The following is a 72089-nucleotide window of genomic DNA, read 5'->3' as shown; positions in this document are numbered from 1 at the left end:
TATTCTAATCCTTGCCATAACCTTGATTCAAATATAAATTGATCCATTTATTAGTGATTTAGTAAAATATTAAATTCACCTATACAATATATTTTACGATTACCATATGTTTATTGGAGTAGAAAATTATCATCTCTCTATGATTATCTTTATTTGAGTATTTAGTAAAATCATTAGTTTAGTAGTTTTAAATAAAATGTACTAATACTCTTTTATATTAATAAAATTAAGGGAATTAGTCGCCCTAGGAATTATCAAATAAAATACATAAAAACATATTCAAGCATGCTTTGAATTAAATGATGAAAAATGAGCTCGTTATAAAGTTTGAAAGAGGGCGTGATCAAATTAATGGGGGGCAAAGATTGGCATGTCAGATTTACAATCGTTGTTGGTTTTGTAAATTCCAAACATATGTTTTGAATACCCAAAATAGCTATCGAAATTTGGGATTTTTCACCGGTTTCAAAGCGTATAAAAGGGCATGCAATTTTTTATTACTTTGAGGTAACTCATCTTCCGTCCCTTATCCATCGTCTAGGCTTTAAATTCTATAAAGATTTCATTTTTTTACTCCCAAATACTCATTGATACACGAGATTTAGGACCACTTTTTATGATTTTTGTGTAATCTTGAATTAAATAAACGAAGAGGGTTCGGTTAATCTTGAAAGGGAAAAGCTATGTGGCCATATTATGGCTGTCCATAAATTAGGTTAATAGAGAAAAACCGGTTTATTTCCACTATCCGGTTCACTGCCAATTTCAGTTTACTTTTATACCCTTAGCTATTATTTTGAGCAAATTGCCGCCTCTAACTTTTCTTCCCTCTAATTTTAATATACTTTCATCTTTTCCCTCTCATTTATTTTCTTGTTATAGAGTTCGCGCCTCTTGTAAGAATTGAGTTGCACATCAAATATAGCAATTAAATGTTGAGCAGGATACATTTTAATATTTTTAAACTTTATTGGGATAGAAATGACGTATATATTATATTCGAAGAGTTCTTGTAATGATTTCATATTTGTTCGAAAAATTCGTGTATGACATAATACCTAGTAATTTTAAATTCTAAGCTATTAAATGTATATATTCTGAACTATATTATGATAAAATATAAATGAATCTAAGTTTTTTTAAAATTTATATAATATTATATTAATTTAACTTTTAGAGCAGTTAAAGCTTCTAAATTAAAATATATTACTCATTTCGTTCCAATATAGTTCAGTCGTTTCTTTTTTGCTCTCGATTTGAAAAAATACTACTACTAAATAAATAGTTAAAGTGAAGAAATGGTAAAGTAAGAAAGAAAATAACGTAGATAATATTCATCTACGTATTATTCTCTCACCTACTTTACTGTATCTTCACTTTAACATCATTTTAAACAAATGAAAAAAAACGACTTAATTATCTTTAGACGGATGAAGTATTAAATTATAAACTGAAATGTTATATTTTACTTTACAGTATTAAATTTGTTGAGTCAAAACTGAAAATAAGATTAGAGATAGTTAATCGAATAATATCTTAAATTCTTAATGGTATGCAAATTAAGAGGGGTTCGTTCCTAATAAGTAATAACAAATCCTAATGATGTTTGTTTGAATAACTTTTTAATGTGCTTAAGTCTAATATCATAAATTAGATAGATTATTAAGATGTAATTGTTATTACTAGTAACTTGCGCGTGGTTAAGTTGAATTGTTTAATTGACATGTCATTGTATTTCTTAGATAACATTTGAACAGTGTTAAATTGAATTGTTTAATTAATCATAATTTCCAACTTAGATTTTGAATGTTATTTATAGTACTAAATTTAAAAGTAAACTCAAGGCTCAAATGAATATTATATCCATTTGAATGTATATGAGTTAAATCATAACCATTATATCTCAATATTTTAAGTGGATTTCAGATTAATTGAACTAAGAATAATCTAAACTAAATTGAATTGTTAAATTGAATCTAAATTCAACTTAATTGTTCAATTAAATTATAGTTATATTGAATTTAATTACACTCGTTGTTTAATTGAGTCCAATATTCAATAAATAGTTCAATTCAAATTAAATATCAGAATCCTTCGGTTGGATCTATGATAATTTGAATATAAAATGAATATAGATATAACCGAATTATTTAATAGATATAAAATTCAACTTAATTGTCAAACTGAATCTAGTAACTAATCAACTTATTTATTTAATTAAATTTAAAATTAAATTTAATTATTACTGTTGAAACCAATATTCATTTGAGTAGTTAAACTGAATCAACTATCAAAATATTCCCAATCATTCGATTGGATCTAAAATCAATTGAATTTAAAATGAATACAAGTTTGACTGGATTGTTAAATCAAATTAAATTGTTCAAATGAATATAAGATTAACTGAAAGCATAAATACTCGTTTGGATCTAATTAAAATTCAATTAAACTGTTCAATTATGATTCAGTTTAATATAAGAACAATTGAAATCTCGGATGATTCAATTGAATATAAGTATCAATCAAACTGTTAAATTTAATCATTTTTTTTTAAATTCTTGATAATAATTAAGATCCTAAATTTAGTACCTAAATTAAATTGTAAGACTCAATTTCCTTTATGCGAATCAAGATAAAGGCGTTGTCTATTTTGATTCAATTTTCAATGTTTTGCAATTAAATTGGGTAGTAATTAATGTTGGTTTGAGTTCAAAAGTTAAATACGCGCTCTCTCTCTTTGACAAACTAAAATGGAGGGAGTTCTAAAATAGAAAATAAAGAAAAGGCTATATAAGTAATTTCAACTTATCCACTTACTATAATTAATATTTTATCTATTAATTGACATACAAAATTTACTAATTTATTCCTGTATGGTTGCCCCACATTATGGCTGTTTAGCATCACCCATCTTGAAAAAGCCAACTTTTTTCTCCCAACCTTCACTAATTTCTGTGTAAGCCCTAATCTCTATTTCTATTTATTAAATTTGGCTCCGGTTATTTAAGATGAATCACAAATCTAGTTAGCAATTCCAAATCGAATAACAAAGGAAAGAGCATACAATTTTATAAGTTAATTTGATTTTAATTGAGTTTAGAGTTTCAATACCATTCCAACAATCGAATTTAATTTAAATTTCATCGATGAATAACATTCCAACAATACAATTTTTTGATGAACTAATTAATGTCAAACTTATGACTTTTGAATATTATTGCACAACTTTAGTTTTACCACCAATTAAAGAATTTCAAATTCACAGATTTCAAAATTGAGGGGCTTCAGATTAATTTATAAAATCCCTTTTTGTGTCACGTTCACAGTTATAGCATTTGAAGGCCTCTCGATTTATCGGCCCACCTCTTAAACATGATAAGCCCGAGCCCAATTGTCAGTGTACTACATACATGCACATCTCAATAAATTATAATATTATCGTGTCCACATTTCAAGGTGATCGTGTTGACATTTTTAATACATTGCATTATAATTTAGCAGAAATTTAAGAAAGTTAGCGACGGGTCACGCCTCTAAATATAAAAATGTGAAATATGCATCTAAAATTTGTTGAAGTAATAGACATTATTACAATGCAAATCTTGAAAAGAAATCTACAAACAAAGGTCCGACGGAATAAGAAAACCGTTATTCAGTAAAAAAAATGTTCACAATTTCACATATCTGTGAATTCAACACATAAACACAAAGGCCACATTCTCTCTACTCTCTTCGGCGGCAAATGCAAATGCCTTCTTTAGATCATCAGCCATCAATAACAACTGTGACTCCTTCAACCTTATCAATCGGTGCATTTACTTTAGATAACATATTAGATTGATAATCTATAGAGATTGAGTACTTTTAAGGCAAAAAATATTTAACTGATAACTCAAATAGTCAAATTAAAAAGTTAACATACCTGTTTTGCTAGGATGGGAATGGTCATGCCTCAGGAGGAAAAATGGAAAGCTTAAATTGCCTTGCAACATTGCCGTTGATCTCCTTTGTCTTGGCTTCTTCTATCTTCCTCGCCGACGCCGCTGCTCGTTCCGACCGAAACACGTCGAGCTTCACGAAACTGGGGACCTCGGCGAGCTCAACCGGAATCTGCTGAAGATCCTTACAGTTTTTGAGCTCAAGGTGTTTGAGCCTCGGAAAATGATGGTGCGAAGCCAACCAAATCTTCAAATCCGTGCGGCCAATGTGCAAGATCTCAAGATGCCGAAACCCCCCATAGTTCGCCTCCCAAATCTCGCCTTGGAACGCCTTATCCTTGAGCTTCAGCACCTCCAGCTTATCAAGCGACCCTAAGATCGACATGTGCCGCCATTCCAAGGCTGTCGCCGACAACGTCAGGATCCTCAGTTTTGGCGGGAACTTGTACGCCTGAGGGAGTCCCCTCAGCTGCATCCCCGATGCGAGGAATGCGTCGTTTAGCAGCTTCAGCTTCTCGAGGTTGCTCAAGTTTCCCAGGCTCTCGAACGAGCCAGTCTTGTCGTCCAGGAGCAGAGATAGTTTCCCGCGAACGCCCAAACACTTCAAGTTACGTGCCCTGTCAAAGACATCCGCAGTGCAGGACTCGAGTGAGATGGTCCCGAGTGTCTGGATCTTCTCACCCGCGCCCTTGCTGGTTTTACCCTCCAGTGCCAGAGTGGCCGAGGCGTTGGTTTTGAAATGGCGTAGCTGCGTCATGTTTAGAATGTCTGCTTTCATTGCGAGTGTTTGGGAATCCGTCCGGACGACCAGAGTTTGGATGTTCCATAGCTTTGTAAATGTTGATGGGAGGAACTTTAGACTCACCGATAGGACGAGGTACCTCAGGTGAAGCAAGTGGTACATGTCGCTTGGGAGTCTTGTGAACTTGATTGGCTCAACATCTAGAACTCGAAGAAGCTTGAAGCCTCCAGGGATGTGTGAGATGTCCCCTAGAGGCATGATTGATTCATCCCTCGGGAAACAAACAAATGAACGAACACTAGGGCCGTAGGGCTTCCTGGAAACAAAGTCCAGGACGTTGGAGTGGATGCAGAGGCGACGAAACCCGAGTTCTGATGAAGCTGAAACTGATGGCTGGAAGCCTTCAGCCTTGGACATCTTGATTTCTTGCAGGAAACCTTCCCGGCTGCTTCCAGCTTCAGTTAAGCAGAAGTCGCGAAGCATGTCATGGATCCGACATGTCTTAACTTTCCCATTGAACTTCAACTTGACTGCTCTGACTAAGTTTCTGTTGATAAGCTCCTCGAGATAGTTCTCTGCAGTTTCTTCGAGACTGACATTCTTCTGTTGTATTAGTCCTTCTGCAATCCATAGACGAGTCAGTTTCCAGGCAGAGATTTCATAGTCTTCTGGAAACATTCCGAAGTAAAGAAAGCACTCTCTCAAGTGGTAAGGCAATTTCTCATAGCTTAACAGTATAATATTTTCCATGCGTTTGCCCGCGTCCGCGTCCTTGAGGTAGGTGTCGAAGCTTTTAGAGACATCCTGCCAAGTAGATTTCATGGCGGACGTGTCCCCTGAAAACTTCTTGACAAGGATACCTCCAATGACTACAATTGCAAGAGGAAGGCCATCGCATCGCTCTGCGATGAGGCTTCCTTCAGCTTCCAGCTCCCGAGGGAACTTGGGCTCTTGGAAGACTTCCAACTGCAGAAGCAACTTACTTTCCTCCAGCGTAAGGAAACGCAACATGTGAGGGCCCCTACGACGGTTCACATGCCACCCAAGTTCCTGCTGACGACTAGTGATGATGACTTTACCCCTAGGATTTCCCTTTGGCAAGGCAATGAGAAGTTTGTCCCAATCCTCACAACTCCACACATCATCCATGACCAGCAGGAACTTTCCGGTCTCCAGGTAGCTGAGCACCATGTCGGCTAAGTCCTTGTCGGAATTGCTTTTGATGTCATCAGTGAGTCCGGTGAACTCTTTGAGAATGGCCAGAAAGATATCCTTCCTTTTGAACTCTTGCGATACATACACCCATATACGTGTGGGGAACTCGTACTGGATTTTTGGATCGCGGAAGATCTTCCTTGCCAACGTCGTCTTGCCAAGCCCAGGCATTCCAACAATAGTGATCACCTCAAGCTCCTCGCATTCCGCATACAGATATTCTTTCAGTTTTTTGGCCTCGTCGTCAAAACCCACCACATTCGTTTCCCTAACTTGAGGGGCCTGTTTCACACAAACTCACAAAAATCAATCAAAAAAGCAGATTAACAACCAAGCAACATATAACAAACATTCGAATATTCTCTCAGTCCATGAAATATTTTATGTTAATTACTGAGAGATAAATTTTTAGTGTAGATAGTCTTAATTTAGAGCGAGATTAGCAAAATAAAAGGGCTTTTAAGTCCTAAAATGACTATAATTAAATACTACTACTAATAATAATTAGAATTAACGATCAAGTCAACAGATCTAAAAGGCGTTGACTGACCTGGTCGTCGTGGTGATCGGCGGCATCTTGAACAGTGATGTTGACGAAATCGATGATATTGTTCTTATCCTTGTAGATATCATCGATCTTCTGAAGCACAGATTCGACCTTGGTGGCGATGCTGAGGGTCTTGGGGGGGCCCTGGAAGGCTCGATGAAAGTAGCCTTTGCTCTTGTTCTCGGCGGACTGGGTGACGTAGGCGTCGATGATGTCCTCGGCCTCGTAGACGGCGTTGCGGATGCGGCGGATGAGCTCGCGCAGCTTGTCGTCGTCCCTCCAGTGCTTGGGGGCGTCTTTGAGGAAAGCTTTGAAGAGGCGGAGATGGTTCTCGAGCTTCTCTACTTGATCCTTGGCGTCTTTCAGCAGATTTGCGTGGTGGACTAGAAGTTGCTTTAGGTTTTCCAAGAGGAATTCTACTGCTGCGTCCGCCATTCTCAATCTCTCTCTCTCTCTCACTACTTCTCCCTCACACTATCTCATTTTCTCTCCAATAATTTGTTGGCTGCTTTTTCAATTACTAGTTGATTATAATGACGAGATTCCAACTAGGCAAGGAGATAAAGTAGTAGTACTAACTTTTAATGAACGTGGTCAATCAAATTTTGATTTTTTCAGCCATTATAAAGTTTGTACCGTGTTAAATTACAACTTTTATCTTTTTAACATTTATAAATACGTCCAACTCCGAAATTGGATTTACACCGAAATTTTTATATGCCTCGTAATTGCATTCGAATGCTAATAAAGAATTACACTCCATATAGCTACATAAATGAATTGCACTCTCATGAAAAATGAAAATTTCACAAATCCGTTAGTTCCGTTAATTATGGAAATTATTGAAATAGAAGAATCCATTAAAATAAATAAAATTACAAGATGTGGACATAAAATATAGGGAAAAACGCATTTCTAGGCCAGTTGGCCTCAGAAATAACGGAAATGTACCCGTTTTGTTATCTGTTCCATATATGGGAAAAACACCAACTGCATCGGCGTTTTAATAAGTAAAAACGCCAACAACAATGTCGGGTTTTAATTTAAAACGCCAACTACGTTGGCGTCTTTTAATTGCAACGTATTTTAGTCGTATTTTTTATAAATACAGTATTGAGTATAAAACGCCATTCGCATTAGCGTGTATAATATAAAACGCCTTTTTCGTTGGCGTGTTTATTCAAGTAAAAACGCCGGGTAGAATGTCGTTTTGATAAAATACGCCAACGTGGTCGGCGTGTTTCAAAGAAAACGCCACTGTCATTGGCAGCTTTATACAGATCTGATATATCTCCTTCTCCTCCCCCAAATCGCGAAAAACTCAGCCCACACACTCTCAAATCGTGAAAAACTCAGCCCACACACTCTTATTCAAGGTAGACTGCTCCACGCGAATTCGCCCTCCATCCATCTATCGGTGCTATTTTCCCCCAAATTTGTATATTATTTTCGGTTAGTATGCTTATCTTTTACATTATTTGAGTAATTGTTGGATAGTTAGCTAGGGTTTGTAATTGGTTGTGAATTGAGTTGAAATATTGTGCATAATTATTATTGTGTAGAATTATTACTGTGCAGAATTATTATTATGTAGAATTATTATTTAGCATATTTGGCTCACTCTACATAATGATGAATGTAAAAATAATACATATTTATTTGTGTTTTACATTATTGCAGATAGTATGACGTGGTGTGTCAATTTATATTGGGGTGGAAAGATAATTCCCGGAGCAGTTATTTCGTATGATCCTCCTTTTGCTAAAGGATTCATTATGTTGGATGAAACAATTTCGTACGATGAGCTTGTGGAAAAATTTTGTGAAATGATGGGGATAATCATATATGAAAACAACATTCAAATAATATGAAAACGTACAATATGCTTTGGAGCCGGAGTCACGTTTGTAGGTGTTCTACTAGACGAAGTATGCATGCAACTAATGTTTAGTGAGAGTATGGTTATTGGAGGTCTAATTGAATTATATGTTGAGTATTCGGCAATTACTCAACATCATAGTCATCATGTCATAAGTTATGATGTTGGTACGTCTACGAGAGCCCAAGAACCATATTTTGCTGCAACACAAGATTTTGATGTTGGTACGTCTACGAGAGCCCAAGAACCATATTTTGCTGCAACACAAGATTTTGAAGCTGGAGGCGTGCATTTAGGGAAAAGTGACAATTGTGATGCGGTTGATGACGTAATAGGTCCTGATAAAGCCGACTTTCTTGATCCACAATCACCTTATTATTCTGAAGATTCCGACCCGGTTAGTATAGACTCAGATGATGATCCGTCGGATGATGAACAATTTGTTGCTTCAAGACCATCCATTCCACTTGGAGAAACAACAGTTGGAGAAACATCAGTTGGTGGAAGGGCAGTTGGAGGAAGAGTAGTTCCACAGTTCCCACAGCGTGGAATCAACTATTTTCGCACCTTACCAGGTCCATATGATAGTTTTGATCACAAAAACTTTGAACGTGATGATCCCAGTGTGCATTATTGGAGTGAAAAAGATCCTAGCAATGTCGGTTTGCATACTAAATTTAGAACGAAGTTGGAATTGAAGGCAGCTGTGACTCATTGGCATTTGGAAAAAATCCGACAATATACAGTTGCTGAAAGTAAAGGAAAGAGATGGCATGCAGTTTATAAGTGGCCACAAGGAAATCCGAAGGATACCTCATTACCGAAATGTTTGTGGGAGTGCCGAGCCACACTGAGAAAGCATGATGAACACTGGCAAATTAGAGTGTTTAGCACTGCTCATACTTGCATGGGGGATCGTAACTATAATGGGCACGCTAATCTTTCGTCGGGTATGATAGCGTTGAGTGTTCGACATCAGATAGAAAACGATCCTTGCTACAAGGTAAAAGCAATTGTGGCGGATATTGAAAATAGATTTCATGTCAAAGTTAGTTACAAGAAAGCATGGTATGCTCGGAGGACAGCGATTGAGCTTGTATACGGTGGATGGGAGTGGTCGTTCAAAGTGTTACCAGCTTATTTGAATGAATTGCAAAGACAAAATCATAGCACAATTGTGGAATGGTTGCACGATGACATATTAAACAATGGTATGAACAAGGTATTCAAGTACGTATTCTGGGCTTTTGGACCAGCTGTGGAGGCTTTTCAACTATGCAAACCAGTTTTAACGGTTGATGGAACTCATCTACGTGGACGATGTCGAGGTAAAATTCTTATTGCCGTTGGATTTGATGCTAATAAGAAATGTTTGCATGTTGCATATGCCATTGTTGATGAGGAAACCAAAGAAAGTTGGAATTGGTTTATGGAACACATTAGACTTCATGTAGCAAAACATGAAATATGTGTCATATCTGATAGGCATGTAGGAATCATAGATGCAATGAATTCTCCCATATGGAAAGAAGAACCCAATGTGGGTCATCACAGATTTTGCTTGGTACATGTTAGAAAGAATGTTTTGCAAAATCACAAAGGTATCATGGTCAAAAGACTTGTTTGGAAAATTGGTATTGCTACCAAGAAACGCAAGTTTAAGATCAGACGTCGTTTACTTCGAAACGTCAACACCGAGGCTTTGCAGTACCTTGATGCCGTGGAGTTAGAAAAATGGAATCTGGCGTATGACAAATACAAAAGATGGGGTGAGGTGACCACTAATATGGTGGAATCTTACAACAATGTGTTGAGAGGCGCAATACAACTCTCAATTAAAGCTTGCATTGATATGATATTCTAGAGGACAATAGAATGGTTCAATGACCGGTCAATTGCATCAACACAGTGTGCCACACCACTTACCCCGTGGGTGCATGAAAAGGTGTGCAAAATGATGCAAAAGGTCAATTACATAATGTGAGAGCACCCAACACAATTGCAGGCTATTATGTGGTTCGAACAACGCGTCGAATTGGTGAAAAGGGCGCTAATAAGTTGAAGGTAAAGTACTTGGAGTCGCACTGCAAATGTCAAAAGTGGCAGACGTGGAGACTTCCATGTTCACATGCAGCGGCAGTTGCGCGGTTTAGAAACGACAACATGCTGTCGCTTGTTGATCTCGTATACCGCACAAGTGTTTGGGTACACCAATATTCTACGGTGTTCAATCCACCCAGACACCAAGATTATTGGGCCGTGCCTGAATAGACTTTGTAATGTTCACGAGCTCAGTTAATGCCTAAAAGTCACGGTCGATACCGTACTACTAGGATTCCTAATCAGATGGTTGTCCGTGAAGCTGACCAGCCACGAGCCCGACGCCGATGTAAACATTGTCGTCAACCAGGTCACGACAGGCGCAACTGCCCGAATATGTCTTGCCACCAAAATCCAAACGAAAACATGATTATTAGACGTCCCCAAACCAGAACCGGCCCGGAACTGTCACCGGCGGTTCCAGCAGCTTTTCAGGCCTATTTCCGACCTACACACTAGGCTTTTCAGAAACCGTCAGTGGAACCGCCGGTTTTCGTCAGAAACCGTTGACGAAACCGGCGGTTCCGTCCAAAAAACCGTCAGTTCTGCCGGTTTTTCGAAAATTTGAATTTTTGAATTTTTTTATTTAATTTAATCACATTTTCCCCTATAAATACCCAATTCCTCTTCGTTTCTACTCACCTCGTTCTTGTGTTAACAAGTCTTTCTCTTCTCAATCTCAATTTCTCTATTGTCTATCCTCATTCTCTCTAATTGCTCAAGTTGTTTACATTATTTGCGCTCATAATTTACTCACGTTGTTTACGTTATCATATTCACACAATCACACTACTCTCTATTCTCCACTTTCAATTTCCATAAATATCATGTCTTCATCTCGTCGTGGTGGTGATCGGGGCAAGGGAATTGCCCAAGATCAAAGTGATTCTCGTCGTCGACGTGCCCTACTAGAGCACAAGTTACGGAGGAGGTGGGAAGGCGAGCCGCACTTCGAGCACAAGTAAGTTCTAATATGTTTTTGTTTTTTAAATTCATTTTTATTAAATTCATAATTTCATTTTTTAACATCTATGTGTCTATGTGTTTTATTTTTGTTAGTATTTTTTACTTAATTGTATAATTTTCGTAGGAGAAAGAAGATCGAAATGCGACCTTATTACTTGCCCTCACCGGCCAAGTTGGCGAAAATGATGAGGAGGCCGATGCTCCTCCTCCTTCGTGACGACAAAAGAAGAAGATGCCTCCAAAGTTGAAATCCGATATTTTCACCAAACATTACAAGAAGGTCCCGGTGGTAATTTCAAATCCTAATGATCCGACCACTACCATAGAGACAAATGAGTTCAAAGCATATTGTAACTATTGTGAGAAAGTCTATCCATTTGGAACCGATGGGGGATATGGTACTCTCCATCGCCATTTGAAGGTAAAACATCACGTGGAATATGGGTATACTAAGTCCCAAAGCCAAATAAACTTCCTTGTCGGCTCATCGTCTCAAACAGGTATGCCTCTATTTAAATATGATCCCAAAAATGTTATCAATGCTATGGTAAGATGCGCGGCAATGAAGCATTCGCCGTATAATTTTTTTAATGACAAAAAATATGAAGTTACTATGCAAACCGGCATTTTTTTGATAAAAAAAATGAACGATAGCAGCCTCTAACAACCGGCATTTTTTTGCTAAAAATGAACGATAGCATTTTTTTGACAAAAAATATGAAGCATTTAATGTTGCTACAAAAAGAATTCCCCCCTCAACTGCTCAAAAATCTAACAACCGGCATTTTTTTGATAAAAAAAAAGAGAAGTAGGAAAATTTTTATCAACCTTGGGACACAAAGTTAATATTTTCTCTGATGTGTGGACGGATTCTTACCATAGAAATTCTTACATGGGAGTTTCATGTCATTTTATAGATAATAGTTGGACTTTAAATAAACGTTTAATTGGTTTTAGACAATTTCCTTCACCACACACCTCACAAGCAATTGCATCTTTAATTATTCAAGTTTTGAATGATTATGATTTATGCAACAAAATATTTTCGGTTGGTTTTGATAACGCAACCGCTAATACTGCAAGTATACCCGAATTAATTGCGGCTTGCTCCCCGGTGATAAGTGGTAAGTATTTTCACCAAAGATGTATATGTCATATTTTAAATTTATGTGTACAAGATGTTTTGTCTTTATGGCAAAGACATATTCAACCTATTACAACAGCTGTATCCTTGATCCACTGGAAGCCTCATATTGGCTTGGCGTGGAAGAAGTATTGCCATTCAAAGAAAATAAGGTACACAACTTTTAATTTAGATGTGTCTACTAGATGGAACTCTACATATGATATGTTTCATTCTACATTAGATCATATATAATATTTGGTTGATTTTTATAGAACTTTCTCTGTAGATGATTTATATCTAACCTCTTCTTGTTGGGATCAAAGCATGAGTTTATTTAAATTATTCAAAGGTTTTAGAAATGCCACCATTGAGTTATCGAGTGTGTATTATTGCACATCCGTTCGTGTTTTAGAACATTGCATGTATATATCACTAGGTTTTAAAACTGCAATGAAAAATTCCGTAAATAATCCTGAATTAATGTGTGTTTTATATTATATTTCAATGAGATCCTAACGTTTTTTTTGCTTGCAAAAGTTTTGGATCCAAAATGGAGACTAGTTGGTACTTTAAATATTTTAGAATTTTATTACAACAATTTGGCTTCTATTGATCTTGAACCACTCCGAGCTTTGCAATCGAATGACGAGGACGACGACAACAACATAAACCTAGCCCAAACATTCCAAATAAACCTCCCCCACCTCTCAACCCTGCAAAGAAGTTTTGAGTTGTAACGACCCGCTAAGCCGATATTATTAGAAACTATATTATTAGCTTAATTACCTGTATAAGTGACTTTTATGCGATTAAATCTGAGTTACTATAGATTGTCATCGTTGTTTGTTTGACGATAGACAAGTGAATAGAATCCACAAATATATAATACACCTATATGAATACAATAAATTTAAATAAATAAATAAATAAGATCCCAAAACCAAAATCTTGATGTCCGATACATCCAACAAAATTTAATACATCCTACGTTCTAAGAAAATCGGGTACTTCAACGCGGACGGCCACGAACTTGAACCGATTATACCTACACCAATTAAATAAACAATTAAATAAACAATTAAATAAATACTCAAATAATTACTTAAATAATTACTTAAATAATTAAATAAAAAAAAGAGATATGAGCAAATCCTGAAAGGATAAGTGAATCCGTAACATTTAATGCAAGGATAAGTGAAGTCGTAGCATTTAATGCCTACATTAAATTGCATAGCAGAAGAAATGATTATTCTCTGACAAGAATAACGCATCTTTACACCTAGGGATGTCAATGTAACCCGAACCCACGGGCCGGCCCGTATAACCCGATAAAAATACAGGTTAGGGTTGTAATTTCGTAGCCCGAATTTAAAATCGGGCCATTCGGGCTGACCCGTTCGGGTTGTAGGGTTAGGCGGGCTGACCCGTTCGGGTTACGGGTCGACCAGTCGGGTTGAAGGCTTCTGCACAGCGAGCAGTTTTTGTAACGGTCATAACTTTCTCTACAAAGCTCCGATTGAGGCGTGCAATATATCCACGCGAAGCTCTTTCGAAGACGAAGAGAATGATATGTATTAGAGGTTTATCAGACTTCAAAATCGCGAGAAACATTGACTCAAACAAGGCTGCTGCACATCCACATATTTTGTGTATATTTTCTAATCAATTTTCTATCATTTCTCAACAAACATATAAACATACCAAAATATAGAAATATAATCAAAATCATCCAAGACAACCCTCTAAAACCATGCAAAATCCAAATACGTCAACCGACTATATAAGATCACGAAAAAAATCACCATGTGGTTCATGGATTCATAAATACTCGTATATAAAAGCTTTCTTTTAGTATGTTTCCAATATAATAGTGCAAAGTGTTTTGACGCCGCTTCGTCATTGAATTATGCGTACTTTGATGATTCTTAAAACAAAGATAAATTATTATTTGACTTATTTACAGCTGGAATAAATTAAATTTGACCAATCATAATTCAAGAAAACTTAGAGTTACTCCAATTAGCTAGCATCTTGATAATTCACTCTTTAACAATTCAAAATATTTTTGTTACATCTACGATGCACCTCTCACGTTATGAAAATTTTATTTAATTTTCTACGAATTGATTTATGTTTGAATTTTGAAACAAAGTGTTGATTTATGTTTTAAATACATAAACATAAACATACTATTGATAGATATTTTGTAAATAATTATGTAATGAATAAGTTATTTAAATTTAAATAACTTAATCTTTTTAAAAAATATTAAAGAAAATTAAAAATATGTATTTCATTGTTGAATGATTAATTAAAAATATGTATATAATTAAAGAAAATTTAAAATACGTATTATTTTTTGAAAATATTAAAAGAATTAAAAATACGCATTGGCCCGAATAACCCAGTGGGTTAGCCCGAAACCCGAAGGGTTAGGGTTAGGGTCGAACTTTCATAACCCGAAAAAATCATAACCCGAATAGCCCGTACCCGAATGGCCCGACAACCCGAACGGGTTGGCCCGATTGACATCCCTATTTACGCCACTTGCATCTCTGCGCCACTTGCTATTTTTTTTAATGTATATGTATATATACATACAATCATTTTCACCTAGCCACATCATAATCTAACTTTTAAAAAAAAATCACAGAACAGAGGAGGGAGAGTTGCAGGTAATTGTAGGATCAAGTCCTCAATCCACCAACACTTTTTCACATCAAAAGGTAAACTCCAAGAACCCCCTTCTCTTTACACACGAATCATGCATACATCTTAAATCTAGAATCTGCCTAAGTGACACCAACAATACCAAGCAATAAGTAGACATGATCCCTAATATCCAAGTTCGTCAAATTCAGTAAATACAACAACTAAAATCCCACCACCTAAATTAACTACAGAGAATGAAAAAAAAACTTATCTCTAGAATAAGAATTTGCCGGATTTCCGGCTATGGCTCTTCGGCAGCCCGGAGACAACCAAGGACAGCCCCCACCCCGATACGTCACTAATTTCACAACCTTCACCAATTAAATTCCAAAACTTTTGGATCTAAGATTATAAATTCTTAGAAATTTGAAATAAAATGGAAGAACAATCAATCCTTACCTTTCAGGAGTCCGGCGAGGAGGCGGCGATTGTGGTGGCTTCGGGGAGCTGCTCCGGCAGTGCGAGGCGTGGAGAAGAAGCGGCGGCGGATCGGGAGGAAGACGGAGGGGGATGGCGGCGGCGTGAGGCTGAGAGAAGAGAGAAGAGAGAGGAGAGGAAGAGAAGGGAAACAGAGAGGGAGAGAGGGGCGCCGCCGGAGCGGCGGCGCTGGCAGGGCGGTGGATCGGCGACGACGAGAGAGAGAGAGGGGAGAGAGAGGCTGCTATCGTTCATTTGATGAATGAGGGAGGGAGGAAGAAGACTTAGTTTTTACATAGGTTTCTTTAATTTGGCTTCAGTTTTGGGCTAGTATTTTTTTTTACTTGAGCTAATGAATTAAATGGTTTTGGGCCATTAATATTATTTGAATTAGGCTATGCAAAAATAAATCCGAGCCCAGCTTCAAATTAATTTGGGATTTCAATACATAGTGAATGTGAGACCCATTTTCGAATTTAATTAATTTTTGGGCTTAAATCAAAATGGCTTTTAAATAGAGGGAAGCCCAATTTCGTTTTTGACTTATATGTTGGGCTAAAAGATATAGAAGAGGGTCTTCATCTAGTAGAGAATACTATATTTTAAAAGCAAAATTTATATTTAATTTTAGCCTAAGTTTTAAAATAAAATTTCATTAGTGTTTATATTAATATTTTTTTTATGATTTCTTCCATTAATGTACCTAGCTAAAATAATTGATCTTGGAATTTATTTTTTAGAGTTTTGTGTAAGAGTAAACTTTTGAAGTTAAGTATAAAGTTCAACTCAATCGAAGCCGAGAATAGTGAAAGAAGAAGCATTAAATAGCAAGCGAGTTTTAGAAATTTCTTAATGAATAATAATAATACTAATGATAGTAATAATGTTAATAATGATGATGATAATAATAATAATAATAATAGGGTTTGAGCTTGAGATTTTTCTTTCTATTAGATTAGTTTTGAAACTAAAATTAGTATTTTTCCTATTGTGATATTTTCAAAAGGGTACGTTCGCAAGTAAAGTCGGAACGAAAGATTCAAGTTAAGGGAACTAAACGATCAAGGTGAGCTTTCCTATACTAAAAATACAAATCGTATTTTATGAAAACACGAACACATGTTCGTGATTCTTAAAGATGTTGTTTTGCCATAAATGTTTTTGTATGATGCCTATCTGTTTGGCTAAGGCCAAAGGAATTATGAATGATGATATAAGTCGAATTCGGGTCCCAGTGAGGGTGGTGTCCCCGCTCGGGCTAGTGTACACAAGCTACCTCTGACATGTTGGGCAGAGCAGGTGACCGAGGAAGGTGGCCACCTTCCCGGCATAAGGATACCTCTGACATGATGGGCAGGGAAGGTGACCGTGTGAGAACACCATCTCAACGGCACAATGTGATCAGATATGGCTAAGTACAGGAAAAAGGGACTGCAGTCTAATGTGAATATTTTTAGTAAGCTCGGGTCTTTTCAACAGTACCCAGAGTGTTACTGTGATGATGGCTTAACAATATTTTCAAATGTATATGTGTAATTTTCGGCAATGTGTTCACTGAGTACTTTTTGTACTCAGTCCTGCATATATTTCTAAATGTGCAGGTTGAGCAGCGAAGTGGTGGAGGAAGTGCTTTGAGACAAGGCATTTAATTCGGTCAGATTTAGACTCTCGGAGGTTCATGTCTTCATACATGGAACCGCGTTCATTTGCTTCCGTTGTGCATCTGAAAAGACTCAAGTCTATTTTGTTCAAAACTCTGATATTTTGAAATTTTTACAAACAAATACTTGAGTTTTCATGATCGAGTATCTTTTCTTCTATGTATCAGCACTTGATTAGTCATGTCTCGCAACCAATGTTTGATTTTATTTTCCCTTAATTCTTTCCCCGCTTCTTATACCCCCACCCCTAGTCACGGTTCCCCGACTATGCTATCCTTAGCAAGTGCGGTCGTGACATGAGTTCAACTTGCGGGCTCTCTTTCACCATTACGAAGCCAAGTACAACAGTACCCACCAAGTGAGACCTAGACCCCCCGTCAAACACATAACTTTGCCTTCTTCCAAGTTGATGACCCCGACGCCCAATCCCAATTGGCGGACCTATATGGCTACAGCAGCTGAGGAAGGACGGCAAATTCGGCAAGTGAGTTAGATTTATATTTTGACTCACAATTTTCTTTCAATGATGAAGAAGGAGGTCCCGTTCCCCAACAAATCAACGTCCTAGATTGGTGGGGATCACACGAGAAAGATTTTCCCATCCTTGCATCAATGGCCAAGGAGATCTTTTCGGTTCCGGCTTCCACTGTCGCCGTCGAGTCCGCCTTTAGTGTTGGAGGCAACGTCTTGGATGACAGAAGAAGTAGACTTACCGGGCAAAACATGGAAGCCACCATGTTACTTGATGATTGGTGCTCCGTCGAAATTAGAGACCAAGAACCGGATTGAGACAATCAAGTAGTACAACCCGACCAAGACTACTTCCCCGACGAATAGTAGGTCAATTCCTCCGATCAAGCCAAATAGGTAAGTAAGGTAAGAGAACTACGTGGACTTTGATTCCAAAATGCAATTGATCATTGAGGATAGCTCAAGTCCTTTTCCTTTATTTCTTTTTTCTCCCATTTGTTTCGAATATGTAATATGTAAATTGTAATCAAGACTTTAAGTCTTTTGTAATTTATAAATTTTAAGTTGTAATTTGTAATATAGTTGAAATTTGTATCAATAAAATTGCATTTGTACATCGCTTTATTCTAATTTTATTTATGCAAGTATATTTACATTTTTTACTTGAATTACAATTTTAACAAAAATAAAAATAAACATGAAACGCCAAACCGGCCCGGAACCGGCGGTTCCGGACCTTGTCGTGAACTGCCGGTTCACGGTTCAAGAACCGGAACTGTCCAAGCTAGGACAGGTCGGTTCAGGTTCAAGAAAATCTTGAACCGGAACCGGCGGTTCCGAACCGTGAACCGCCGGTTCCCGAACCGTGGTGACGTCTATTGATTATTATTGAACATCAGTCCACAATATTTATCACTCAAATTGCACGACATACAAAGATAGGACCGAAATGAAAAGACGATATAATCCAATAATGCACGGATTCAGTAGGCATAATCACCAACTCTGTTCACTTCTTTGCATGAAGTAAGTACCTGCGTGCAAATAGTTGTAATCAATCAACCCTTAAACAATTGCTCCAAATATTGATGCATTTTAGAGACTAAATGCAGCTACTCTTATTCTACTTTCTTGTTATAGAGTTATAACTTAGTATATTGCATATTTTGTTCAATTAGTACTCTAATAATACATGAATTTTCTTAAAATCAAATCTAATTCACCGGCTTACTTCACATGAATACTCGATTTAGTAGGCAAGCCATGAGTTCATCAGTTTAATCTCGAAAAATCTAGGAAACAAGCAACCCCATTTCAACCCATCCTAGTTTTGCTCTTGAACTACAACTCTACCTTCGAATACACGAACTTTCAATTATACCTATTTTCACATGATTATCAATTTTTGAGAAATTAATTAATGTCTCAGTGAATAGCAGTTGAAGTGGTGTAAATATAGTCATCTAAGTCATTCTTTTACTTTATGTGCAAATATATAGCATAAAAATTCATAAAGAGGAATATGGAGAATCAAGTAATGGTGGATTCAGAACTGATTCAACTTACCACATAGTTTCATGCATCTACAGGAAAAATGGAGAGGGTGAAGGTGGCGCCACCCTTCTTGGCCGCAAGAAGCTTGGCAGAGGCATTTGCCTCCTTACAGCGCTGCAAATCCAAGTATTCCAGCTTGGGAATATCAGCCAGAGCTAAGGGAACTTCTTTAAGCTTCTCACAGTTGTGCAGTTCGAGCCGTTTAAGGCTGGGGAAATGGTGCGCAGACGCCATCCAGATCGACAGATCCGTCCGGCCAATGTGCAGAACCTCAAGAGCGTCGAAGCCTCTCTCATCCACCTGCCAACGCTTTCCCACAAACGCGTTGTCCTTGAGCTTCAGCACCTGCAATTTCTCCAATGATCCTAAAATAGACATGTGAGTCCAATCCAGAAACGTGTTCAGTAGAGTCAGGCTCCTCAGTTTCACCGGGAATTTATAGGCCGGAGGGAGGCCGTCAAGCTTCCCATCCGACGCCGCCTTTGGGAAAACATCATTGAGAAGCTTCAGTTTCTCAAGATTGCTCAGCTTCCTTAAACTATCAAATGATCCACTCTTGCCATCAAGGAATAAGGATAGTTTGCCACGAATTCCAAGCTTCTTCAGATTGCGAGCCCTGTCGAATATTGCCTCTGTGCAGCTCTCTGGTGACATTGTGCCGAGGCTCTGAAGCTTCTCGCCTTCTTTGCTGTCTTTACCTGGCTTGGCTAGAGTGGTGCACACGTTCGTCTTCAAATGCCTTAGCTGAGTCATGCTCATGACATCTGCTTTGATTTCAAGAGCACGCGATGTTGTGTCAACTACAAGAGTCTGTATGTTCCAAAGCTTGTTGAAGGCTTTAGGGAGAATAGAAGCCTTTGAGTTCGAGTCCAGCTTCATGGATAGTGCAAGGTACCTCAAATGAATTAACTGGTAGAAATCACTTGGTAGTTTGCTGAATTTAAGGGGCTTTGCTTCTAAAACTCTCAAAAGCTTGAAAGCTGCAGTAATGGCCGAGATTTTGTCACTTGGCAGCTCTATATCCTCAGAGAATGTAACAAACGAGCGAACGTAAGGGCCTCTTGGGTTTTTATTGAGAAAGTCCACGACATGCGAGTGAATGCAGAGGCGACGATGCTTCTCCCCATCAGTGACGGAAGGTTGAAGCCCTCCATCACTAGACTGTTTGATTTCTTGGAGGAAATTCTCTCCGTCTTTCCCACCTTCAACCCTGCAGAATTCACGTAATATATCATGAATCCGGCATGACTTGACTCTCCCATCGGCCTTCAATTTCTCAACCCTAACTAGATTCCGATTGATCAGATCATCGAGATTGTATTCAGCAATCTCCTCCATGCTAAGGCCATCCTTAGGCTGTATTAGTCCTTCTGCAATCCACATCCGGATCAATTTCCATGCTGGGATCTCAAAATCTTCTGGAAACATCCCCAGATAAAGGAAACATTCCTTTAAGTGGTAAGGCAACTTCTCATAACTCAAAGATATGATCTTTTCCATGCGGTTCTGCGAATCATATTGGAGGAATGTAGTGACACTAGTAGAAACTTTCTCCCAAGCAGCAACAGATCTTAAAACCTTGGTGGCAAGAACGCCTCCAATCACCACAATAGCCAGTGGCAAACCGTCGCAGTTCTCAGCAATCTCTCTCCCAACACCGTCCAACTCAGAAGGGAACTCGGGCTTGCTGAAAACCTCCCACTGTAGAAGCTCAACACTCTCCTGTAAATTCAAGTTACACAAATGGTGCGGCTCCCTGAAGCGGTTGGCATACTTCCCCACGCCCACTTGACGACTGGTGATCATGACTTTCCCTGTCACATTATGCTTAGGCAAACAGACTCTGAGCTTCTCCCAATCCGTAGGCTCCCACACATCGTCCATCACTAGCAAGAACTTGCTTTCCTCTAGAACACCCGATATCTCGTCAGCAAGCTCTGAGGCGTTCTTTTTAACGTACTCTTCCTCGTTGAGGTTGGTCACCATCTGTCTCAAAATGGAAACAAACACCTCCTTGACTTTGAACTCTTGAGAGACATAAACCCATATACGGGTGGGGAATTGGTATTTGATGTCGGGATCGTGATAGATCTTTCCGGTCAATGTAGTCTTGCCCAGGCCGGGCATGCCAATGATGGAGATGACATCCAGATGCGAAGTGCTTGCGTTGAGATACCCAACTATCTTGTCAGCCTCATCTTTTAGACCCACCACATTATCTTTTCTTGATGGTGTAGGCTGTTTCAAAGAGTTCATGTATTCAAAGCAGTAATAAAGCATGTTAGCTACATTGGGAGTTTGAGCTTGTCACTATTTGGAGTCATTTGTTTATAGAATTCCATCCCTAGATAAGTTATCTACCCTTATCTACCAAACATGCGCTTACTGAGTTAGTTAATAACATCTATAAATATGATGGCTAATTAAGGAGTATATCTATACTTTAATTGATGATAAATTAAATGAATGAATTGAAAGCAGAGAGAGGGGAAAAGGTACCTGGAGAGCGTCTTCGTCAGGGCCATCGTGGGCGGTGGCGAGATTGACGAGGTCAAACTTGTCCTTGCCGCCGTAGATCTGGGTGATCCGGCGGCATATAGCGTCGACCTTCTCGGCGATGTCGATGAGGCTAAGGCCGTTGGAGGCGTTGAATAATTTGGAGAAGTAGCTGTGGGTCTTTTTCTCGGCGGCCTGGGTGACGAAGGCGTCGATTACGTCGTCGGCGTCGTAGATCACGCCGCGGATGTCGCGAACCAGCGGCTTGAGCGCTTCGTCCTTGCGCAGCTTCTTACTCGACACCTTCTTCAGGAACGATTTGAAGGATCCGACGTTCTCCTGCAGCTGCTCCACCTGGCCCTTCGCGTCTTTGATTAGCTGCGCGTGGTGGAGCAGCAGCTGCTTCAGATTTTCCAGCAGAAACTCCACCGCAGCGTCCGCCATTTTTGCTCTCTTTTTCTCTCTCTCTCTAGATTTTGGTACAAGTTCCAGTTAATTATTGGGCATCTTGCTTTCTATTTTTTGAAATGGTCCATCAATATGGATGAGATGAATGATGATATATAAAATATACTCCTCATTTCAGTCCCCACAAAATAGTTTTATTCGGTCACATTAATTTCTCCACTTATTACAATTTTATCAAAAATGGTTTGTCATTTCTATATATACAACATGGTTGGTTGGTCATACATTGAGTTTTTATAGTGTTGACTTGCAAACAATTTAATTTATTTAATTCAAATGCACGATGCACTAAGAAAATTCGAAGGAGAAACACAAATTTGACATACTATAGTCAAATTCGAACAATATCTTCACACGACATGATCATATTTGAATTGACGCGACATGACACCACACGACGATAATAACATAGTAACAATATAAATTTAACAACACATTAGAACGACAACGCGATTATCATGCTCATGATAGTGAATGCAAAGAATGAAGACATCATCTACATAAAAATGGGAGTAGGAAAAAAAATCTTAGCTAAGTAGTACTAAAAATAATAATAAGAAAAATAATAATTATAGTAATAACATTAATCATAAATCGGAACACTACTATCTAATACTCCCCCTTTCATTCCAAATAGAGCATTTTATATAGTATTGTTTTATAAGTAAAGAGAACATAGAATAAGGGAGAAACTAAAATAAAGAGAATGATATTTTTATTTTAAAAAATATATCAATTGGAGTGGAACATCTCAAAATAAAAAATATTTATTTAGAATAGAATAGAGAAAATAGTAATGATGATAACAATAAACATATTTTAAGAACATACGAAAGACTTGGAGATCGTGTTGGTAACAAAGCTTAATGCATAAGTTGGGAATAAAAATTGTTGCTAACTTAGAAACGATGTTAGTAAAACCATGAACTTTGCCCAAAGTTTGCTATTTTCCACGAACTTTAAAATTGGTTTAAAATATCACAAACTTTGCGCTTTGTTTGTTATTTCTTAAACTGATCCAAATAAGATATTTTCATCAAACTCTTATTTACGTAAGCAATCACAATATATTTTATGATATTTTAAACTACTTTTTAAGTTCATAACAAGTATGATAAAAAGTCACGTAGAAAATCACATTAATTTAATTGTGTCAAGTATGATAAAAAAAAAACCTCATTAATTAGTCAAATATTGTGATATACATGCCGTGGGAAATATCAAACAAAGTGTAAAATTTGTGATATTCTAAACCAATTTTAAAGTTTATGTAAAATACTAAATTTTGGGCGAAGTTTATAATTTTAAAGACTACGTATTTCATGAATCAATTAGGACCGCTCGTTTTTTACTCTTCCTCATGGAGTTGATGTGTTTAACTGACCTTAAATTAATTGATCATATAGGAAAAGAGACTAGCACTAAATACACCAGCCAATTCTCAAGAAGTTAAAGGTTTAAGTGCCTTTTTTTAAAGAGAAAAATTTTAGATATATTAAGTTGTTTATTCTGATACAATAGTCAAAATGTTTTTAGGAATAAAATTTACACCCACAAAATTTGGACACCTAAATAATAAGTGAGCAACACGATTACAGGCTCCAGGAATGAAATTAAATTCGATGACGTGAACTCTTCTCGCAACTGGCAAGATATCATCATTTATCACCTCACTATAAGGATCAAGTTCAACATCCCCATGTAATCCTCTGATCTAATTTTGGTTATCACTTTGCACATATAAATTGGATATATTTTGTAAAAGGGCCATATTCAAACCATAACGAACAACAATACCTACCATCAACGTTGTCGAACCAGCTGCTTTAACTTCAGTCTTGCATGCGAAGATAACCATCCCCTTTTCATCTCTAAATATCACACTCATACCAACTTGACCATCATGGAGAATATTTATATTACTATTCATAATAAAAGTGCTCGTTGGAGGAGGTTTCCATCTCTGCAGCCTGTTATGTCCAGCTCTATTTTCCATATCCCGTTCAAAAGTATTAGACATTTCCATCCAACTTTTGTAGGCCCTCAAAAGAATTTCTTTCCAATGAAAAGATTTTTTCTCAAAGTAAATTTCATTTCTCATCTTCCAAATATTCTATGCAATACAAGCAAAAAGCGTAAAGGCTTTTTGAGGTATTTCTCCAAGAGTGACCAAACCACTTGTTTAAATGAAAAATTATTAAGGAACTAAGATTCAAAACGAAGAGGACCGTACCTCCAAATATTTGCCACGTCAATGCATTGTAACAAAAGATGGTCACTTGATTCACAGCTTAAGCCACATATCTCACATACAGACCATGCATCAATGCCTCGATGGGAAAGGTTATCTTTAGTGGGCAAGTTGTTTACATAGGCCCTCCATAAAAGTGTCGAATTCTAGGTGTGACTTTTGAATGCCACAGCCTTTTCCAACCTTTTTTCGTTTGACTTGAGGAGACTCTATATTCATGACTTTTGTCAAAAAGTGTGTCTGCCAATGATAGGCTGTCCTGACCGAATATAATCCTTTCTTGTCATATCCCCATATTCTCTTATCATCCAACAATCGAGTGCTAACTGGCATAGCACAAATGCGATATGCTTCCTCCTTACTAAAGACCTGGTACACTACATTCTCTTTCCAAATCATATTTTGTTAGTCAATTAAAATCAGAGACCAACGAGAAAGATGTCCTGGAAAGTTTTTGGTGCTGTCGGAGGCAGGCCACTAATCCATTTCGCGCCAATAATTGGAACTTTTCTCCCATTACCAATTCTCCATGCCATTTCTTCGCTAACCAACTCGCGGGATGCTATTAGACTTCTCCATAAATAGCTTGGTTGATGACCTATAGGAGCACTGAGGACATCTCTCATTAGAAAATATTTAAAGCTTAAGTGATACGAGTATCGCACCGGTGGTGGTGTTGGAGGATCCACCCAACGAAGAGCTAGAGCAGCAGGAGCAGTCCTTCGAAACTGCACCGATGATGGAGTGCAAGCCTCCAACGAAAGAGAGACAGTCCCGGCACCAACGAGCCCGGAAGAGGTCGAACTACCTTAATGATTATATTTAATATTAATATCTAGTTTTCTTTATGTTTTAGTTATTTATGGAGACTTTATTTAATTAAACATTATTTTGAGTCAGCGTAATTATAAGCTCCTTTTCAGGTTTTCTTCGTTAATTCTTTCCCAAATCGTAGGTCGAATCAACCCTAGGGTTTTTGCTCTTTTATGAAATAACAACTTTGCCTTAAATTTTGCCTTTTAATTTCCCTACGACGAGGTTCTACGTCCTCGCGACTCCAGTTTATCAGTCTCGTTCTTGTTGAGGGATCACAACTCTTAATAATTGGGGCTTCCATCTGAACTCATGTCTACTACAGGGTTGGGTGTGGTTCGTTCGGAGGGTGTACCTGTATCACCGCCGCTGTCAACGCCTGTGGTATCGTTATCCGTCCCTCCGAGGATGGAACTGTTGGACCTTGGCGATCGCCGTGGAACACATGATCGTCATGGTGGGCCGTGTAGAGGCGAGTTTGAACGTGGTGGTCAAGGCGGTTATGCCGCAGGGTTCGCCGCTGCGTCCGGAGGAAGCACCACCGTACGGGAGACCAGATTTCTCGCAGGGCTTCACCACTCCGCTGTCAGGAGTCTCGACTATTGCTTGGACACCGCCGACACAAGTGTCACAGCCGCTAGGGTTTTCGCAGCCGCCAGGGTTCGCTACGACCCAACCCCAGCGCCGCCAGTGGGACCCACCTCTCCCCAAGCCGACTATGGCTCCACCACCACCTCCGACTACCTTGCCGGAGATTTTTGTTCCACAACAAACACCGCTGCAGTTTGGACAAGCGTCGTGTTGGGACCTTCCCCTACAGCAACCCCCTCAGCAACCTCTTCAGCAAACGCTAACCCAACCCACACCACCCTCGAGCTGGTCCAATCCGTCTCTACATCAGACCACGGGTCAGTTGACCCCCTTTCAACAGCCACCTTCAGGTTCGTCGTGCTGGGACAACCCATCTCTGCGTCAGAACCCCGACTGACCTGAATCGCCTTATTAATATGAAACCCTCATGATTTAATGGCGCGGATGCCCCGAACTGGATTTCTAGGGTCCAATATTACTTTGATCATTTGATGCTACCGGTGGATCATCGTTTGCAATATGTGGTTATGCTCTTCGACCCACCGGCGGATGACTGGATTTTTAATTACCAAGCCAATAACATATGCGTTCAGTGGCTTGATTTCTTGGAGGACGTTCGTCGTCGTTTTGATCCTCTCTGCTTCCAGAATTTTATCGGACTAATCGCGAAGTTGACACAAATGGGGACTTTGGCTGAGTACGATAATAAGTTTGAGCATATGTTGAACCGTGTTCGGAGATTGCCGGAATCCACTCTCTTGCCTATTTATGTGGAGGGCCTCCAGCAGCCGGTAAAGAATCAGGTCAAACACCAATACCCGACTTTGGTGGCCTCGGCAATGGCCTTGGCAGTAGAATATGACAGCTGTAATGAACACCCTACACCAGTGTCGGGTTTTCAGCGTCGCCAATGGCAGCCTCGGGACGCGCGCTTGCCGGTTGCGGGTCCGGCATCGACACCAGCGGATACCATGGCAGCTGCAAAGCCGAATCAACTAAAGAACACACCATACAACCGCATCCCGGTCGTTCTCCTATCGGCATCGGAGAAAGCAGAACGGATACGCAAGGGTCTTTGTTGGTACTGCCTGGAAAAGTACACCCCCACACATGTTTGCAACAAGACCTTTTTTGGTATACATGGGCATGGAGGAGGAATCAGATGAGGATGAGAACGGGCAGCCTGAGCCTTCAGATGAGGCGGCAGTCATCACCGCGGATATTTCGCATATTTATGCGCTCAATGGTAAACATCGCTCGGATGCGATTGAGTTGCAGGGCTCGATCGGCGCTTCGCCGGTCATGATATTGGTTGACACAGGGAGTACTCATGATTTTTTACACCCTCGTGTTGTGGAGAAACTGGCACTACCTATCCAACCGATTCGGCCGTTTAGGGTTTATGTGGGGAACGACAAATCTATTATCTGCTCACATGCAAGTATAAACACGAGGCTGGTCATCCAAAATCATGTCTTTATGGTGGATCTCCATATCTTACCTGTGCATGGACCCGATGTGATTCTGGGAATGGCTTGGTTGAAATCATTGCGACGAGTAACGAATGACTACGAGAAAGGCACGATTGAATTCATTCGGGAGGGGACGACGATTAGTCTCAGGATCAACCCTCATGTACCTCGGCAGGTGTCTGTTAAGGCGCGAATGCTGTTGTTTTGTGTTTGTGCTTAATTCTTAGGTCCAGAGGATTCGCTAGAGCACAAGGTCCAGGATATCGTGAACTTTCAGAATGCAGTCGTTGTTGCAACAACCTCGCCTCAAAACCTCAACCCTCTACACTATTGGTTAGTATAGGGAAGTTGGGATCGAATCCACGAGGATGGAAGGGTCGGAATGCATCGAGAGAACTTTTGGAGAGGTTTGGCTGCTGCCACGCAACATGAGGGTCGAGTTTTAACTACTAGGTCTGGGAAATGAAATCTAGTCTATTCTAACTACCAGATCTGGAGAATTGAAAGTACGTAAAACATAATTGCATGCATGATTCGTATTCGAAAGTAACTTGAGAGCATTCACAAACTTCCTGGGTCAAGTAAAAGAGTTTCCTAAATTAACCAAACACAAGGTAAGCAAAAGTAAATAGCAAAACAGATTACTCTAATTAGCTACTGACAAAAGCTGCAACTAACAAACTAAAGTAACGCGACTACAACTACCGAATGATTTCATCTTCTCCAACAAACAAGCACGAAATGAACAAAACAGAGCATGAAAACAGAGCATACTTCAGATCGAACGATGAACACTTCAATTAAACTAACAGCTATCAGATCTAAACTACTGAGCTAAGTAAACAAGCAGTAACAGGGTTTTCCATGCAGATCCGAACACACGTAATCTAGATTCAAACGATTAACAGAAATCTAAGCTAGATCTACCAGAATCATCACCAAACAAACTAGATCCACCATTTCCAACATCATTTCAACTCCGATTCAATATCAATTCAGAAAACCAACTCCGATCAACATTGATCTCAACTTCGATCGACAAATCAATTGCGAAAAGCATCCAACTCAGTAAACAGAGCAGTAAACATTAAGATCAAATGAAAACAGAAAGCGGAACTAGATTAAGCATAAGCTGAAACGAGTCACAAAGCAATCGCCGAATTTCCGGCAAGGAAATCGGTGAGACAAAAGTACGTTCGAGAAATTAAAATTATTTCTTCACTCCTTCTCGGAGTGGTGTTACACCTTCAACTGAACAAAACAAAACCATCAACTAACTACCCCAGATCTCCATTGAACCAAGTGTGTGAGTGAGTGAGTAAGTGAAAATTGAGCCGAAAATACCAAGGAAATTTTCTAACTAAAAAAATCTCTCTTCTCTTCATAAGCTTCCTGGTATTTATAGGCTAGATTCAAATCCCTAGGGCAACGATATTCCTGATTTGACGATTGTGCCCTTGCGGATTTCACTTTTTTTCTTCACTTTTCTCCTTTATTCCCTCTGCCCTGGTAAGAGCGTCAGCAATGGAGGCGTCAAAACCGCGACGCCGATTTTTCACCGACGCCGGTTCTGACGCCGAACCATTGCGACCGGCGTCGGCGAAATAGGCGTAACTTCGGCGTGGCCATGCCGATTTGTGTGATGACGCCGGTTCTAACGTTGATCCTCACAGCCATTGTAGGCCCCGGATCGGCGTCAGGCCGACGTCAGATTTTAATTTTTAATTTTTTTGTGAAAACACTATATATACGAGCTTTGAACGTCATTTTCATTCGCACCACTTGTTTTAACGAGTACTATCTCTATCTTTCTTTCTGTACAAGATCAATAACGAGCAATGGAGAACAACTACAAAGGTACTCCAGTGACTCCCGGGGGATGGTCTCAGCCTCCCCCGACTCCCGGGGTAGAGTCTCAGACTCCCCCGACTCCCGGGGTAGGGTCCCAGACTTCCCCGGCTCCTAGGGGAGGTGGTTGGCCTCCGATGACCGGGTACTACAACATGTACTCGTGGCAGCAGATGATGCCGGGGTGGGCACCCGGCATGCAGCCACCTATGCAGATGATGCCGGGGTGGGCACTGGTATGCAGCCACCGGTGCAGCAGATGATTCCACCGCCGCAGGGGACGCCCGAGGGGGACAACGCCTATCGGCCGACTTTTGATTTTTCCACCGGTTCTTCGCACACATCGACCCCAACGGATGCACAGTATACGGAGACCTTCTCCTTAGCGGACTTGGGTTTTGGTATTAACGAGGTTCCGGAAACTCTCATTCAAAGCCAGGGAGTAGGGCGGGGTAAGAAGAAGGGCAAGGCCAAGAAGGTCGGCGAGTCGTCGCAGCCGGAGGAGGATAGCCGGGTCCGGAGGAAGTGGACGGACGCGGAGAACGTTGCGGTTGCCAAGGCGTGGGTGAGTGTCTGCGATGATCCTCTCGTTTCGAACAACCAGAGGATCGTCAACTTGTGGGCCAAGATAGCCGCAGCCTACAGGGCATTTTGCCCTGAAGGGAGACCGCGCACCGGGGAGGAGTGCCGGAAGTGCTGGGACCGAATCAGGTCTAGCGTCTCTCGATTTTTGAGTTTGTACGCCAACCCTCTCCGCATGCAGACCAGTGGCCAAACAGAGGAAGACTGCAGGAGGATTGCAGAGAGAGCCTACCCCGATCCGCAGAAGAAGTACTATGAGTTCACCTACTGGAACTGCTACGTTGTGCTCAACGAGTCGGTGAAATTCCGGGCAGGTGTCGACGTTGGCTTGCCGAAGAAGCAGAAACTGAACTATACCGGAGATTATAGCGACAGCAGCGGTGGTTCGACAGACCTCCCCGAGACGGCCCAGGAGGTCCCGACCCCTCGTTCGTTCGGTCGCCGACCTCGCCCGGTTGGCTAAAGACGGGCGCAACAGGTTGCGAGGGCGGGCACCCCGAGTTCCCAGGGGGTCCATTCGGCATCCCCCCTCGTCAGGTCTACCGAGGAGCTCAAATTCTTCGCGCGCCAACAAACGCGCACTCAAATGGTGAAGACCTTAGCCGACTTCCAATCGGCGGTGGACCCCGAGGTGAAGGATTATCTTCGTGTATTGCTCCAGAGCCATCGTGAAGAATTGGAGGCGATGAGGAGGGAGACCGGCAGGAATAGCCGCGGCGTAGGTGGCGAGAGAGGCGGCGGCGACGACGGTGAAGAAGGGCTGGGCGACGACGGAGACGATGACGTCGGCGAGGAGTGATTTTTTTTTACTTTTTTAATTGTACTTTTTAATTTTTGTACTTTTTTTAAATTATTGTACTTTTTTTTAAATTAATGTACTTTTTAAATTTTAATAATATTATTCAAATTTCCCGTATTTGTCTCGTAAATTAAATTTCGTATACGATTGTAAATTAAATTATATAATTGTTATTAGTGATGTGGATAGGTAGTGGGAAGACTATGTGAGGGCTATTTGATGTCCAGTTGATGTGGCAAGCTGATGTGGCAGGAGAATTTTAGTGCTGATGATGTGGCAGTGTGAAGGCTATGTGAGGGCTATGTAAAGTCCAGTCTCATTGTGGATGCTATAATTGTCTTTCATTCCTGGGTCTGACAGATTTTTCACACACCTGGACTTATAAATGCATGTTAGCACCGTAGAAATCACAGAATTTATATATAAAATAGATGCATGAAACGAGCCTTATCATCGGTCAAGACGTTCACCGATATGTTTGAGGTGGTGGCAGTTCCACCACAGTCCGGTGCACAGGCCGAGGCGGATCCTCTATAGTTTCCATCGTCACTTCTGGATGTTATCAGAGGGGTCTTGGAGTCGCATGTTGCGGTCTTCTCCTTGCCGGTAGGCATGCCGCCACCGCGATTTTGTGACCACATAATTCACTTGCTTCCGCAGTCTAAACCGGTGAACGTTCGACCGTACAGGTATCCATACTTTCAGAAAAATGAGATCGAGAGGCAGGTTAGGGAGATGTTGGAGTCAGGAATTATTCGTCCGAGTCAGAGTTCGTTCTCTTCTCCGGTGCTACTCATAAGGAAGAAGGGTGGGTCCTTTCGATTATGCATCGACTATCTTGCTTTGAACACGGCCACAGTGCCGGACCATATCCCGATCCCGACGTCGGTGCTGCGCGTTTCTTTACGAAGCTGGATTTGCGTTCGGGCTATCATCAGATCAGGATGCACCCATGATGGCCATTTTGAGTTTTTGGTGATGCTGTTCGGACTGACCAATGCTCCTTCCACATTTCAGTCAGCCATGAATGTTATTTTCCGGTCGGCGTTGCGAAAGTTTGTGATAGTATTTTTTGATGATATTATGGTTTACAGTCCGAGCTTGGATTCACATGTTCAACATCTCGCTGAGGTACTTTCTATCTTGGGTCATCATCATTTCTTTGTTAAGCTTTCGAAGTGCAGCTTCTGCAGCTCTACAGTGGAGTATCTGGGTCATTTGATTTCGGATGGGCAACTGAAAGCCGACCCGAGCAAAATTGAAGCGATGGTGTCTTGGCCGGTACTGACTACGGTTAAGCAATTACGAGGATTTTTGGGGCTCACAGGTTACTATCGTCATTTTATCGCGCATTATGCCATGATTGCGGGTACTCCGACGGATTTATTGAAGAAGGACGTTTTCTCTTTGTCGGAGGCAGCGACTGCAAGCTTTGATAAATTGAAACAAGCTATGAGATCCGCCCCGGTATTACGTCTTCCTAACTTTGACCGCCCTTTTTATTTGGAGACAGATGCATCCGATTTTGGGGTCGGCGCAGTGTTATTGCAGGATAACCATCCACTTGCATTTTTTAGTAAGAAACTGGGGCTTCGTCGCAGGGTGACATCAACCTATCACAAGGAACTCTATGCAATAGTCGAGCCGGTACAGAAGTGGTGGCAGTATTTATTAGGTCTGGAGTTCGTGATCCAGAGCGACCAGAAGAGCCTTAAAGAGTTGCTACAGTAGGTAATACAGACGCTTGATAAGCAGTTATATGCTCGGAAGTTGATGGGGTATAAGTTTCGTGTCGAATACAAGACGGGGGCTTCGAATAAGGTCGTCGGTGCTCTGTCGCGTCGGGATATGGAGATTGAGGGGGATATGCCGCCCGACGGGAGGTAAGAATGTGAGGGTACAGCGGAAGAGGCTGCTGTCGACGGGGAGTTGCTTATGGCAGTCAGCCATCCCTTGCCGGACATTAAGGACCTGTTAAGGATAGAAGTCGAATCAGGCCCTGATATGTTGGAGCCACGCGAGTCGATCACAGCGGGTAACGCCGATAGTCTCCTATCGATCCGAGACGGTCTGATTTATTTTCAGAACCGTATTTTTGTGTGTTTGTCGTCTACTGTACGGACTGCATTATTATATGATCATCATAGTACACCATCGGCGGGTCACCCAGGTGTGGAGCGTACGTTTCGTCGCCTCGCGGCTGCATTTTATTGGAAGGGAATGAGGAAAGATGTGAAAGCCTTTGTCGAAGCTTGTTATGACTGCCAGACGACGAAGTATTCGACTCAGAAGCTTGCAGGCTTGCTGCAGCCTCTCCCTATTCCGTCTCAGGTATGGGAGGATGTCTCTATGGATTTTATTGTTGGTCTTCCTCAATCCAGGGGTTTTACTACGATCATGATGGTAGTGGATCTTCTGTCGAAATATGCTCACTTCGCTCTGTTGCCGTCAAGTTTCAATGCTCTACGAGTTGCAAATCTGTTTATTTATACTATTGTTAAGCACCATGGTTTTCCTAAAACGTTGGTCTCGGATCGCGATTCGGTGTTTCTTAATGATATATGGGAGGAGATGTTGCGTTTGAGTGGGACCAAGCTGCATTTCACGACTGCATATCAACCACAGTCCGACGGTCAAACGGAGGTAAGGAATCGAGGCTTGGAGCAATATTTGAGAGCTTTTACGGCTGATCGCCCCAACAAGTGGGCAAATTTTTTACCTTGGGCAGAATTGGCACTCAATTATTTTCATTATGAGGGTATAGGCATGTCGCCTTTTACAGCACTATATGGAAGGGAATCGCCAGCCCTTATCGCGTCTCCTCCTGTAATGACCCGATAAGCCGATATTATTAAAAACAATATTATTAGCTTGATTATCTATATAAGTAACTTTTAGGTGATTAAATCCGAGCTACGATAAATTGTCGTTGTTGTTTGTTTTGACGTTAGGCAAGTAAATAGAACACGTAAATATATTACACCTATATGAATATAATAAATTTAAATAAATAATAAATAAGATCCCAAAATCCAAATTTTAATGTCCGATACATCCAACAAAAGTCCAACAAAATTTAATCTATACATTATGCGTTCTAAGAAAATCGGGTACTTCAGCGCGAACAACCACGAACTTGAACCGATTATACCTACACCAAATTAAAAGAACAAGTGAACAAATACTCAAATAATTATTTTAATAAATAAATAAAATATAAAGAGAGAGAGCCGATCTTTTCCGACACAACATTTAATGTTGCAAACAAAGTTTTCTATGAGACAATCATTCTCCTGACAGAGAAGAAGATTGAGATCAAATTTTGTCAGGCAACTTGCTGCCATCTTTTGTATGCTTTAATATACAATCAATTCCTTTCTTCACCCCACATCTCAACCAAATCTTCTTCCTTTATAATATTTGCTGCACCATTCGTTTCTCCTGCCTCTGCAGCAAAACAAGAATTTTTCTTTAATTTCCTACTCAAGGTAATCTTGCAAACTTCCTCTATGTTACACGTTTTTTTAAATCAACTCATTCGATCTTCTTTCGGCAGAAATCGAGAACCAAATTCGAGAGAGGGAGCTATCGATAATTCTCTCAAAATCCGTTGAAGGTATACTCCCTCCCAATTTCAAGTTTCAATCATCAATTTATGCATAATCATAGCATCAACCGAACTAATTGCATAACTCAGGCATTTAACACAATTGAACTTTCCCACGGCAAAATCGAAATGCGAAAAGAACGTAATTTGAGTGCAAGAACTTATCTTTCGGGATTGTTCGGGTTGGTTTCGGGGCTGTTCGGAGGTGAATCGGGAGTGTCCCGTTTGAAGTTGGGGGCTGCGACCATGTTTCGGGGCTGCACGACCAGCGACGGAGCAGCGGCTCCCGGCGGCGACAGCAGCAGCTCTTCCGGCGTCTGACGGAGGCAGTGGCTGGACGACGGCAGCGGCGGATCGGCGGCAGAACCTCTTCACTGCGACGGCGACTCTGGCGAAACCGAGAGATCAGAAGCCGACGACTCTGGCGATTCCGACGAAATCAAGGAAGAAGCCGACGGGAATTTGGAATTTTCTTCAGTCGACCGAGAGGGGGAGAGATAGGGGGAAAAGAAGAGAGAGGAAGAAGAAGAGAGAGAGATAGGCGAGGGGTATGGGGAGTGAATTTTGGGCCTTTTGTTTATTTAAAAAGAAAAGAGATTGGGCCTTGGTTTTTCTTTAAAGGAATTGGCCTCACAAATTTTGAATTGGAGAAATAAGGTGGATGGTGATATATAGTTTGGGCCGATAATTAAATAAATCTTTGAGTTGATAATTAAATTAATTGTGGGGAATTATTTAATTAATTCTCAGAATATTTCGATGTACAAATAATTTACCCCAAGTTTCGAAATAAATGTAATGGCGAGGGGAAATACTTGCGATATTTCGGTTAAGCGCTTATATAATTTTGGGATTTTAATTCGACATCGTGGTTGAAAATACGAGGAGCCAACGAAGAAATCTAGGTCATAAGCGACCGACCGGTGTCGCACGCGACTCCTTGGGCGGCCGCCGAATAATCGAAATACGCGAAAACCGAGAAACGAGATAAAAGACTTTAATGATGGTGCATGCATTCTAATTAGTAGTTTTCTCGCGCTGATTGTTGGGTATTATTATTTTATTTATCTAAAGGGAATTGTTTCATGAGACTCTAATCCGGAAATAGCAAATACTCAAGTGCGACACCTTTAAGCGAACGAGGTGAGCTTTCTTATACCAAAAATACAAATCGTATTCTATGAAAACACGAACATATGTTCGTGATTTTTAAAGATGTTGTCTTGCCATAAATATTTTTTTTGTATGATGCCTATCTGTTGGCTAAGGCCAAGTGAATTATGAATGATGATATATAAGTCGAATTCGGGTCCCAGTGAGGGTGGTGTCCCCGCTCGGACTAGTGTACACGGGATACCTCTGACCGTGAACGGCAGATAAGGTGACCGTGGAAGGTGGTCACCTTCCCGGCACAAGGATACCTCTGACATGATGGGCAGAGAAGGTGACCGTGTGAGAACACCATCTCGACGGCACAATGTGATCAGATATGGCTAAGTACCGGAAAAGGGGCTGCAGCCCAATGTGAATATTTTTAGTAAGCTCGGGCCTTTTCAATAAAACCCCGAGTGTTACTGTGATAATGGCTTAACAATATTTTCAAATGTATATTTGTATTTTTCGGCAATGTGTTCACTGAGTACTTTTGTACTCAGCTCTGCATATATTTCTAAATATGCAGGTTGAGCAGTGAAGTGGTGGAGGAAGTGCTATTGAGGCAAGACATTTAATTCAGTCAGATTTTGACTCTCGGAGGTTCATGTCTTTATACATGGAACCGAGTTCATTTGCTTCCGTTGTGCATCTTAAAAGACTCAAGTCTATTTTGTTCAAAACTCTGATATTTTGAAATTTTTTTTACAAACAATTACTCGAGTCTTCGTGATCGAGTATATTTCTTCTATGTATCAGCACTTAATTAGTCATGTCTCGCAACCAATGTCGTGACACCTCCTTCGGCTCGGACACCCCCCAGATGTGGCTTTGAGTATACGCCAACGTGGGGAGCTTTTGGTGGCCTTGCTTAAAAACTCGGAGAAGGCACAACAGCGGATGCTCTCTTCAGCTAATAAACACCGACGTGATGTGGAGTTTGAGGTCGGGGAGCGAGTGCTCCTAAAGCTTCAACTGCATCGGCAGTTTTCGGTAGCAAGGCTGCTTTTGGTGAAACTATCACGCCGTTATTATGGTCCCTTTGAGATCATTGAACGTATTGGACCGGTGCCCTATCGCCTCAAATTACCAGAAGGGAGCAGAGTTCATAATGTTTTTCATGTTAGCTTATTACGCACTTTTGTGGATGATACAGATTTTCTTGGCAAAGAGCTACCAGTTGTGTTCGCTCGAAGAAGGCCCGTCGCACATCCGGAGAGGCTGCTTGAACGACGGACAGTTTGGCACAACGGGGAGGCAGTTGATGAAGGTCTTCTACGGTGGATGGATGATGATGGAGAACATCCAACTTGGGAGCCGATAGCGCTCATCGAGAGGCATTTTCCCTACCTCCTTGAGGACAAGGAGCCCGCTATAGGGGGGGGGAGTTGATACGAGTATCGCACCAGTGGTAGTGTTGGAGGATCCACCCGACGAAGAGCTGGAGCAGTCCTTCGAGACTGCACCGATGATGGAGCGTGAGCCTCCAGCGAAAGAGAGACAGTCCCGGCACCAATGAGCCCGGAAGAGGCCGAACTATCTTAATGATTATATTTAATATTAATATCTAGTTTTCTTTATGTTTTAGTTATTTATGGAGACTTTATTTAATTAAACACTATTTTGGGTCGAGCGTAATTATAAGTTCCTTTTCGGGTTTTCTTTGTTGATTCTTTCCCGAATCGTAGGTTAAATCAACCTTAGGGTCCTAAGTATAAAAATGCCTTGTTATTTCTCTTTTGCTCTTTTATGAAATAACAATTTTGCCTTTTAATTTCTCTGCAATTTATCAGTTTTGGATGATCGACGAGGTTCTACGTCCTCGCGACTCCAGTTTATCAGTCTCCCTTCTTGTTAAGGGATCACAACTCTTAACATTATAGAATGTGAAATATTTGCATAATATACCACCTTAAAGCGATCGGGATATTATATTTGCAGTCATTAAAGTTGATCCATTAAGCATTGGTATTTAAAACATTGTTAATACTTAATACTGAAAGATACTCAAGAAGCAATCGTCATAATTAAAAAAGAAGCAAGGCAAAACAATATCATGCTCTATACGAATTAGAGCCTCCACAACCGTGCTCTTGCCAGCGAGCACGGTTGTGGGGCCGACCCCACTTTTTCTGCCTGCTCTCTGGCAAGAGCACAACACCCACAGCTGTGCTCTTCCGCAAGGACGAGCACAATTCAATTTAAAATTCAATTAAACAAAAACATTTTCATAATATTAAAATTCATTAAAAAACCACAATAAATATTACAAATTACAAATAAAATAAAAAAAGACATAATTAAACTCCTAAATATTAAAAATTACATAATTAAACTCCTAAAAATTAAAAATTACATCATTAAAAGCTAAAATACCCCCGTGGACGACTACTCATCCGGCGGCACTACCCCCAATTATCTTTAGAGACCCAATATCATTGCCTCGTGCGATCGAAGTTGCGAGGGGGTCATAGTGGACCTATCGGCCATATTGAGTTGGGCCAAAAGCTGCCACAACGAGTTGGTGGGGGGTGGAGGTGGCGCATATGGAACGGGAACGGGAGCGGGAACTGGAGCATCGGCGGTTGCAGCCGCGGCTCGATGGCGGTTGGCAGCCGCCTTGTTCCTTCTTTGCGGTCGGCGTGAAACGGTAAAAATATTAAAAAGTGGAAAAAACGGATATATTTTTTTTGTGAAATGAAAAAATATTTTTTTATTTTTAATCGGGTTTTTTAATTAAAAACTGATTTTTAATAAAAAAAATTCAAAGGCAACGGCTATGCCGTTGCCCAATCGCTGCTCGCCACGTCGCCTGCTCGCTGGCACGGACGTGCTCGATGCAGCGAGCAGCGCCGTGCCAGCGGTGCAAGCGCAGCGGCGGCGGACCTCGTTCTTGCCAGCGGCACGGACGGACGGCACCGTTGTGCATGCTCTTATATGTACAATCATTAAATTCAAAGACGAAGTAAACATTCAAACATGTCATTTATATAAAGTTTTTGGACATTAATATAATTTGCAAGTCTGTAACATCAATTTAGTGATGAAATACTCTTAACAAAATCATGTAAAGTAATATATGATGATCTACCGAGAAATGGAGAAAAGACAGAAAACTTAAAGCGAGTCTCCTTTTATTCTCAATTTACTGTAGAGACTAGGGAGGGTACAAAAAATTCAGTCTATCAATAAATTAAAAACTACTCTTACAATATACTACTATAACTTTAAATCAACCACTTGAGCCATAAACCCATAACCTAGTCATTGTTAAAAAAACACCTCTACGTCTGCTCCTATGTTAAAGAAATTGCTCAATTTTCTTAGTGCAGAGAGATAGAGGGAGAGGTGTTTAATGGCGGACGCAGCAGTTGAATTCCTCCTTGAAAACCTGAAGCAGCTACTGGTGAACCACGTAAATCTAATAAAACATGTGAAGAGTGATCTGGAGAAGTTGGAGGAGCTGGATGCACTTTCGTCATCGGTCCAATCGATGATGCTCCCACCTTCATGTTCGACTATCATGTTGTGCAAGATTATGCACGCATACATGACATCGGCGAGGACTTCCTTGAACCAGAGACGGCCCGGCTCTTTCACTATCGCCCACCGTGCTTGGAGCACACCAAATGCCCGCTCCACATCCTTCTGCGCCGCCTCCTGCTTTTGCGCAAATAAAACTCTCTTCTCACCAATTGGGCAATTGATCGTCTTCAGAAAAACAGGCCACCTTGGGTATATGCCATCGGCCAAGTAGTACCCCATGTGGTATTGACGCCTGTTGGCGGTGAACTCGATGGCCGGGTCGTTACCGTTGCATTGCTCGGTGAAGAGGGTGGATGAGTTGAGGACGTTGATGTCGTTGTTCGACCCGGCTACACCGAAGTAAGCTTGCCAGATCCAGAGCCGATGGTCAGCGACGGCTTCGATGATTATCGTCGGGTGGCTGCCCTTGTATCCACTAGTGAATTGGCCTCTCCACGCCGTCGGACAATTCTTCCACGCCCAGTGCATACAGTCGATGCTCCCTAGCATCCTAGGAAAGCCGTGCGTCGTCTCGTGCATTCTCATTAGGCCCTGGCAATCTACAGCTGTCGACTTTCGCAAATATGTGTCGTTGTAGGCCTCCACAACTCCCCTACAAAATCTCTTCAGGCACTCGCGGCCTGTTGTATCCCCTGGAGGTACTCGTCGAACATGTCAGCGCTGGTGCTGTAGGCCAACTGACAGAGTGCAACTGTGCACTTTTGCAACGGCATAAGTCCGGGTCTGCCGATGCCATCTTCCCGATACTGGAAGTATTCATCACGTGACTGTAACGTCTGGACAATGCTGAGAAAAAGGTAACGAGGCATTATAAAACGGCGGCGGAAAATAGTCGGGCCCCACCGTGGTTGCTCGGCAAAATAGTCTGTACGTAGACGTTCGTGAGCTGCGGCGTGGTCACGTCGGACAAACGTCCGACGTCGAATATGCCTGGGGATCTGCTCCGCCACTGCCGCCTCCGCCTCCTCGCATTGCATTATGGCTAAGCATTCCGTCATTGCGTCGTGCACGACTGCATTTAAGGCTCGAGTCAAGGTCGGACCACCGTCTTCCGAGGAACTCCGGTTGTCGTCGTGGTTCATTTTGGTTTGTGAGAGATGAGAGAAATGAGAGATGCGAGAAATGTTCGTATGAAAAATAGAATGACAATCGAGGTTTAAATAGACAAATTTCGAATTTTAAAAAAAAACAAAAACGCGTTGCATCGTCCGCGGCGCCCACAGTGGGCGGACGATGGCGCGGACGATGCCCTATCGTCCGCGCGCGCTATCGTCCGCCCCACTCGTCCGCGCGCGCTATCGTCCGCCCCACTATGAATGGCCTTAAGTGTCCATATTAATTTACTTTGTTAAATGTATATATAAATTCACTAATTACTTTGAAATGATAAATTTAAATTGTTGTACAGTATGGAGTAATATTTAATCAATGTCTCAAATACATTATTTTCATAAGAAATAAGTTCAGAATAAATAAATAATCAGTAATATACTACACAGATAAAAGTAAAAATCAAATTGTAGTTTAATATATCAAGCTTGACTCCTGTTTTATTTTTAACTTTGCTAATTCGATTTGGAAGATTATATCTTATGATTTGATATGTATTATGTTTAATGTTACAACTTAATTCTAAATGGATAATCATATAATAATGAGTTATAGTCATCCCTCCAACTAAAATAATCTCACAACATAATTCTAGATGGATAATCATATGATAATGAGTTATAGCAATGGAACGACATCCATATATTATTATTGAGATCCAAGGATATTATGCAACATTGCTTCATGCCTTCATCCACACACAGGTTCTCAAGACTATATGCTGCATATTTTAGTGTATAAATTATGAGCATATAGATACATAAAAATTCATAACAAATTATTGTAAAATTAATTCTACAATACAAGAGAAAAGCAAACAAAGTAAGAGCCGAACCCACATGAAGATAATTTAACATGTTTTGGAATTGCTCAACACATGTAACCAGATTAAATCCTAACTTGATTCAATGCAATTAAAGGTCGTGTTTGTTTCCCTCTCCGTTGAATAATACTTCAAGAGAATTGTATGACTAAGATAAGTGTTCAACATAACACAGAAAAAAATAAATGCCATAGAAAAGAATAAAATTACGTGGGCCGCGTGGCTCGGCTCGTAAACACATTGTGTGGTCCGCAATATGTTTTTTGGGCGAGATTTCATTGACAACATGTGCACCACTCTTTGATGGTCTTTTATGTCCCAAACAAACTCCTTCATTTGTTCACTTTGCTTCAATCCACCACCTATAGGATTCAATTACCATCCAAGTGAATCTATGAAACACTTAAAAAGTGCATAAACTAAAAGAAGAAAATTACTACAATTCATATACATTAATGTTTTTTTTATCCACTTTGTTTATGAACTATCACTATTGTGAATAATAGTAAAACGTGCATAGGTGGTTGAATACAAGTATTTGATAAATACCAAATACAAAAGTAATAACCTTTTTATCTCTTAATTGGTTCAATCATCTTCCTTTGTTGATAATTATCTTATAGCTTTGGACTCATATTGTGCAATCTTATAAGAGTATCTAATACAGAGAAACGATGATCATGTGGAGTAAAACAAGTTGAGATGGTGATATATATAGTTGAGTGTTACGACCCCAATACAGCCACGAAGGACGGAAGGAGTTAGAGATGAAAGCGTCGACGAGACGGAAGGAGTTGGAGATGAAAGCATGGACGACATTTCACAAACACCATCGTCGCCGCATGCACGGAGTGTTGAATCTTCGTCTCCACCTCTGGAGCTGGGGGAACCACGAGCAGAAATCAACCAGGAGGTCCCGGAGAGGAGATTGAGACCGCGCAAAACGATCAAGCAGCCGGAACGCTTCCAGGATTTCGTCTTCAAATAAGCGCACCAGCTGCTCGATGAATTGCCTGAAAGGAGCCGAGTTTTAATGTTATTTTAATTTATTATTTTATTGTATTTTATTTTGACTACTGTTATTTCGGATTATTTGAGTCGAGCGTTTAAAGCTCCGTCGGGTTTTCTTTGTTGGTTCTTTCCCGATGAATTAGGATTAGGTCGAACCAACCCTAGGGTTTTAGAATTATAAATAGGGCTATTCATTAATTATCGTTTTTTCAATGAATGAAGAAATATTTTGCCCACATTACTTGTGCAATAATCTAAGAACCCTAAACACTGCCGACGGAGATAGTTCTCCGCGCCAGCCGATCGTTCAGCCGCCGATCCCATAGTTCGGGACGCCGGAAGTTGGAGCCTTGCACACGTACGTAGCAGAAATTCTTCGTTAAGAGATCACCACTCTTAACAACTGGTGCTTTCACCTGGACTCATGGATAATTCGGACGACACACATCATGCACAACCGGTTTTGACCGGAGGGAATGCGCAGGAATTGGTTCTCGGGGCGCCGCGTCGTCCACCGTTGCCCAATCGACGTGAGACGGGTGATTTTCCGCGACCGCCGCCGAGAGGGGAGCCTTCGACGGCCGCACATCAGCGGGCCAATTCAGGGACGATCGACCCCTTAACCCAGGGTTTCGATCGAATCATGGCGAGATTTGATCAATTGGAGGTACGGGTGGACAGCTTGGAGTTTCCGCATAGTCGTGACATCGATCCTCCTGACGATGATTACGATTCGGACGAGAGAGATTACGCGGAATATAGGGGGAGTGATTTGCCGCTGCGCGAACCGAACCCTCGCAATCGTTTATTAGGGTTTCGCGAAAGGAGAGGAGCACGGGGTGGCCGTCGAGGTGCTTTTTCGCGCCGTGACGAGTCGAGACGTGGAGGGGATTGGCAGTATGACGGAATTGCAGCCAACAGAATGGTCCCCTATCATTCACGTAGGGTATCAAGCTGGGACCCGCCAACAATGCGTCAAAGAGGATGGAGAGATCAGCGCCGACGCGTCTCATGTTGGGACCCCCCGGCTGCCAGGGATCGATCAACGTACCAGTTTGGATCGGACTTACACCACGGCGTCAAGATGCGAGCCCCGCATTTCGATGGTTCTGACGCATCGAATTGGATCTCCCGTGTGGAATATTATTTTGACCATATTATGATGCCCGACGAGGATCGACTACACTACGCGGTAATGCTTTTCGATCCTCCAGCCGCAGAATGGATATTTAACTATCGAAACAACAATCGCTACGTGACTTGGAGTGAATTCTTGGAGGATGTTCGTCACAGGTTTGATCCGCAGAGCTTCCGGAATTATATTGGGCCTCTATCCAAATTGGTGCAAACAGGAACCGTGGCCGAATATCACGACACATTTGAGAAGTATTTGAATCGGGTGGAAGGGGTACCGGATTACATCTTAATTCCGGTATTTATCGAGGGCCTCAAGATGCCCATTCAGGAGAAAGTGGAGTTACAACAGCCGCAATCGTTAGCTGAGGCAATGGCGTTGGCCTTAAGGTTGGCGGCAAATCAAGAACATCGTTATCAACAAACATCATCGTCACAGAGACGACAATGGCCGATCCGCGAGTCACGCCAGCAGTCGCTACCACCATCGCTGCCTGACGGGGGTACTTCGCAGGTCCAGAAGGCGGGCAAGCAGCCTCAGGAACCGGATCGCACACGCTTTGTACCGATCCGGGTTTCAAATGCCGAGAAATCCGAGCGCTCGCGCAAAGGCTTATGCTGGCATTGCCCGGAGAAGTACGCACCGGGCCATGTATGCACCACAAAATTGCTATGCTATGCGGGGGACGAGGATGATGAAGTGTCGGGTTATGGACAGGACTGCACACCGCAGGAGGAAGAGCTTATCACGGAGGACATCTCTCACTTGCATTCCCTCACGGGGGGCAAAAGATCGATTCCCTTCCAGATCCTGGGTGAATTGGGTGTCACGATGGTGCGTATTTTGATTGATACGGGGAGTACTCACAATTTCCTCCACTCACGTTTCGCGGAGAAATTGCAGCTACAACTTTCAAGAATCCGTCCTTTCCGTGTGTATGTGGGAAATGGGGCTTCCTTAATTTGCTCCCATATTTCGCGGCGAACTAAATTATCAATACAGGGGACTGAGTTTTTAACGGATTTACACATCCTCGATGTTCACGGCTGGGACGTGATCCTCGGCATGGATTGGTTGGAGTCTTTGGGACGAATATCTGCGGATTTCGTTGGGAAAACATTGGAGTTCCAGCGAGGAGACAAATCAGTTATTTTACAGGGGCGTGTGCCGAGCCCACAACAAATTTCGCTACAGTCCTTGGCATTGTTGGCATCGTTCTCCGCAGGTCACGAATTCTATGAGATCGTCGCCCTGGACCATGACGACGGGGCATCGATCAGTGATACACCGGAGACGGAATTCCCGTCAACAATACCGTCCGCATGCCGTCGGGTTCTCGAGTCGCACAGAGGAGTTTTTGTTCTGCCGTCGGGTATGCCGCCTCCAAGGCCCTTTGACCACCGGATCCACCTGCTACCGGGCACGAGGCCAGTCAATGTCCGACCCTACCGCTACCCTTATTTCCAGAAGAATGAAATTGAACGTCAAGTAAAGGAAATGTTATCACAAGGCATAATCCAGCGTAGTCAGAGCCCATTTTCCTCCCCAGTGTTGTTAATTCGGAAGAAGGACGGGACTTTCCGATTTTGTATCGACTACCGTGCTTTGAATATGGCGACAGTCCCCGATCAATTCCCGATCCCGACTGCGGACGAGCTCTTCGATGAATTAGGTGGGGCGAAATTCTTCACAAAGCTTGATCTACGTTCTGGCTACCATCAGATCAGAATGCACGAGGCTGATATCTTCAAGACGGCTTTCAGAACTCACGATGGCCATTTCGAATTCTTGGTGATGCCATTCGGTTTGACGAACGCGCCGTCTACTTTTCAGGCAGCAATGAATTCTATTTTCCAGCCTCTTTTGCGACGATGTGTGATTGTATTCTTCGACGACATCTTGGTGTACAGCCCTACGCTGGACTCCCATTGCGAGCACTTATCAGAGGTACTATCGCTCCTTAGCGCGAATCAATTCTATGTGAAATTGTCTAAGTGCTCGTTTTGTTGCACTACTGTCGAATATCTTGGGCATTTGATTGCAGATGGCACACTCAATGCGGATCCTAGGAAAATTGAAGCTATGACGGCCTGGCCCGTTCCCAAGACCGTGAAACAGCTCAGGGGTTTCTTGGGCCTTACAGGATATTACAGGCGATTCGTCGCACACTACGCGTCGATTGCGAGCCCCCTTACGGAATTACTAAAAAAAGAGGCGTTCGTTTGGACTCCGGCAGCAACCGATGCATTCCAGGCCTTAAAAGCGGCGATGTCATCAACGCCGGTTCTGCGATTACCGGACTTCTCCAAGGCATTTTATGTGGAAACGGATGCTTCGGATATGGGGATAGGCGCCGTTTTGATCCAGGAGGGTCACCCGATTGCGTACTTCAGCAGAAAATTGGGTCCTCGTCGCAGAGCCGCCTCAACTTACCATAAGGAGCTCTATGCGATAGTCGAGGCGGTACAGAAGTGGCGTCAATACTTACTGGGCCGTGAGTTTGTAATTCGCAGCGATCAAAAGAGTTTAAAGGAGCTGCTTCAACAGGTGGTACAGACCCCGGATCAACAACTGTATGTGAGGAAGTTAATGGGATATAATTTCCGCATCGAGTACAAGAAAGGAGCTTTGAACCGGGCAGCGGATGCGCTGTCTCGGCGTGGGGAATCGGACCAGGAACCGCAGGAACGGGGTGCGACGGAGGACGGACCCGTGAGGGACGGCGACCCGGCGACGGACGCGGCGTGCCTGACCGCGATCGCCCATCCTGTACCGTCACTACTTAACACTTTGAGGGAGGAAGCAACGTCCCAAACGGACTTGGTGGAGCTCACGGCTGACATAAATTCTGGAAAAGCCCCGGCTCAGTTTTCTATCGTGGACGGTTTAATCTACTTTAACAGACGCTTGGTGGTGAGTCGAGTATCCAAATTGAAACGCGTGCTGCTTGAGGAGCACCATTGTACGCCCATGGCGGGCCATCCCGGACACGAGCGTACATTCCGCCTCCTGTCGGCGGGATTTTATTGGCCTAACATGAGGAAGGAAGTCCGTGCCTTTGTGGATGCGTGCGCGGTATGCCAATCCACGAAGTATTCGACGCAGAAGCCGGCGGGACTTCTTCAACCGTTGCCCATTCCGTCGCAGGTGTGGGACGATGTATCAATGGATTTCATCACGGGTCTCCCGCAATCACGCGGATACACAACAATAATGGTGGTGGTCGACAGGCTATCTAAGTATGCACATTTCGCGGCCCTTCCTACACGATTTGATGCCTTGCGAGTGGCCCATTTATTCGTGAACACGGTCGTTCGCCACCATGGATTTCCCAAGACATTGGTTTCAGATAGAGACTCGGTATTCCTGAATGCGGTTTGGGAAGAGATTTTACGCCTGAGTGGTACTAAGTTGAATTTCACGACGGCTTACCATCCTCAGTCGGATGGCCAAACCGAGATTCGAAACAAGGGCCTGGAGCAGTATTTAAGGGCATTCACTTCGGAGAGACCGTCTACTTGGTCGAACTTTCTCCCTTGGGCGGAATTGGCTTTAAATTGTTTCCATCACGCTGGCCTCGGTACGTCGCCTTTTAAGGCGTTATATGGTAGGGAACCACCCTTGTTGGTAGCGTCAGCTCCCTCTGCGAAAACTCCCACCAACGTAGCCGAATTGATTAAACAGAGAGGGGAGTTACTAGTCGAATTGCGCAAAAATCTCGCACGAGCACAACAACGCATGACAGCAGCTGCAAATAGACATAGACGTCACGTGGAGTATGAGGTTGGTGATTTTGTTTGGCTTAAATTACAACCATACCGTCAGCATTCCGTCGCGAAGCCAATCTCGGCTAAACTGGCGCGACGTTTCTACGGGCCATTCGAAGTGCTGAAGCGAATTGGCCCCGTGGCGTACAAATTGCGCCTGCCAGAGGGAAGTCGCATCCATGATGTGTTTCACGTTAGTCTCTTGCGTGCCTTTGTTAAGGACGATCCGATCGTCCCACTTCCAACGGAGTTTGTCGGAAATCGCCCGGTCGTCACCCCAGTAGCAATACTAGATTCTAAGATTCTGTGGCATCAAGGAGCGGCTGTCGAACATGTCTTAGTTCGATGGTCGGATGGGTCGGATTCACCATCTTGGGAACCGTTGCAGGAATTGATGAAGCGTTATCCCAAAATCTCCCTTGAGGACAAGGAAGTTGTTAAGGAGGGGGGAGTTGTTACGACCCCAATACAGCCACGAAGGACGGAAGGAGTTAGAGATGAAAGCGTCGACGAGACGGAAGGAGTTGGAGATGAAAGCATGGACGACATTTCACAAACACCATCGTCGCCGCATGCACGGAGTGTTGAATCTTCGTCTCCACCTCTGGAGCTGGGGGAACCACGAGCAGAAATCAACCAGGAGGTCCCGGAGAGGAGATTGAGACCGCGCAAAACGATCAAGCAGCCGGAACGCTTCCAGGATTTCGTCTTCAAATAAGCGCACCAGCTGCTCGATGAATTGCCTGAAAGGAGCCGAGTTTTAATGTTATTTTAATTTATTATTTTCTTGTATTTTATTTTGACTACTGTTATTTCGGATTATTTGAGTCGAGCGTTTAAAGCTCCGTCGGGTTTTCTTTGTTGGTTCTTTCCCGATGAATTAGGATTAGGTCGAACCAACCCTAGGGTTTTAGAATTATAAATAGGGCTATTCATTAATTATCGTTTTTTCAATGAATGAAGAAATATTTTGCCCACATTACTTGTGCAATAATCTAAGAACCCTAAACACTGCCGACGGAGATAGTTCTCCGCGCCAGCCGATCGTTCAGCCGCCGATCCCATAGTTCGGGACGCCGGAAGTTGGAGCCTTGCACACGTACGTAGCAGAAATTCTTCGTTAAGAGATCACCACTCTTAACATTGAGATCAAATTATTTTGTAGATTTTTGAAATGCATACATTAATGTCAACCAGTAAATGTTAAGTCACGGGGGATGGACGAACTACACCAACTTCATCAGTGTTTTGTTTTTTGATTGTAACATAGTAAAATTTTAAGTGGCCTGATGTTGGATTTAGTACTCTATATGAAAGAACTGTCTTTCTTTATTGTTTAGAATTCTAGATAATGGACAATACATGTGATCACAAGTGATCTTGCTGCCGTTATTCAAAGGTAGTATTTTCGGTGGAATCTAAAAATAAACTCTAGATCCTCTTGGGACCACAAAATAATAGTAATCTTTAATGGCTAGTCTGCTAGACTCTTATTGATTGATTTAATTTGTTTCTGGTTTAACAAAATTGTTCTATATTGATCTTCTATATTTTGTTAATCATTTGAACAGGCACCCATACTTAGGAAACACAATGTTGTGGGTTTTGAAGATGAGGCAAAAACTTTAAAGGGATTTCTTGCTGAAGAAACTGATCAGCTTGATGTCATCTCCATTATTGGGATGCCGGGCCTTGGAAAGACTACACTTGCTGGTAAGATCTTTCATGATCAAGATATCAAGTACCAGTTCCCAGTGCGCATATGGGTTTATGTCTCTCAAGATTTCACTAATAAAGATATCTTTCTTTCAATTTTGAAAGAGTTCACTAAGATATCTGAGGAGATTAGTAGCAAAGGTAAGGAGGAGTTAGCAGGTTTAGTGGCTAATCATCTGGCAAATGTGAAATTCTTATTAGTCATGGATGATGTATGGGCACCTGCAGATTGGGAAAAACTTCAAATTGCTTTACCGACCAGTAAGAAGGACAAGGTTTTGATAACCAGTAGGCTAGTGGTAGTGGGTCGGTATACTAATCGCCGACGAGGACCTCATATGTTGTGCTTCTAGACTCATAAGGAGAGTTGTGAGCTTCTGCAGTTGGAGGTATTTGGTAAACCCGAGTTCCCTGATGAACTGTGCTTTGAAGGAACGGAAATAGCTAAAAGATGTGGTGGGTTGCCACTTGCAATAGTAATCATAGGAGGCATTCTTGTAAAGAAGTTTTCTGCTAACGGTGATATGGGTGTCATTAGACGAGCCTCGCAGAAAGTCACCGAAAGTTTCAATACATATCTAAATCTTGACAATGAGAAACGAATGGCAAAGATCATATCATTGAGCTATGAAAAGTTACCTTCGCACTTGAGATAATGCTTTCTCTATGTGGGAATGTTTCCTGAAGACTTTGAGATCCCGGTGTGGAAACTGATTCGAATGTGGATTGCTGAAGGTCTGATACAACGCAGGGATAATATCAGTTTGAAGGAAATTGCAGACAGCTATCTGGACGATCTTATCAATCGGAACCTAGTTAGAGCTGAGAAGTTGAAGACGGATGGTAAAGTCAAAACTTGCCGTGTTCATGATCTGCTACGTGATTTCTGCAGACGTGAAGCTGGAAATGAAGGGGATAATTTCTTTCAAGAAGTCAAGATGTCCAGTGATGGAGGTTTTCAACCTCCAGTTTATGAAGGGTACAAGTGTCGCCGTCTTTGCATTCATTCTGAAGTGTCAAGATTTCTTATGGAAAAACCTAAAGGTCCGACTGTCCGCTCATTTGTGTGTTTCTCCAAGGACGAAGTCCCCATTCAGCCGGATTCCTGCCAATTTTAAGCTTCTAAGAGTTTTAGAGGCCAAGCAGATCAAATGCACTAAACTCCCGGGTGAGTTGTACCAATTGGTTCACTTAAGGTACATTGTCCTGGCTATCAATTTGATACGGTCCTTCAACGACCTGTCCAAGAGCCGCCGGCGGAGGGGCTGTCGGAAGTAGACCCGGAGGAATGAAAAATATTATTTGCCCAACATATCGTTGACAATTGAAAACCTAGACGACGAACTGCCCGACGGGAACGAATTCTCGTGCACAGTCGATCATCTCAAGCCGCCGACCCGAACACGGGCGCCGGATATTAATTTTCAGCCGTCAACTGCAGTTGCCGGTGGGTTGAAGGGAAAAGCCCTTAACATTTGGTGCTTTCATCGATGTACTGATGAGTCGTTTCAACAACAACGGAAAATCAGCATGGGGCGTTCATCGACGGACACGTTTCCGGATGGAACGTCGCGACGACCGTACTGCAACAATCGTTGTACCGGGCCTTTCCAGCGGCCACAGGTGGGGGACGGTGATTTGGAGAATCGTCCTGCATCCGATTCACTTCAGGACGACTCCGTGAATGGAAAGCTGGATAGATTATTGGACAAGATGGATAAATTTGACATGTGGAGGGATGAGACGGATCGCCGTTTTGAGAGCCTGGAACCGAACTTGTCGCGTGAACCGGAACCCCCCTAGGGTTTGACGATGCGGATGAGGGGGATTACGAGGATTATCGCACGAGGCAATCGGGCGACAGAGAAGGTCGCGTCCGGAACCCTAATGTCGGAATTCGCGAGGGAGCGATGGGCGAGAGGGGACGCCGCGGTGAGAGGGGCAGGAGTGGGATGGCCTGGGACCCCTCGGGGACCCGTTACGCTCGTACACAGTTTGGAGGGTGGCCACAACAAGTCGACACACCGGCTACGTGCTGGGACCCGCCCCACAGATATCAGCCGCCTGCTACGGGGTTTGATAAAAATTCGGTGTCCATGAAGCCGCCTCGGTTCGATGGCAGCGACGCAACGAACTGGATCTTGAGGGTTCAGTATTATTTTGATCATGTGATAATGCCCGACGCCCAACGTCTTCATTACGCGGTCATGTTGTTCGATCCTCCAGCATCTGAATGGGTATTTAATTACTGTGCCAATACCGAATATGTCACGTGGCAGGAATTCCTGGAGGACGTTCGCCACCGCTTCGATAGACAGAGCTTCAAAGATTACTTCGGGTTGATAGCCAAGTTGACCCAGACAGGCACGGTGTTAGAGTACCATGATACGTTTGAGAGGTATTTAAATAGGGTCCAGGGTGTCCCGGAGTCGAAATTATACACTTTGTTCGTGGCGGGTCTAACGACGGATATGCAAGAACGCATAAAATTACACCGTCCGTCGTCTCTGGCGGCGGCCATGGCTTTACCGCTAGAACTTGCTGATGCGCAGTCTGATTGGAGCCTGGCGCAACCTTCCGCGGCTTTTCCACGTAAGCAGTGGCAGGGTCGCGACAATCGGACGTCAACGGCTCCAACGGGGTCCCAACCACCGTCATATACGGGGTCCTCAGCGGGTCAGGGCCAACGACCGAAGGATCAGCCGCGCCTGCCAGCGGTCAGGGTGTCGCAGGCTGAGAAATCGGAGCGTTCTCGTCTGGGCCTGTGCTGGCACTGTCCGGAAAAGTAGGTCATGGGTCACGTGTGCAAGCAGCGTTTGCTCTGCTATGGAGATGAGGATGACGCGCTAGGTGATGCGGAGGTTGATGATATCCGTGATGAGGAGGAGATTAGGGAGATCGCTCATATCCACTCATTGGATGGGGGTCGACGATCTAGGCAGCTCAAAGTTTTGGGCCAGATTCAGGAGCGTGAGGTTTGCATACTGATCGACACAGGCAGTGATAGAGACTTCCTACACCCAGCAATCGCGGAAAGTCTACAGTTGTCGTTATCACCGATTAGGTCATTTCGGGTGTTTGTCGGTAATGGGGCTACCTTACTCTGCACTCACATGGCGAGACAAACTGAGTTGAAAGTACAGGGATCCGTGTTCGTTGTGGACCTCCACATCTTACCAATTCATGGCCCGGATGTGATTTTAGGGATGGATTGGCTGGAATCACTGGGCAGGATTTCTGCAGATTTTGCGCGCAAGACGTTGGAATTCATGCACGAGGGACAGCCGTTCACCTTGAAAGGGATCACAGTTCCTCCGCGGCGCCTCGGTGTGCAATCTCTATTCACGTTGCGGTCATCGGCGGTTGTGTCAGTGTGTTTCGAGATTGCCTTATTGGAGCTAGACTCGACGCCGGCTGGGTCGGACGCGTTTCCCAAGGATTTACCGGAAGGAGTGGCGGCAGTTTTGGAGGGTTTTCGGGACGTTTTCAGGATACCTACTGCGATGCCTCTGTCCCGTCAGTATGACCACAGGATTCATTTGCTGCCAGGGTCGAAACAGGTGAACGTGCGACCATATAGGTACCCTTATTTCTAGAAGAATGAGATCGAGCAGCAGGTGCGAGAAATGTTTGAGCAAGGAATTATCCAAGGGAGTAGCTGCCCGTTCTCGTCACCAGTGTTACTTATCAGAAAGAAAGACGGGTCCTACCATTTCTGCATTGACTATCGGGCTTTGAACAATGCTACGGTCCCCAACCATTTTCCAATTCCAACGGCGGACGAGCTTTTTAATGAACTGGGGAAAGCGCGAGTATTTTCGAAACTGGATTTGCGCTCGGGGTACCACCAGATTCGGATGCATGAGGAGGATGTATTTAAGACGGCTTTCCGCACCCACGATGGGCACTTCGAATTCCTCGTTATGCCTTTCGGCCTGACTAATGCGCCGTCTACTTTCCAGGCCGCTATGAACTCCATTTTCCAGCCCATGCTACGCAAGTTTGTCATTGTATTTTTTGACGACATCTTGATTTATAGCCCGACCGTCAAAGATCACAAAACACATCTGTCAGTCGTGCTAGAAGTTTTGAAGGGGCACAGTTTCTTTGTCAAGTTGTCCAAGTGTTCTTTTTGTAATTCGACAGTGGAATATCTGGGTCACCTAATTACCGACGGGTTATTGAAGGCGGACCCTACTAAAATTGATGCGATGACGGCATGGCCTGTGCCCCAAACCGTGAAGCAATTAAGAGGTTTTTTTGGTCTGACGGGCTACTATAGGAGGTTCATTGCCCAATACGCGTTAATTGCCGCCCCGCTGACCGACCTTCTCAAGAAGGACGCCTTTTGTTGGTCACTCGCCGCGGAGGAGAGTTTTCTTGCCCTTAAACATGCTATGACAAAAGCGCCAGTGCTTTGGTTGCCCGACTTTGAGCGGCCTTTTTGTGTGGAGACGGATGCTTCTGATTCGGGCATTGGGGCTGTCCTACTACAGGACAATCACCCCATCTCTTTCTATATCAAGAAATTGGGGCCGCGTCGTCGGGTGGCTTCGACGTATCACAAGGAGTTGTATGCAATCGTGGAGGCGGTGCAAAAATGGCGCCAATACCTATTGGGACGCGAGTTCGTGATTCGAAGTGACCAAAAGAGTTTGAAGGAGTTGCTTCAAGAGGTGGTTCAGACTCCTGATCAGCAGCTATACGTACGGAAACTGATGGGTTACAAGTTCATAATTGAATATAAGAATGGGAGTACTAACAGAGTGGCGGATGCATTATCACGTCGTGAGGAGTCGCAGGCCACGGCGGATGCCGCGGGTTTAGCCGAAGAGGCTACCGATGACGCCACCCTACGCTGCCACGAGCTGGTCACCGTGTCCCAGCCTGTACCTCAGCTGCTTGACTTGCTTTGCCGCGAGACAGCCTCTTCGCCGGAAATGAGAGAAATCGTGGCGACAATCAGGAACGGGGAAGCCGCCGACCGTTTGTCCTTGGTGGATGGGCTCGTGTATTTTAAACGCCGCATTTATGTCAGCTCGCGCTCGTCTGCTCGAGCGTCGATCATGGCGGAATACCATAGTTCGCCGTCGGCGGGCCATCCTGGGTTCGAGCGCACGTTGAGATGAGTGGGGGCGGATTTTTACTGGCCTCGGATGAAGGCAGAAGTGAAGAAGTTTGTGGAAGCCTGTGTCGTGTGTCAGACGACGAAATATTCCACACAAAAGCCTGCGGGTCTGCTGCAACCTTTGTCGGTGCCCACGCGAGTGTGGGAGGATGTATCGATGGATTTTATTACAGGTTTGCCGCAGTCTCGGGGTTATACAGCAATTATGGTGGTGGTGGACCGCTTGTCCAAGTGTGCTCACTTCGCTCCCCTACCGACCCGTTTTGACGCTTTACGTGTGGCTCACCTGTTTGTTAATACGGTGGTCCGCCATCATGGGTTTCCCAAGACGTTGGTGTCGGACAGGGACTCGGTCTTTCTGAATGAGGTATGGGCGGATTTAATGCGTTTGAGTGGAACCAAGTTGAATTTTTCGACCGCATATCACCCGCAGTCGGATGGACAAACAGAGGTGCGCAACAGAGGCTTGGAGCAGTATCTGCGCGCGTTTACGGCGGACCGACCGTCTAAGTGGGCGAATTTTCTTCCGTGGGCGGAGCTTGCTCTCAATTGTTTTCATCACGCGGGATTGGGCATGTCGCCTTTCAAGGCATTGTACGGTCGCGAACCCCCCAGCCTGGTGTTCGCACAACCCTCGGTGTCGACACCCCCGTCGGCCGCGGAGCTGATCCGTCAACGGAGCGAGCTGTTGGTGGAGCTGCGGCGGAATTTGGAGCGTGCCCAGCAGCGTATGTGGGAATCCGCAAATAAACATCGTCGCCATGTCGAGTTTGAGGTGGGCCCCATGGTTCTCTTGAAGCTTCGACCGTACAGGCAGCACTCGGTGGCGCGTCCACAGTCGGCGAAGTTGGCAAGGCGCTACTACGGCCCTTTTGAGGTTGTGGAGCGCATAGGGCCGGTGGCGTACAAGTTGCGTTTGCCAGCGGGAAGTCGGATTCATAGCTTCTTTCACGTAGGTCTCCTTCGACCGTTTGTGCCAGGCGATGCGGCGGGTGAATGGATGGAGTTGCTGTCGGAGTTTTTTGGCGATAGGCCAGTGGTGTACCCGGTCCGGGTGCTTGATCGTAGGGTGTTGTGGCACGCAGGAGGTCCGGCGGAACATGTCTTGGTGCGTTGGTCCGATGGGACGGATTCCCCGACGTGGGATCCGTTGGAGTTAGTACAGAGAAGGTTTCCAAATGTTCTCCTTGAGGACAAGGAGGTTGCTATGGGGGAGGGAGTTGATACGGTCCTTCAACGACCTGTCCAGGAGCCGCCGGCGGAGGGGCCGTCGGAAGTTGACCCGGAGGAATGAAAAATATTATTTGCCCAACATATCGTTGACAATTGAAAACCTAGACGACGAACTGCCCGACGGGAACGAATTCCCGCGCACAGTCGATCATCTCAAGCCGCCGACCCGAACACGGGCGCCGGATATTAATTTTCAGCCGTCAACTGCAGTTGCCGGTGGGTTGAGGGGGAAAAGCCCTTAACACAATTCAACCACAGCAGTGCTTCCTTCAGCTTTCTCAAAGCTTTGGAACATCCAAACTCATATAGTCGACACAACATCTCGTACCCTTGATGTCAAAGTGGATATTATGAACATGATCCAGTTAAGGCATTTCAAGACTAACGCATCTGCTACTTTATCCAAGATTGCGAAAATTAGTAAGGGAGGTGAGCAGATTCAAACACTCGGAACAATCTCACCGGAGAGTTGTAGAGAGGATGTTTTTAGCAAGGCTCGGAATTTGAAGAAATTGGGTGTTCGTGGAAAGCTAGCCTGGCTCTTGGAAAACAAGAAAGGGTCCTTTGATAGTTTAGGGAAATTAGGTAATCTTGAAAAGCTGAAGCTGATTAATGATATCATCCTCTGTTCAGGAGCAGAGCGCCAACTGCGTGGCCTTCCTCCGGCTTATAAATTTCCGATAAAACTGAGGAGCCTAACACTATGTGATACTTCTCTCGACTGGGAACATATGTCCGTCCTGGCCTCACTTGACAAACTCGAGGTGCTTAAGCTCAAAGACAAAGCGTTCTGGGGTGAAACTTGGGAGGCAACTGATGGTGGTTTTCGCCATCTTGAAGTCTTGCATATTGGAAGAACAAATCTAAAGTTCACGTATAATCCACCTAAGAATCCGGCGACATGATTCATAATTCTATAGCCGAATTCTTTACCACATTTGTAAATCAAACTTTTTTAAAAAATTGAGGGTTTTTTTGAAGTGTAGCATGAGTTTGGGATATTTTTTAACCTTGGCCCGTCTTAAGGTGAGATGGTCTTACACAAGTTTTTAGTGTTTAATAGTTTGATCTCATCAAGTAATTGGCTCGTTGTCAATACAGATATGTCGAGCAGAGAAGAAAGAATTACCTGAAGATAAATTATATGTTGTAATTGTTGATTTCGCGAGCTGACTTTAATTATTTACACCATGTTTTAAGTCATTGAAAGGCTCCTCTATTTATGTATCATTCGGCTCGACATCACGTTCGCTGTCCACAAGCTAAGCCAATTTATGGCTTAATCATGTGAAAATCACATGCAAAAAGAGTGCTTAAATATCTAAAAGGATTATATGTTTGACTATGAAGCATGATCAAGTTGGAAATTTCAGTGAATCATCATCAAGACATATGTTTGAATATATTTACTTACACTTGCAATAACAACAATGAAACAAAGGTGATACAAAAAATCAGAAGCGAATGTAGTTTGAGCAGTGTTGACTATGGCTAGAAAGCTTTGGAGCCAGGAAGATCAATCCATTGGAGCTCACCACATTCAACATTTTTGAGTCTCAGGCACATGTCCTGCATAATCTTGCCATCCCTCCAAACAACACTGCTCTCTTCCACCAAGCAGTTGCTCCGGCAGGGCTGTATGGTCTTGATTCTCGTTCCGTTTGGAAGCCCTGTTGGGTGCATCTTCAAGACCTCCACGAATGGCCGTATGTCAAACTCCGCGTCTCCCATGAAGTCGTCCATGCTGAGCGTGTCGTGGTCGTATACCTCAACTAAAACTGGCTGCTCGGTATCTGTAACAGAAAGTGTCAACTCCTCATTCCATTCTGGATTTACATCCTTTCTGATAACTCGAGTCTTCATCCTCTGCATGCCATCATATATAATATATAAACATGCAAATTAAAAGTATAAATGCATGAATATGTAAAATAGGATATTGGGAACCTGAGTGCCCATCCTGACAACAACGTAGGGATCGCTGCTTCGGACGTCGCGCACAGCGAGATTAAGGCCTCTCTTGACACGAATCCGAAGCAATCCCAACAGATTATCCATCACCATATGCGTCGGACTGTGTGCATGCCCCAACACCGGCGATGGCGATGGCGAATGCTCCGCTGCATCGTGGCGCATCGGAGATTCTGTATGTGGAGAACCCGCCGCCATTTATTTATGATCAAACAACAAAATTTCTAATTTTGTTCCCTTATTATGTTTCTTGTCTTAAAAATTCGTTGCCGCCCTGCAAGAAAAGGAGAAATAATTATAGCTAATATGGGAAAAAAATATGATGAGTTTGTTTGTTAAAGGAGAAATAATGTTGTATGTTTGCATGCTTCAAATTTGAGATGAGATGAAGAAGTAGGTTTTTTGGGTTGATTGGAAGTTGTGTTTACCAAATCTCTGGTGTTGGAGTTATTGGAAGAGAGAGGGGACTACCCATTGAAGTTATCAGCATTGAATATATGGGAAAGTATTGTATGTGAGAAATTGAGGTAACCGGTTGTGTTAATGGGACTACAAAGTTGTTGGATTTCATTGCTGCTTAAAACAGGTAATTTACAATTCACCCAAATATTTCATTTGATTAGAAGAAAACGTTCAATTCATCCATATCTCAACCATGCGATGCTTTTTCTTGCTTATAAATAAATCTATGTAGAGAATTAATTATAAATACCTAAATTAATTTTCTTTTTTCAATCTAAAAAGACTCATAAATTAGTTAGACTTTTACGACAAACTTGCCCATTTCGAAAAACTTTCGTGGGGTCAAATCAAATGCCTTAGAGTTCCAAGAGGAAAAGACATAACTTATCTTATGTTTACTCATAACCTAATGAGCAAGAAGAAAGAAACTACTCCTTCATATTCATTAATTTAACCATGACTATAGTAATTTCTTATTCATTTCATTATCACTTGACTTTGATCAAAATTAGTGAATGAGAGTATCAACAAGCTACAGTCAAACATTGAGTCCATATACTTCCACTCATTATTAGACAAAACAAGTCAGAGTTAGGTCCAGCCATCTTAACATGCCAACCCGACTTGGGGTCAGGTTCAACAAAATTTTTGGTTTGAATAGTTAGCCAAATCTATATGAGGGTCAAGCCTGGTCTAAAAAAATTTGCATTGTACATAAAGCATTTCGAATTTAGTAATTTTTTAATTTTTCAAAAATTTTTGGGTGGACCGGCTCAACCCAATTTAAGGAAAGGAACTGTGGCCTTGTGTCGAGCCAACAATATCTGATATTTTGACGCCTCTATTCATTACTATTGGAATTAAATTATATACATCTAGAAAAAGCTAAATATATAGTAGTTTGTTAGAAGCATCGGGACATCAATCAAACTTATTAATCACTTGAAATAGAACCATGTTTCAAGTTATAGCAAACTTAAGATTTTAAAGAATCGATTGAAAGGGTATTTTCATTTCTTTCTTTTTTTTTTAAATTATGAGTATTAAGAAAAATAATGACGTCGTGAGAAGGTAAGCATGAGGATCAATGGTTGCAAAGCAATACTAGTACAATATATGGGGGTGTGATAGCAACATACATTGTTCATTTATATACCAATTAATGATGAAGACAAAGTCAATTACCACGTCACTGCCATCGCTTGTTCTAGGTCAACAACCTTCCCCACTTCCAACATTCTTGCTCACTTCCAAATCCATTTTCAGACAAACATATACATACACGCATTTATATGCGTGACCTACTCATATGATATTCGTGAGCATATTTTGATTAAAGAGAGTTTTTCTCCAAATTATCTTACAAATAAAGATTCATTAAATAATACTCCCTCCGTCCCGGACTACTTGCAATTATTTCCTTTCTGGGCGTCCCAAGTTATTTGCACTATTTCCATTTTTAGTAAAAATTTTCACCTACAGCCGTAATATTTGACTTTGCTATACACTCATTCCTTAATCTCCGTGCCGAAAATGAAACGTGCGAGTAGTGCGGGACGGAGGGAGTACTACGTACGATAAGTTGTTTGGTGTTAAAGTAAAAATGTCAAATGATTTTTTAGATACTGAAAAATCTTAAACAGTCAACATGGGTTGCATATCGAGCCCTTACTGTAGTTTTTCATTTCTAGTTTCTACTTAGTTATGCAATAGCTATTAATCTTCATCATTGTCAATTCTTCCTATTTTCCGCTTAAAGACACACTCAAATTGCACATCAAATTTAATAAATCACAGAAAAAATCCATATTATGTGAACAAAATTTTACTCGTAACATATGGACTATATGAAAATATCATATATCGATATCCAATTTATGAACACTAAATAATGAGTATATATTAGGTGTATGTAGCAAAAAACTTTGAAATAAACATTGAACATTAATTGCATACACATATATAAAAGCTAACTATTTAATTAAACTTACACAATCTCTCCATGTCGACTTATTATCTATTGACTTTTTATTTTATGAAATAACTTAATTCTCAATAATGAATATATATTTATAGTTTGAAAAGAGCTAATTAAGAACAACAATTGTTCCAATTAATAATGATATATGCCTTGGCTCACCCAATTAATATAAAATTGCGTATTTCAGTTATATACTCCATCCGTCCCATGTTATTCGCACTTTTCATTTTAGGTCGTAAATTTAGGATTGATTTTTTAGTGTAATTAAATTAAAATTTTAAGTGTAATGAGACATCAGTTAATAAATGAGCTCTTAACTTAAACTAACATATTAATTAAATGTATTAATTCTAACTTAAACTATAAATAGTGTAAGGAGTTTGTGATAGAGAAAAAAAAACAACAATGCAAGTAACATGAGACATGGGGAGTATGTGTCAATTTTAATAATTTAATAAAAAAAATTTAAAATTCATAAAAAAAATTAGCTTTCAAACAAGAGATGGACCATCTGATTAACAACAGAATGACAAGATTTGTAGATAGGGATGTAGGAATTCAACGGCGTGGATTCCCACAGGTAATAATAGCAACCACAATCATTCCTTCAACGGATGAGAGTCAACATTAGACAAATGCCGTTGGATGAGCCGTTGGGAAGATTGGACGGTGCTGATAAATAACATAATTCAGTTCACACACATACTTATTTGAAGGGTTAAATCTAAGTGGACAAATTTATCCCTGGTAGAGAATGCTTTTCACGTTATTGGAGAAGGCAATAAGGGTATGTACTTGGTTTAACATGGTGAAATACTAGTACAATCGATGTTGTATACAAAACATGTGAATACAAAAAGTGAACATTATCATTTAAATTAGGGATATTGGTATCTAATATCATGAAATTTTAAAAAAGTTGTTTTCCCATAAATTTTGAAATTAGCAAATAATATCACGAACTTTACCCCGAGGTTGTTATTTCCCAACAATGAAAAAATTTACCGGACATTTTTCATTGGTGAGAAATAATAAACTCAAGGTAAAATTTGTGATATTATTTATCAATTTCAAAGTTCGTTAAAAATTCAACTTTTTAAAAGTTCCCGATGTCAATATCCCTTTAAATTAAACTTTTGATTCACATCAAGTAATTTTTATTAATTTTGAAAATAGCAAATTAAATTATACTTATAATTGTCTCATACCATTAAAATTTTTATATTATTTAAATCATATTTTTTTGTTAACTTATGGATAATTTAGCTTTGTTCTATATTATTGTGTCAATTTCTAAATGATTGTTACGTAGTGGTGAAGATAATAATGATGACAATTACTAAGTCCCAACAAATTTTATCAAAATATTAATTGTAAGAGATAATTAAGAAATTATATAAAAGTTATTATTTAATTTCTCTTTTAAAATTATGGGATTGACCAGAAATCAATCAAAGTTTATGGGATTGACCAGAAATCAATCAAAATTATGGGAGTAATTCGTATTTCATTTGAGATGCCCCAAGATAAATTAATTATTTCCTCTTTTTACAAAAATTAACTAGTTTGATTTCTCTAACTTTATTTTCCTTTTTATTTTATAATATCTTCATTTATAATATTTTTTTTATTTTCTCTATGCTTATTAACTAATGATCATTTTTTTAATTTTTATGTTTAGAAAAGAAGCATCACACTTAGCACCGTGAGGAGGTCATTATGTGGAGCTGTCATATATGTGTAATAATTTATCATTTTAGATAAAATCATTCAATTGTATATGTCAATGTTGACTGCAAGATTTTCTCTTCCTTTTTTTGTTTATCGCGAATAAATTATGAAAATGAATATTAATATCAATAGTAGGAGCTATCACTTAGGCTGGCACCGGTCTTAATCATCGACGAATAAGCATACTTTAAGACTTTAGCACTCCCATTTGTTGGAATTGGAATTGGAATTGGAATTTTGGAAGCCATGCAATAAGTAATACTCCTAAGAACTTTGATTTGGTAAGACATAAAAAGGGTGATGTTCTGTTGAATATAACTAGCTCCTAATTTGATATTTTATCTAAGATCTAGTATTAAAGAATTGATGTACTATATATCTTGCATATGCATGTTGCAAATGTACGAAAGGTATTTGTTCTTTCGGGCTATCAAGGTCTTTGGCCTTTCAATTATTGTAACTATTGATATACTAATGAGAGATTGTAATGTCCAAGTCTTTTCACATTCTTCTTAAAGCATATAGAGTAAAAGGGAGGAAAACACTACACAACACATTGTGATATAAGGGTGTGTTATATTGCTAACTTCTTAAGTTACTAACTCATCAATATAGTGTATTAAAAATACCAACATAATGACATTAAAATGTTAACCCATAATATCAACACAATATATTAAAATGTCAACAAAATTATGTGTTGGCATATTAATGTCATCGTGTTGACATTTTTAATACACTGCGTTGATGATGAGTTAGCAGAATTAACAACTTAAGAAAGTTAACAATTAATCAAACTCCTTTATGATATATTTGTCAATTACGCTTTTTATAAATAATTTTGTATCCTCTTCCCTCCCTAACTTTCACCACGGATATATTTCGATATTTAATTCAATAATCGTAGTAGGGAAGTCATTATACGTATTCAATACGCTTAAAGAATTTAAAAAATGTACACAAATACAATAAAGAAACAATAAAGTAGGAACCAAAAATAAAGTATACACCAATATCCATAAGTATCTAGAAGCCCACAAGATATTCAATAAATACCACACAACACATTATTCAATCCGAAGGAAAACACCACAACACATTGTATTTGTCGACGTACGATTTTATAAAATTTGAAATACGACAATAATTTGTGATATATTTGATTACACTTTATATAAATAATTTTTTGTGCTCTTCCCTCCTAACTTTCACCACGGAATATTTCAATATTTAATTTAATAATCGTAGTAAGGAAGTAAGTCATTATCCCAATATGTATACGTATTCAATACGCTTTAAAGAATTAAAAAAATGTACACGAATAATAAATTATGCACCACCCATAATATCTAGAAGATCACAAGATAAACAATAAATAAATTGGAATGGGCCCATTACACGTAGGACCCAACACTTTTATATATCGTCATTATCTGCATTATTTACAAGTCAATAACTACTCTTCCACAGTCAGCTCGCAATTAGCAAGTGCTAAAGCTAAACAATGGGTAATAACATAGTTTTATGGAATTGTAGTCCCTAGTTTATTCCCTGCTTTGCCCTTTTTCCTCACCATAAAATAATCACACCAATAAAAAATAAATTTGAAAATAAAAATTCCCTTAAGTTTCTAGAAAACTTGATTAAGTATAATAATGTAACTAAAAATATATAAGAGCACCCGCAATGCGTCGCGCCGGTGTCTCGTATCTCGTCCTCCGAGACGAGACGGCAGCGAGACGCGTTGCAGCGACCCGTCTCGTCCCGGTCTCGCCGAGACGCCCGTCCCACCGAGACGGCTGGCGCGTCAGCTCGCCACGCGCCCGCGCGACTATGTATTATTCATTTTAAAATAAAAAATTATAAACATTCTTCAGCTTGCAAATATATATTATTCATTTTAAAATAAAAAAATTATATAAATATAAACATGATTTAGCTTGCAAATATGTATTATTCATTTTAAAATATAAAATTATTGTAAATATATATACATTTAAAATCACCGTAAATATTATATACAAAAGTGATATAAGTAGAGCACTAAATATTTATACTTCAAAAATATTTAAAATGTTTATTTTGTTACATAGAGAATAATTAAGATGCATGGATCAAATTATAAGTACTTTAGGATAAAAAAGACTTTAACACAAGATTAAAAATGATTTTAACTAAAGAATAAATATAACAATATAATATATGCTACTTAGTAAAAGTTTAGATTACATAAAGTATTTAAAGGTATTATTTTGATAATAAGAAAATATGAATTGATAAAATAAAAAATGAAAAATAAAAAAAAAATGTTCTTGTTGGGGATTGAACACTAGATATCCTAGTTAGAAATCCAACAACCAAACCATTGGACTACTACATTTATTGAAAATAAAGTATTTTTACACTCTACGGAGGGGGCGGATATGCTATTTTAGGCTTGATTCAATTAAAAATTTAGATTCTCCGGACGGTCGGGTAGGGGCGACCGCCCCCTCCTGCCCCCGGGATCCGCCACTGGATATAGACATCTATGAATCACGGGTTTTCGTCAACTTCAAAAATTAATTTAATTATATTTTTTTCATGTATTTGAGAGAGATAGGAGGATAGAGACCAAAGTCAACCATATGCTGTCACCGAACATGGCAGAATATTAATTATTGTAGTCTCTGATAATTCTTTTGACTTCATCAAACATTTGAAGCATTATTAAATTGATTTAATATATTTAAACTGGGGTTGATTTAGATCTGTTTATAGTAGTATATGATTGTGCGGAGATCCATAATCCTACTACTAGGAGTTAATTAAACACGTAAATAATTTTAGCAGATCAATTTTTAAACCATGTTTCCATGTGATAATTAAACTAATCAATTTTGACCGGATATTTTGATGGTGAAAGACCCGAGTTAAGGACTTAATTATGCGTGTACGCAATTGATGACGTTAATTCAATTATGGAATAGAATAACAATACCAAATTAACTTTTTTAAGCATGTAAACTAAAAGAAATGTTTATAGTTTACTACTCACAAAGTAAGAAAAATAAAAATAGACGAATTAAATATCAAATTTGACTTTTAAGTACGAAATTGATAGACTGGATGAGTGTCAAAGTAAGCCACAGATCAATCTCATGTTAATCAATCTATCAAAATAATCACCTAACATTACACACAAGCTCAAGAATCTAGTGTCTCAATAATAAGTTCGCTAATCTTGGTATGATTGAGCATAAAATTCCTTTAAATTTAATAAAGCTATATTAATGCATCATCCATCCATAAGCTTAAGTCCTTCACTTCGACTAGATCACTTTCTACTTTGGGATCATTCTACATTAGAGGTTCCGAAAACAGGAATCCTTTTTTTACATATGTAAGAATCGGTAAAACAGTAACATGAGATGTGCGTTTAAAAATGTGTTTTGCGTATACGTCTAACACTAAAAAATCGATCATTGATAACACATTGGTTTTGCAAAGTTGATTATGCGGGATCATTACTGAGAGTTATCACAGTTGTTAACAAAATTATTTTATACACAAAACAAAATAATAAATCCATAAAAATTTTCTTTGACGCTCCTTGCTCATTTAGTATGACCTCTTGTTGGAATTTGGATTATATTGGTGAGATCTTTGTTCCAGCAAGTCAAGAGATTATGGTTATATGCTTTTAATATAAGTCATGTGGCTTTCTTAATTTCCAATTGATTTTAAAAAGAAAGTGTCAATAATTTTTTTATAAGCCAACAATTATACATACACCAATATCTGAAAATCATCTTAATCCAGTAATATGAGAACTTTTAGTTTCCTAATAAAGAAAGGAAGAAATCATTTCAGCATCATCAAAATGATGGAAAAATTGAAAGATGATTTATACTACAGCTAGCGATTCTATGCTACCAAAAAGAACAGAGAAAAAAAAATTGAGAAATCGAAATTTCTCAATACAGAGCATAGCTAATCTAAGCCTCCCACGATTCGAGCGTGGGGAAGTTACAGAGAGAGTCGAAGTAATGCTCCCTCGCTCCGCCGTCGGTCGCCGCCGCAGCGTACGAAGGTGAGGCGTCGAGCATGAACGCCGCCGACGTGTCCAGCGTCGGGAATCCGTCCGTCGCTCTCCGCGGCTCCGGTCTAGAGACTGCCGAAGCGGAAGCGCTCGAGCCGCCGATCTTCGCGCCGGTCACCTCCTGCACCATCCACATGAAATTCTCCGGATCCGCGTTGTAGAACGTCGTTGTCGCCGCGCGCTTCGACGGCCGCGCCTTGCGCTTCGCCACCCTGCCGCCGCCGATCGGAGCCACTCGCCGCTGCTGCTGCTGCTGCTTCGAGACGAGAGCCTCGTTCTCCGAAACGCCGGAGACCGTCGGCGTGTGAACCGGCGTCGTCTCCGCCTTGGAGTAGACAGAGTTCAGCATTCCGGATGAGATCTCGGCGCCGGAGATGGAGGTGTGCAGCGCCTTCATTAGGGTTTCGTTTTCCATTGTGAATAGATCGGAAAGCCATGTGTCTGGATACGCTGGGCGGTAGGACCACGGCTGCTCCGCCAGGAGATGATCGTAAGACGCCATTGTTTGTAGCTAGAAATCGACAAATTCTAAATTGATCAGAAATTGACCTTTGAATTTTGACCTAATTTTAGTTGTTAGAGATTTGAAGAAGGGGAAAGGGAGAAGTAGTGAGTTAGAGAGTAGTTGGAAATTGGAATGAATCTGAATGTGAAATGAAACAGAGTGAGAAATGGGAGCTTTATAGAGAGAAGGGAGGGTGGTAAATAAATAGGACGGTGAGAAAGGAAACGCGTTGATACGGCCAGGTGGCAGGCATCTTTTATGCAGATAGGGTATCCACAAATCTATACTCGCCCAGATAGGGTATCCACAAATCTATACTCGCCCGACTCTAAGTCTCAGTCACGTCATCATTTCTCTTATTTTCTGCACCAAGGCTACAACTTGAACAGTTCTGCAGGCCCCATCCAAGCCTCGTCTAGACTACGAACATTAAATTGCACTATTCATTACTTTTACAGCAATAATTTGAAACAATGAATATATAAGACCATCAGCAGTGGAGCGCCCTAAGGCGCGCCACGTCAGCATTTTTATCTTCCTCCTTCTCCACCTGCAGTAGGGCGCCCTAAGGCGCCCCCTATGGCGCGCCACATCATCAATTTTGTAATATTTACAAAATACATACGAATTAAAAAAAACTAAAATACATTTAAAATACGAATTTTAAAAACTTCATTCATTTAATAAAAATTAATACATTACAATGCGAAATAATAAAAAACGCAAACTCAGCGACGGCGGTTACGAGCCCACACTTGCTCAGCCGCCGCTGTAGCCGCCGCCTTCTCGCGCTGCATTTGCGAATAGCATGCCGCCATGGCCTCTTCAACGGCTGCATCGAATGCTTCGTCAATCGAACGACCGGAATCAGACGAACTAGAACTATTGGTGTCTTCGCCGGGATTCATTTTCGTTGGATGTTGAGAGAGAATATGTTGAGAGATAGTCGATATGTTCGTATGCACAACTAATGAGAAATGATATTTATATAAAAAAACGAAACCGCGTGCCATCGTCCGCCGCCTTCACGATGTCGCGGACGATGTCGCGGACGATGGCCATCGTCCGCGACCATCGTCCGCGACGTCCGCAATGGAGCGGACGATGGCTCGGACGATGGCCATCGTCCGCGGTTTAAGTCGCGCCCGAAGCATAGGCCGTGACTATCGTCCGCGACCTATGCCACACACCAACAGTGGGGGCGGAAGATGCGCGCCATCGGGCGTGCCATCGTCCGCCCATTGCGGATGGCCTAAATCTAAATAGAAAATTAATTTTATTCTATCCGAATAAAATTGCAAATGACAAGAAATAAAATACATTAAACATAACATCAATGCTGGAAAACGTTGATGTGTGTCCAAATTTCTTCAATTAGATCTGCTTGGAGGCAAGTGTAGACATGTTCTTCGCACATATCAGTTTCACGAGCCATGACATTGTGAATGTTGAGAGGAACACCTTGCGTTGGAGGGTCGCTTAAAACAGATGAACATGTGATAATGGCGATGGTGTATTCGTTCCATGCTGTGACATTGTCTCCTTCGCCATCCACGATCATGTTATGAAGTAGAACACATCAGTGGACAGTGCCACATACACGACGGTCCGTTCATTATATCCCACCGTTCTTGGAGGACTCCAAATGTATGCTCCACGTCTTTCTGAGGCGTCTCCTGCCTTTGGGCAAACAACAACCTCTTCGGAGTTGTCGGACATGTGATTGTCTTTACGAACACGGGCCATCGCGGGTATATCTCATCTGCCAGATAGTACTCCATAATGTACCGACGATCGTTGGCCGTGAACTCTATGTTTGGCGATTGCCCGACGCATAGCTCGTTGAACACTGGAGACTCGTTCAACACATTGAGGTCATTGTTCGATCTAGTGGCACCAAAGTATGCATGCCAGATCCACTATCGTTGGTCGACAATTGCCTCCAACACGATAGTTGGATGTGTGCCCTTGTGCCGGCTAGTGTATGCACCTCTCCATGTCGTGGGACAATTCTTCCACTGCCAGTGCATGCGGTCGATGTTGCCCAACATTTTGAGGAAGCTGTGCACCCGCTCGTGTAGAGATGTCAAGTGGGCCGAGCCTGGCTCGGGCCCGCCGATGCCCGCCTATATTGAGGCCCAGTCTGACCCAGGCCCATGACTGAGGCGGGCTGGGTTGGACCAGGCTTTTTCTAATTTTGCTAAGCCCAGCCCTGCCCAGGCCCACTTGCCATGTGGGCCCGGGTTGGGCTGGGCTGGGCTTTGTTAAAATTTTTTGTTTAAGTATTTTAAAGATATCCTAAATATATTATTTGCAAAAATAAAACATATAACTTGTATTTTTATATCTCATTAACTAAATCTAAATTTAATAATGTGTTTAAGTTTATTTATGGACTTTGTATCAACAATATTTTTCTTGTTCTTTATTCTATTTAAAAGTAAGTGTATAACTAAAGTAATAACTAATATTGTTAGTTTTGTTAGTAGATGATGACATACGTGTTGATGTTGTATTTTTAAAGCTACAAGTATATGAATTAACTAACAAATTTAAAGAATTCTATAATTATCATCATATATTAAGGTTTGAATACGTAATATTCTTAAAATTAAACTTCAGAATCATCTTTTTTACATCTTGGATTAAAAAATTATAAAAAAATTAGTTGTAATCAAGATTGAATGTTTCATTCATGATTTAGTTGGAAACTTATGTTGATATTAAACTATTACTGTTTGAGTCCATTCGGAGACATCCAAAATATTGGAATGATATAGACAAAATTAACATGTCTCGTGCACAAGATGACATGCATAAATAGAGAAATATACTATTATTAGTGATTAATCACCTAATTACATTTTAAAAAAACTAATTATAGAAGGTGGGCCTCTGATGAGCCTGGGACGGGCATGGGCTGGGCTTCGGATGGTCCTGGGCATGGGTTTACAAAATGGCCCAATTGGAGCCCATCTCAACTAATGAGCCCAGCCCAGGTCCGCTTCGTTTCACTGGTGGGCCTGGCTTGGGCCGGGCTGGCTTGGCCCAGTTGACAACTCTACGCTCGTGCATGTTCACCAACATCTTGGTGTTGTGGGTCGTTGATTTTCTCAAGTACGTATCCTTGAAAGCTTCGATGATCGTCCGACAGAATTTAGCATGGAGATACTCGTCGAACATATCTGCACTAGTGTCGTAAGTGAGTTGTCGTATTACTGATGTGCATTTCTACAATTTCAATAAACTTTGTCGCCTACGACATCGGTGCATTGCATGAAATACGAATCACGAGCAACAACTCTGTTGTCAACATGAAGGAACAAAGGCCACTCCATCCGGAACCGTCGGCGAAACATCTGATCACTCTATCGAGGGTCTCTTGAGAAATAATCGGTGAACAACCGCAAACTAACTTCCTCACAATCTTGATGGATATACATCTGACTCCATGGTACGCTTTGTTCATTCCAAGCTTGAATTGCAGCTTGGTTGCGAGCAACCTCGTTGTTTATTTTCTCTTGGATAGCAAGCATCGTCTCGTTCAACATTTTAATAATGTTCTCGCGGATGGCTTTCTCATCTAGTCGAGAGGGCATTTTGACAGATATAGTGGGAGATTTAGTTTGAGAGGGATTTGAATGATGTAGAATAGAAATGAAAATGTTGAGGAATGATATGATATTTACAGGAAAAATATTCAAATTTAAAAAAAATTGAGTTGGATCCGGCCCACGTCCCGAGTCTTGTCCTGGGCCCCGAAAAACGTACCTCGAACCCACCAGGCCCCGAAAAACCCATCTCCAACCTGTCAGGCCCTAGACCGGACCTCAGTGGTGGTCTGGCCCTAGCATTGGGGATGGCCTTAGTACTTAATAGAGAATTTGGAAATGAGACAAGTTTGAAAAAGTTACTCGTATTAGCTGGAACAAAATGATGTTTTAATTATAATAAGTTCAGTGCATCACGTAAATTTATCGGTGTGTTATATATGCTAAATTTTGTTGGGCTCAGCCCTTAGGTCAGGTAGCCTAGTGGGACGAGACACCCACAACGGTTACCCGTCGTCGTCCCATTCTGGTGAGACAGGTTTGGCAACACTTTGTGCGCACTATTATGGATACTCTTACATACCGCGCATTAAAACAATATTGCAGCCCTTTATTACATCCAATGACAATTATTTTGCATACGAACCATTTATGACAAATTAAATCTCATATTTTTTTTCTTATTTGCTCTAAAATGAAAACTAGGATTAATGATTATGAACATATGAAATGTTTTTCGAACATCTTAGCTTCAAGTTCGTTAAAGTGTCTATCTAAGAGTAATGAGTAAAGTTTCGTTGGAGATAATGGTAATTTTCTCATAAATAAAGCCTAGTCAAAACTATACTTAAGTTTTCTTCACTTACAAAATAATGTTATTCAAACAATTCAACGAATTCACAGATTTAATGTCAAAAGCAAAGCATATTAAATGTACTATTAACTTGAAGTTTCAAAATTAGAATATGCAGCCACCGTTTTCTATACTGTGCAATAAATAGGGAGTAGTACTCCATATTGCAAATAATTTAAGTTATAAAAATATTTTCTTCGATTTAATAATTAAGTTATAATACACTTTGGCAAAACATCAACGAATATGTTTTCTTCGATATAAAAATATTGCAAATATAATACACTTCGGCAAAACATCAACAAATAAATTGTTTTTTAAGTTATAAATATTTTCTTCGAATTTCGTTCACATTTCACCCATCGTATTCAAGTCTCATACAGCAAAGGAGGGCCCAGTGGGCCACGTGGGCTAACAGGTGTAACCATGTAGTGTCGGGTCGGAATTATCCAGTTCTCCGTGTGGGTCCGGAGAATCTTTTCATCTATAATAGGCCTTTATATGTCAAGCATATACATATGCTACATATTTTAAATTACCCATGGAGTGTTAAATTTCATTGTAAAATATGATGAGAATGAGATTGCCAATTCTTTTATTTGTAATAGTAATAGATTGTACGTAAGTTTTAATAGATTTTCGTTTACTTCTCTAAAATATGATTGTGATAGAAATTAAACGACCCTATGTGAATTAATTGGGGTAGTTAAACAATAAATAGTTCTTTCCTTTTAAGCTAGGAGTATAATAATAGTTTTGTTGGCTTCATTGTAATTTACATGAAATAGACTGTTTGGAATTTCGCTAGCAAACCCCACTTTCAATTTCCGTCAATTTCTGTGGTCTTATAGCTTTTCACAATTATTAAGCTATTTCCAAATTATTAAATTTTCAAATATGGCTCACTGACATCATTGACTTATATCACTACTTCATAAATTATTAAAACCTGTGCTGACAAAATCCCTACCCACAAACTCATCTATATTTTTTTGTTTCTGTTTTTGGATTGTGGGAAGTGGAGAGAATAAAACAATGATCATCTTCGTTATTTTTACTCTGGGAGAGAAGAATACTTATATTTAATATTACAATTATCCAAAAAGAACCCTCAGTAAACAATAAATATACTAAGAAAAAATATGTTAAAAATTAGACATATTATCTAAATGTGTAGTATAGTATTAAATATAATTTGGGTAAACGCTCTTTATTAGCCAGTTAATATAAACAGTCAACAATATTAGTGTAAACTGTAAAGAGCATTTTAATAAATTAGGTTGCTTTATAAGCCACAATACTCATACAGTGTGAAAACGCGTTTTCTGCTGGTTTGTCTATTTGTGCGAATACAAAAAGACGATTTTTGTTTGTTGCGTTGCTACTGAAAGTTACTGCAAAACATACGCACAAAGGAAAAAAATAATGAATTATGAAATCATGCATACGCTGTAAATATTTATCAGTTTATATCTGCACTGCATGCACTATTTATTTGGCCAAATCAGATTATCAATATAATCATTGCCAAATTATATGACTTTTTTCAATAATTTCAAGTACAAACACCCATAGGGCCTCCACGTCCATGCTCTTTGACGTGGGTCTGGACCTACTTGTATTCATTTTTTACTCCTTGCTCTTCCGTAAGAGCACAACACCCACATCCATGTTGTTCCGCAAGAGCATGCTCAGGGGTCCCACCATTCTATTATTAAATTAGAATTAAAACATTTCCACAATATTAAAATGCGTTAAAAATACCCGAACTACTATTACAAATTACAAAAAAAATTACATAATTAAATCCTAAAAAATAAAAATTACATACTTAAAATCCTAAAAATTAAAAATTACATAATTAAAATGCTACAAATTAAAAATTACATAATTAAATCCTAAAAAATGCATCCGTGGAAATTTAAAGAAGACTAGTCCGATGGCGGTATCCCCAATTGTTGTCGGAGAGCTCGTATCATTGCAATATGTGAATCAAGTTGATCGAGTCTCATCCGAGACGTATCGGCCATAATGGCTTCAGCCAAAATGGCCAACAACGAGTTGGTGGGGGATGGAGG

At 41.1% G+C, this 72089-nt stretch overlaps 5 protein-coding genes, 1 long non-coding RNA gene, 1 other non-coding gene and 1 pseudogene across 7 annotated transcripts; 4 read left to right on the top strand and 4 right to left on the bottom strand.

Annotated features, from left to right (window-relative positions):
* Positions 1–3534: 3534 nt before the first annotated feature.
* LOC121748375 (disease resistance protein RPP8-like) lies at positions 3535–6973 on the bottom strand. The gene is made up of 3 exons (XM_042142688.1): positions 6446–6973; positions 3923–6177; positions 3535–3798 (listed from the first exon to the last, which is right to left on the bottom strand). The coding sequence occupies exons 1-2, from the start codon at positions 6875–6877 to the stop codon at positions 3946–3948; spliced, it is 2664 nt and encodes an 887-aa protein (XP_041998622.1). The 5' UTR covers positions 6878–6973; the 3' UTR covers positions 3535–3798; positions 3923–3945.
* An 11688-nt stretch (positions 6974–18661) lies between these two features.
* On the bottom strand, positions 18662–22363 carry LOC121748365 (putative late blight resistance protein homolog R1A-10). Its single transcript, XM_042142673.1, has 3 exons — positions 21828–22363; positions 19341–21566; positions 18662–18808 (listed from the first exon to the last, which is right to left on the bottom strand). The coding sequence occupies exons 1-2, from the start codon at positions 22266–22268 to the stop codon at positions 19350–19352; spliced, it is 2658 nt and encodes an 885-aa protein (XP_041998607.1). The 5' UTR covers positions 22269–22363; the 3' UTR covers positions 18662–18808; positions 19341–19349.
* Positions 22364–33638: 11275 nt separating this feature from the next.
* LOC121747524 lies at positions 33639–37192 on the top strand. The gene is made up of 3 exons (XR_006039215.1): positions 33639–34136; positions 34205–34264; positions 36564–37192. It is a non-coding gene; the product is annotated as an uncharacterized LOC121747524 (long non-coding RNA).
* Positions 37193–42540: 5348 nt separating this feature from the next.
* LOC121749254 lies at positions 42541–49171 on the top strand. Its single transcript, XM_042143840.1, has 3 exons — positions 42541–47505; positions 48371–48790; positions 48899–49171. Exons 1-3 carry the CDS (start codon positions 42541–42543, stop codon positions 49169–49171), a joined length of 5658 nt encoding a protein of 1885 aa, XP_041999774.1.
* An 18-nt stretch (positions 49172–49189) lies between these two features.
* Positions 49190–55781, top strand: LOC121749253 (annotated as a pseudogene).
* A 490-nt stretch (positions 55782–56271) lies between these two features.
* Positions 56272–57048, bottom strand: LOC121747572 (protein C2-DOMAIN ABA-RELATED 4-like). The gene is made up of 2 exons (XM_042141641.1): positions 56824–57048; positions 56272–56742 (listed from the first exon to the last, which is right to left on the bottom strand). The coding sequence occupies exons 1-2, from the start codon at positions 57043–57045 to the stop codon at positions 56368–56370; spliced, it is 597 nt and encodes a 198-aa protein (XP_041997575.1). The 5' UTR covers positions 57046–57048; the 3' UTR covers positions 56272–56367.
* A 7742-nt stretch (positions 57049–64790) lies between these two features.
* Positions 64791–65769, bottom strand: LOC121746668 (calmodulin-binding protein 25-like). Its single transcript, XM_042140580.1, has one exon. The coding sequence runs from the start codon at positions 65602–65604 to the stop codon at positions 64999–65001; it is 606 nt and encodes a 201-aa protein (XP_041996514.1). The 5' UTR covers positions 65605–65769; the 3' UTR covers positions 64791–64998.
* Positions 65770–68349: 2580 nt separating this feature from the next.
* Positions 68350–68450, top strand: LOC121749913. Its single transcript, XR_006039720.1, has one exon. It is a non-coding gene; the product is annotated as a U6 spliceosomal RNA (small nuclear RNA).
* The last annotated feature ends 3639 nt before the right edge of the window (positions 68451–72089 follow it).

The sequence above is a fragment of the Salvia splendens genome, chromosome 9 (assembly GCF_004379255.2).
Source record: "Salvia splendens isolate huo1 chromosome 9, SspV2, whole genome shotgun sequence".
In the NCBI taxonomy this organism is placed as follows: domain Eukaryota; kingdom Viridiplantae; phylum Streptophyta; class Magnoliopsida; order Lamiales; family Lamiaceae; genus Salvia; species Salvia splendens.
Note: the sequence above shows the minus strand (reverse complement) of the source record. Positions and strands in the feature narration are given on the sequence as shown.

Coding starts and splice junctions, on each gene's coding strand:
- LOC121748375 (XM_042142688.1), bottom strand. CDS start 6,877: ATGGCGGACGCAGCAGTAGAATTCCTCTTGGAAAACCTAAAGCAACTT. Junction 6,178..6,445: donor CCGATCACCACGACGACCAG/GTCAGTCAACGC, acceptor TGTGTGAAACAG/GCCCCTCAAGTTAGGGAAAC.
- LOC121748365 (XM_042142673.1), bottom strand. CDS start 22,268: ATGGCGGACGCTGCGGTGGAGTTTCTGCTGGAAAATCTGAAGCAGCTG. Junction 21,567..21,827: donor CTGACGAAGACGCTCTCCAG/GTACCTTTTCCC, acceptor TCTTTGAAACAG/CCTACACCATCAAGAAAAGA.
- LOC121749254 (XM_042143840.1), top strand. CDS start 42,541: ATGGCGAGATTTGATCAATTGGAGGTACGGGTGGACAGCTTGGAGTTT. Junction 47,506..48,370: donor CGGAACGCTTCCAGGATTTC/GTCTTCAAATAA, acceptor TCATTTGAACAG/GCACCCATACTTAGGAAACA. Junction 48,791..48,898: donor CGACCAGTAAGAAGGACAAG/GTTTTGATAACC, acceptor GAGCTTCTGCAG/TTGGAGGTATTTGGTAAACC.
- LOC121747572 (XM_042141641.1), bottom strand. CDS start 57,045: ATGGCGGCGGGTTCTCCACATACAGAATCTCCGATGCGCCACGATGCA. Junction 56,743..56,823: donor TTGTCAGGATGGGCACTCAG/GTTCCCAATATC, acceptor GATGGCATGCAG/AGGATGAAGACTCGAGTTAT.
- LOC121746668 (XM_042140580.1), bottom strand. CDS start 65,604: ATGGCGTCTTACGATCATCTCCTGGCGGAGCAGCCGTGGTCCTACCGC.